Source organism: Archocentrus centrarchus, chromosome 1 (assembly GCF_007364275.1).
Source record: "Archocentrus centrarchus isolate MPI-CPG fArcCen1 chromosome 1, fArcCen1, whole genome shotgun sequence".
In the NCBI taxonomy this organism is placed as follows: Eukaryota; Metazoa; Chordata; class Actinopteri; order Cichliformes; family Cichlidae; genus Archocentrus; species Archocentrus centrarchus.
The window spans coordinates 29538198-29593776 of record NC_044346.1 but is presented as its reverse complement, the minus strand read 5'-3'; the positions used below and the strand labels follow the sequence as shown (position 1 = coordinate 29593776).

Here is a 55579-nt window from a genome sequence, read left to right as displayed (position 1 = left end):
GATTGGGACTTATTATCTTGATCCTGTCAGAGTCCTGTCTTCACCAATGGGGGCCTCTACTGTATCAATAAAATTGTGCCACTTTAATTGAGTGATATTTAGGTGCAGTGCAACCTAATCTAGCTGATTGTGGTGCCTAAAAGTATGACTGTATTTTGTTTTTAGTTTTTTTGGTTTTTAGAAAGTGTTTCTTTCTTTTTTTAACCAAGCTGTTGTCATGCTGAGGGTAGATTGTGATTGTATATTTGAGGAAATTAATTATCATTGTGCAAGTTTTGCTGCTTTTTTTTTTTTTTTGATAAATTCCAACTTTTTTTTTTTCTTTTTTGTGCTTCTTTCCAGTTCTTTCCTTCTGACACAAACCAGCCATCTGGAAAAGTGTGGTGGTGCTCCCATTAAATTGCTGGCTCATTTCTCTTTGCTCTTTACTCACTTCATGCTGTGTCTGTTCTCCTGAAAGCACTTGTTTCTCTCTTGTATTCTATAAGTATGCGAGAGATATAAAGTTTTACTCTAATTCAATAATATAGAAAAGATATAAAAGGGCCACTGTTTAGCTCTAAGTTTTTGCTGTTCCCTCATCTGTAGATGAGTTATTTTCACTTTACATTGTTTGAAACTGAAAAAAGAATTCTTAAATATGTATAATGATCCCGTAAACACAAATCACTGTTTTATTTTTTTTTTTAGAAATTGATTAGCGTTTGGGTTAGATGGTCTTTCTTTGTTTGGAAATATGTCCACATGCAAAAACACAGTGATGACAAGAAGGATAAAAACTTGTCTAGTTATGTAGCCATTTCCACCTGTAGCAAAACAACACATTTATTTACCTCGTCCATTATGCACTCTGTACATACACAGCCTGTGCCTTTTGAATTTGGAATATGTTTAATCATAGCATCAAATAATATAAACCTCGTAGCATTAATACCCCGAAAAGCCAAAGAAGTTTCTCGAGAAACTGTCACTGCAGATGCAGAAATAGTTAAGCGAGTTGCGCTTTCTTGCCCAGAATCATTCGTTTAAAAATATTTACACTACTTGTGCATTTTCTCCGCTTGCTCATGTTTGCCAAATCTAATGAAGCATAGCACACAAAGTAACACAAACAAAGGAGAATATCAAGTATCAGCTGTGAAGGAAAGTTCCTGTTTTTTTTCCCTCAAAAAACTTTCCAGATCACCGTCCTGCCTCGCGTTGTTAGATGATCTGTAATTTTTAGACTATGCGCCTGCAGCCTGACCGTGCACAGCAATGACGCTAACTAACCATAGATCTGCGATGGTATAGGAAGAACTCCACAGGTTGATGGGTACACAACCTCTCCAGTAGCATTAATCTGAAGACACGTATAAATAAAATATTAAACGCTGCTGACTGTGTGATCTGGGATGCAGTAGGGGGAGATGTGTGTGTGTGAGGTTTTGTTTGCATGTGAGTAGTTTTCTTCTTTGCCTCCTTATTTTTGTTTGATTCTGTACCATACTGTCATCCTATTTCATTTCAGTAACATTCTTTCTGCGTATATGTTGAACATTACACATATATTCCCAGGATGCAGGAAATTCAAATCACTAAGCTTTGCTCATTTAAGGTTACCTGAATATTGTCCTTATTTGAGAGTGTATTTATAAATGATCTGTTTCAGTTTTGGCAGAGGGAACCTTAGAGGATAGTTCTCCAGTTAAGAAAAATGCATAAGGATAAGTTCATGGCATTCAGTAATCTCTCTCGCTCTTTTTTTTTTTTTTTTTTTTTTGCAGAAGTGTGATTCTGCATTGTGACAGAGAAATAAGGGAAATGCATAAAAGCATAGAGTGTCAGCACTTAAGCATCACATTGTCACTCATTTAAATGATGTATTTTCATTATAATTTGCAAGTAAATTCTACCCGTATGTGTTTTAAGTTACACTGGGACAAATTTTAGACAGTGTTGTTTGATTTGAAATGTATTTGTTTTATGTTCATGAACAAGATGTATAATGTATGTTTTGTGCACATTACCCATGCATCATTTATCAACACGTGATAGTAATCTGTACACATTTGCACAAAGCACTCAGTGTTTGTACATATGCAGTTATTTTGTCACATATGATTTTTTTATACGTGCATGTGTCAGATTCTGTTTAAAAAACAATGAATAAGAGACACATAATCAGATTGATTTATTGTGTGTCTGTTTGCTTATGTGTGAGTTATATGATTTTATTCCTCTTTTTTTTTCAGTATGAGAGAAATAAATCTCAAAGCAGAAAACTGTCAAGTGTACTGTGAAGTGTAAAGATAAGATGAGTTGACATGTGTGTATATACTGACTGATATTCAGACTGTACTGTCATTTAGTTTTGCATTTGTAAAACTAAATCACAGGTGAGGGAAGCAACTCAGAGATTTGGAAAGAGGCAAGATGCGCAGATGTGGCTTTATCAACAGCCAGCTGATGAGTGAAATTGGAGCACAGTACTTATTTACAAAGTAAATTTTCACTACTAGAAGCTATATTTTAATAATTTGTTTCAAATTTTTAAGAAACCTAATGGAAGATTAGTAAAATGTGATTTAAAAAGATACAGTGGCAGAAGCTGACAGGTCTTTCGAGTATTTTTATTGTAGCTGTGCTCATTTACAGGGCAAAAACTGCCTTGCTCTAATGGTGATAAATTCATATTAAAGCAAGATCAAATCCTGTAAAATGGAGACCTATACTTAAGGATATGGCAAAGTGTTTGTTAATAAATACAAGGCATGATTTTTCTAATACATTTTAATTTGATTTTTTTTACATTGAAAATTTTGTAAAAATAAGTTTACATGTCTAAGTTAATATTAAAACGTCTTATAATTGACATTTTTATTCAATATTGTTCTCTTGTTGCTTGTAGAAACAACTTACAGACTGAATCAAGAGGAGTGTAAATTGCTTGTGTGAGCATTTGGCTGTGCTGTAGCGCCCCCAGCGGTCAATAGCGGCGTTGTTTTCACGTAGGGCGTGAATGCGCGGCCCCTCCCCCTCCACAGCCGATCTGGAAAAGAAAAAAAAAACTTTTTTGTACCGAAGGAATCAACAGCCGCCATCTTGTCGTGGCTCGGAATTAGGATTTCGGTCCAACACTGGGTTTAACGTAGAAATCGAGCATCCTTCCCGTGGTATGACAGCGGCCTTCTGCCGAAAACGAAATCATAATCTCGCTTCCGAGACATTTTGTGCGAAAAAACGGGAATTGGATTGGTGGTCGTCGGGCAGAAAAGCTCCGTATATCTGATTTCCCCTTCAGAGTGCGGTGATTCAGCCCCTGTCGCCGTTCGGGAGCAGTATTGTTTACCGTGGGCAAGCAGAGACCACATCGTGACTTTCGAAGAGATTTGCAAAAATACGGCATTTTTATGCAATTGTGCATTTTTGTGGAGGTTCGCGCGATTTTTGCATGAAGAAATTTGACGTCACGCAAAATGGGTACTTTGAACATTTAGAAATTACGACTTTTCTCCCGGAATGCAGCAATCCACCTGATTTAACTGGATCGTCATTTTGAGACTCGATTTTTACATGGGGAATATTTTATTTCGGGGTATTTAACGATAATAATGTGGGTGTTGGGTGTTGGATTATCATGGGGTGAATGGCGGTGGCGAAGCGGGGCGCTATTGCATCTCTTTTGAAAGACACCGACTCTCACGGCGAGGAGTAGCTAACGCTAACAGTTACTTTAGCTGGTAGCAGGCAATTAGCTAGCTATTAGCCAGTTAGCCAAGGTTAGCAGGCTGCCAGCTTGCTAATGTGCTAACCGGGAAGGTTTCTGTTGATTGAACAACTTCCTAGTTAAAGGTTAATAAGAATCATCAACTTAAGCAACCAGCCAGACAAGATTTGAACTATGGCTGAAAACCTGCTGGACGCCGGACCTCCACTCTCTAAGCGGCCGAAGCTGAATTCACCTGCCCTGTCAACAACTGATGGACCAGGTAAAGGCCTTGACACTGTCGGCACACAAACCCTAACGTAATTAACATTTGCACTGGACATCCCCATTTGATGCTAGGTATTAACTTGTCCGATTCCCCCACACAGCACTGTTACCCGGGGCATTGGATGTTCTTTCGGTAAACGTTGCTGTGGTTTTACCGCAGTGTTTTGGTTTCATTCTGTGGTGAGCGTTTTACTGCGCCTACCCTTAATACGCAAATGCCAATTTTATTTGGTAGACTCGCCTTGTCGTCTGCAGCAAACCTTAACGCAGTACGATTAGCAGCACGACTATCTTGAATCTGTAAAAGAGCTACAGTTAAAACAATGCAACTCTAAAATACCTTCAGAATAATTAAAAGTTTTATTATCTACGGTGGTGGTGCATTAGCTTGTCACGCTTGTATTATAATGCTTTTGTTAGCAAAGAGCATTTCCTACATATATATACCTCTGGACGCTTACAGTTGAAAGATGAAACTGTTAAAATGCTAATTGTTCATCGCATTAGGTGCAAAGTTGGCTGTGGTGTCTTTGTGGTAGCCTGCCATGTGCATTAACAGCAGGTACTCATGGCATGATGGACACAGAAGTATCCTAGGCCTTGGTTAGCTTATATAATAAAATAATCTTCAAAATCAAATATCATACTTCAGTTCATGTCAGTGTAGGTGCACGTATTAATTCTAAGTCTGGTATGGAAGATGAAGTTGACATCTATTGCCTTTTATTTCAGGCAAGATTTTAGGCCTGTGTAGATGAAAGTCAGAAGAAAATAAGACCAACAGATACCCTGTGATACTAGTGCTTACTCAGTTCAGTGTCTAGCTATAAATCAAGTGTTAAGAGACAAAAATTAGCTTATCCTCATGGCCACACCGTTGATGCCTGAGCAAGCCTGCATAGCCACACAGTCAGGATGGGAGGAACTGCCTTTGAGTTACTGAGTTCTTGTAGACAGGGTTGTAACGTCACATATCTCAGTAGAAGCATGCACTGCTGAAAATAAATGTCTAGGAATGCAAATCTACACGTATGCTCTGAGTATTGGAATTTGAGTGACTGGGATTAAGAAACGTGTCTGTTTTGTATCTTAGTCGTATCACAAAATATTGGAGATATGAGTTACCGCCGTGGCCCTCAAAAGATTATCCTTATTATAACTTGGTTCACTGTCCTTGTGTTTTTTGTGGAAGTGCTTGCTGAATCTTCAGTGAAACTCCTGAGTTAACATGGCACTCTAACCCATCTGCTATATTGTGTGGTAAAGCTGGAGTAGCTAAACTGCATTTGTGCAACTTTTGCTGTTTCTGTGATGGAAACACACTGCTCCCGGTGTAAGGACACTGACACTAAAAGGAGTTAATTTCCCGCCTTCAGCATGATTGGAAAGTATAATGTTTTACAAGAAGGAGAGCCCTAAATTGTGGTTAAGCTAGGGCTTAACAATTAATCAACTTCTAATTTCAGTTCAAATTTTTGGCGTCCAATAAAAACAAAATTGTGGTTATAAAGCAATGGCCTTTTTCCACTCATTTTGACTGTAAAGCTCTCATTTTTTTCTTGTGCTATAAATCAAGCACAATTCTTTCATTTGTAGTGTGCATTTTTGCTCTCCTAAAGTTTCAACTTCTTTGCCATTTAGTTGAGTTCAAGCCAAGATGACCTTTCAGAACCTGGAATTGTCAAGATCTATCTAAAGTAGATAAGAATCACAATGTTTCCATTGGCAAACTTGTTGAAGGATTATTAGCAGTTGCCTTTGTCTCTGGATCACTGAAGGTCCCTCACCTGGTCTGCTTTCTGTGTGACAGTTGGCTTCAGCACTCTATCACTCATCCTGTCCCTGCCATGCAGGTCTCCTAAGGCACGCAAATCTGCAGCCGCCTGGGGCTGTCTTTAGTCCCGTCTGCACTTGCAAACTTCCCGCAGCAGAGTCAGACTGGCGGTTGCCCACAGGTTTACAGGCTTTATGGTCAAAAACACCCATTAGTCTGGGGCTAAAAACTTCCTACCAGACTGCCCTGTGTCATTACTGCTCCCTTCACCCATTGTTTTCATTTATTTGTTTTTCATTTTAAACATATTAAAATAAGTCCCCCGTGAAAATACATGGTATTAAGTTCAATAATGAATAATCTTTTTAAACTATTGTGATTATAAGGTTTTTCCGTTGTTTTTTTTTTTTTAAAGTACTTCGAGATTGACTACATGCATGACCACGATTGGTCCACAGTAGTTAAGGAAATGGTCTTGTGATACCGTTTAACAGAAGATGATACTTTTTCCTGTTTTTTTTTTTTTTTTTTTTTTTTTTTTTTATCCTTTCAATAAACAAAATGTAAACAAAATTAAATTTGAGTAAACCAAACTCCACTTTAAAAAAATTAAATGTCAACAAGTTGTAGTATTTATTTATTTTTAAACTTTTTTATAGTTCAATTGATTTTGCTGTTGTGAAATGAAAAACTCTTTGGCCTCAAATCATTTATATGTTGGTAAAAACTCTGCTTTACAATATTAACCAACTTAATTGTGATTACAATTTTTACTATAATTGAACTGCATTAAGTTAACCTTGTAAAAAGTCAATTTGTCCAGCTGGTATCTTGTATGTTTGGTTATTAACCAGAAAGTGAAGCTTAAGAGCCAAGATAGGAAACATTAAACTAACATGTTTTTCAATGGAAGGACAGTCTGGTTAGCAGTGGGTTGCATGATTACAGAACCATTAGGTAATGCATTGTACATGTAGATGACATAAAGGGTGGATTTTACCCTTTGGTTAGTGAAGTGCTGTTGTGAAGCCTTGAGTTGAGCATTTTTGCTTTGACTACCAAACTGCACTTGATGAGCAGGGAGTGGGTTTGACAGTCAGTCCACATGCTGTTTGACCAGTTGTTAGCCAGTAGGCATATCCTGGATAATTGGTTGCTTTTATACTGTCTGGTTGTGGATTAGGAAAATAAGACGCAAGAGCAGCAACGTTTAAACTTGAGATGTCTGTGACTAGTCTATTAGATGTTAAAATGTTACTACCCTTGGTAGTCGGCGCTAGAAATACTAGTTGGTGAAACAAATTGCTCATGTTTTATTAATGTACAACAGCAGGTACCTGTTGGTTAAAAGATGTTACGATGCCACTAGCCAGAGACGCAGCCCTGACAAACTGCTGCTGCGGACTCACTCGCTCTTTGTGAAAGGAAGTTGTAAACAAGCAAGGGGGAAAGTAAAAAGATGACAGCCGTGCTAACTAGCAGGCTTCTGTGGTACTAGCTGATTAGCTTAAACGTCTAGTTGACTAGTACTGTACATTTCTGTACACACACAAGTTACAGTAATGACAGCAGTTTAAAACCATATATGACATCAACATACTTTGAATTTCATATTATTGGGATTCATGGTGGTAGAATATGCTCTTTATGCTTTACAAACTGAAATGTCTGTTGATCAACAGAGTTACATTTACTTTTGATTTTACATTTGTTTACGCTCTCGTTAAAGACGTTACATGTTTATTGTCACAAAAAGGTGTATGGATTAATGAATTTGTGGTATTTATTTGTATAGCCCAGCCTCTCACTCTATATGTAGCCAGAAAAAATGGCTTTCCGGTCTGTCATCTGACACGTGTGCCTCATTGTGTTTGATTTTTGTCAAGTCTCCAAGAAAAATGAGCTGGAAGATCTTTAAGCAACAATGGCAGTCACAACATCAGTGATTATAAATTACAACAGCTATCACACAACAGAGGCACCACATGTCTGTAATCAATCAATAAACCTGCCCCGCCTCCTCTTTATACTTTTTGCCAGTTGCAGTTGGGACTCAATGGACCCCCGTGGGACAGCACAGGGCAGCAGTAACATCAGCTGTAAATTACTGCAGCTAAAGAGCTGGCTTTCCCTCTTTGATGACAGTCATGCCTGGAGCTTTATACGCAGCACCCATCTGCCTTAACATTTGGCCTTTTCCTCGTTCTCTTTTTCCTGGCAGTATAGCCTGGTTTCTTGCATGAGGAAAAATACCCAAATTTTAAAACTGAATCACAGCAATAGCATAAACTGCTGTCATTTTCTCTGTGACGTCTGCATGCGTGAGCTGTGCTATTTAAGCCCTTTTAGAGATGGGAATTGAGAACTGGTTCCAGCTGAGATCTGATTCCAAATTGTCCATTCAATTGCAATCGTATGACTCCAAGCTATATATATATATTTTTTTTTTAAATCGGTGCTAGCATCTTTTGCGGTCTGTCACACAGTGCAACATTATGTTGAAATTGTGGTGATGAAGCTTTTCCACACCTAAGATGCATGCACGTATTTTTGTTTTTAATCCCACACAGAGAAATGACCAAGATTAGGGGTCAAGTCTGTAAGCAGAATCCGTAATGGCATTATAATACTTAGTTTTGTTTCACATTGAAGACCGGGCTAATTTTTGCAGCTACTTCTTTTGCAGCAGTTAAGTATGTGGAAGAACATGCTCTTTATGCTTTTAGTATCTAAGCTTGTAGTGAGCTCTGTATGCACTTGGGGAGGTTCTTTTTTTATTGCTTGGGCAGAACAAACATGTGCCCCCTGTCTTTCTATTAAGGCCATCTGTCACCCCACAGAACCTCTTCTACCCCCTTCATCCACAAAAAACAAATCACTTGGTTGTGCACATAGGTTATATTATATCTTTAACATTTTATAGACTTATTTTAATGGAAGTGTAGCTTTTGTTGTTAAAAAGATTCAGAGATGCCATATTTTTATTACATTTTAACTGTAGCCTGTGGATTTTCTCACATTACTTAACAAACAATAACTTTTCACTGTAAATATGTAGGACAGTAGGATAGCTGTGTTTTTCTTTAGGTTATTAATGCCAAAATTGTACTAAAATGTAAGAAAAATTTGTATTTGATACTTGCCTGCGTCTTAGTTCTGTTTCAAGTGTCAAAGATTTGTCAGGGACCTTCCCACCCTCAGACATGTTTTGCTGGCCCCTGCATAAATGGCATTTTTAATGCTTAAAAGGGCAGGCAGTAAGCTTGTAATGCAGACACTGATGGAGGCATTTATGCCTATGCCTAGGGGCAACCAGAGAAATCATGAAAAAAGGGGGTGGGGGGGGTGTCAGCAGAATGGATAAAAGCAGACAGAGGGAGGTATTACCACCAACCCATTTCTTTTTAGCTGACTTAATAGGCAGCAAAAATAGGCTAAATGGTCTTTTTTTTTTAAATGCCACTCATGTCTGTGCTTGTATTTAAGCTTAAACAGACAATTCGACTGTTTTATTTTTGCTGATTTTACTTGGCGCCTCCTTAGTTTTGTAAGGTGAGGAAGCGTGAGAGTGATGCTGAAAATGTGATTTGTGTTGGCAGAAAACCTAAAAAACTAAAAGCTAATTAAATCCCCAAGAGGAAGTAGGAGTAGTTGAGGAGCTTCACATGACTATTATTTTATCAAGTGATGACATTTCTAGCTGTATTTTCTCAAGAAAAACAAAATCCATTGAGCAAGTTGAAAGGTAACTAAAGCCTTTTCCTGCTAATTCAGGCAAGCCAAACAAAAGCTTGTAAAATGTAGCAGTGTCGATGCAATGAGGACAAAACAATACCGATAACTGGATTATGTAGCAGCCACAAACGGAATAATGAGAATGCATTTTTATACTGGGTGCAAAAGTCAGAAATGCAGAGTTTCCTGTGCTATTGTCACCACCCCCCACCCACCCCACCCACCCACCCCCCAAAAAAGGCCAGACACAAACCTGTGGATCAGATGTCGTGTCTGATGCTAAAACAGCTGGTTTGAAAACAAGGGTCTGATAAGATTAATATGGAATAATGGAATGGAAAGGGATGCACTATATTGCCAAACATATTCACTCACCCATCCAAATCATTGAATTCAGGTGTTCCAATCACTTCCATTGCCACAGGTGTATAAAAGCAAGCATCTAGGCATGCAGACTGCTTCTACAAACATTTGTGAAAGAATGGGTTGCTCTTAGGAGCTCCGTGAATTTCAGCATATTACTGTGATAGGTGCCTAAGGCGCATAGTAGGCAGTAGGGCTGGGCGATATGGAACAAAATAATATCTCGATATTTTTTAGCTGAATGGTGATATACGATATATATCTCAATATTTTTTCTTGTCAAAAGGTATAAACAAAAAGGCATTTCTGAGTCAAAGCTACATGTCCCAAATGTCACATGTGCATTTTTATTAACATTCAGCCATAGATGTACATGAGAAATTGCTCAAAAATCAACTATTGGCATATTTAAATAATAATGCTCCTCAAATAAATGAATGCTTTTTTTTTTTCCTTTATAAAAAAAGACTCACAGCTGTGCTCTTAAAATGTAAATAGACAATATACAAAGCAAAAATTGCAAAAGGCTGACTTATTCTTTAAAAAGTCAGTCTGGTGAAGTCTGCTTCACTGGAAAATGCTTCCTCCTGTGTGTACTCCTGTATATCCAGTACTGTGACAGACTGATTCCATTCTTCAGTCAGCAGGATTCAAGCCACCTCAGTAAATCCATAGACGCATGCGCTGTTGTATCACAGCAACGGGCCCACCCGCTCAATGCAGCATTTGCAAGCACACGAAAAAGACCAACTTCCGCTATTAAGGTCACCTGACTTACGGTACAAACCAACTTCTGTTATGGAGTTGCAGTATGGTGGGGCCCTCTTACCTGCAGCCAGGGGCTCTTGGGGGTCCAGGCCAAAGTGTACGAAAGGACGCAGTACGAAAGCTGTATGTACACACAACACGGCGACAGCAAAGGATTTCAGGTTTCCAAAACTCTCCAAAAGTCGTTGACCTCACCGGAAAAATTAGATAAATTTGTCACTGGTTGCTTTTGGGGGAAAAAAGTCGCCAGCAAGGTCTGAAAAGCTGCTAAATCTAGCAACAAAGTCACTAAGTTAGGAACACTGCCATGCTGTCGCTTCCTGCATGATTTACGGGTGAAGCGGAGAGAGGCGGGGCAGTGTGAAGTTGTGCAGAGATAAACTGGGAGAAGAGAACGGTGAGCTGGTGGATCTACGAGTATGGAACTCTTTAATGCTTCAGCATAACAAGACATTGTGGACAATTTCATGCTCCCAACTTTGTGGGAATAGTTTGGGGATGGCCCCTTCCTGTTCCAACACGACTTCACCAGTGCACAAAGCAAGGTCCATAAAGACACGTATGAGTGAGTTTGGTGTGGTAGAACTTGACTGACCTCAACCTGATAGAACACCTTTGGGATGAATTAGAGCAGAGACTGTGAGCTAGGGCTGCAACGATTCATTGATGTAATGGATGACATCGACTACAAAGCTTAGTTGACATGGAATTTTAACGTTGAAGTATCATATTTTAAAACCCATCCATCCATTTTCTTCTGCTTATCATGATTTTTGTAACCGCAATACACTACAGGAAGACATGGGGACCGTATTGCTTCCATTGTCTGCCAATAACAATACCAGCGAAGAAGAACGTAACGTGAACAACATTATGGTGGTGGAACAGAGAGGAGGGTGGAGAAAATGGGGGGAGAAAAAAAAAAAAAAAGACAGTCAAAGGTGTGGGAGCATTTTACAGAAAACAAAAATAAAGCTGAATGCAGACTGTGCAGATCAGTGCTTTCCTTCCACGGCAGCATCACTGCAATGTGTGAGCGTTTAAAACGCCAGTACCCTGGAGCTGTGATGTCAGCTCTGGATGGGTACGTTTTGGAGAGTTGGTGCGTTGTTGAGACCTTGTTAATGTTTGTACAGTTGTGTTTCTATTAGTTAACCTGTTGGAAACAAGGTCTCATGGATGATTCTTGCTAAGCTGCACCGTTTCAGTTATGTTAGCTAACAAGTCAAGGACAATAGGAGCAGCTATAATTGTCTCCTATTTTTTTTTTCCTTGCATTAATATTAGCGTTCACTCTGAATAGTAAACCTCTTCATGAACTGAATCATCTGTAAACTTTTCAGTTGTTTTGGACAGAAAAATCTTTTCGATTTAATTTGAAACCTTATTTGAACTTCTGGACGGAGGCCATTTTTATTTATTAGCACGTTATATTTTAATTTAAAAATAAAACTTGCGTTCACTTTAATAAGCATTGTTTATTTGATATTTAATGTTAAAAATGCATTTGATTAGATTCAAACTCATATTTTTACGGGTCATTATTTTAATTGTGAGAAGAGAAAACAAGGTGATAACAGGTGGGCAGGCTTGAACAGGTGAGGTAAGATTGAAATAATCGTTGAATAATCGATTAAAATAATTGACAGATTATTCGACTACCAAAATAATCTTTAGTTGCAGCCCTACTGTGAGCCATGCTTTCTCATCCAACATCCATACCTCACATGTGCGCTTCTGAAACAATGATCAAAAATTCCCATATACATACTCCTAAATCTTGTGGATAGCCTTCCCAGAAGAGCTGAAGCTGTTGTAGCTGCAAAGGGTAGGCTGGCATGATATTAAACCCTAAACCCTATGGATTAAGAATGGGATGTCACTCAAGTTCATATTTGTGTGAAGGCAGGCGAGCGGATACTTTTGGCAATATAGCTCAAGTCTTCCTGCTACAGATCCACATTGACTATTTCCTTGTGAGGAAAATGAGAATGCTTTAGATGTTAAACATTAAGCATTGGCCAGACGTCTGTACAACCGGTATCTGCTGTTGTACATTAACAAAATAAGAATACAGATAAGAAAAACAATAGGAATATGAAATAATATGTTTAAATGTCCAGTATTTGTGGCATCGATGAGCACGGGCAGCAACAGCTAAGTCTAGTTGACTAGTTGCATGCACCCCATCTACCACCCCCTCGCTGAACAACTTGATATCTAGTGGACGGTGTTGGATTTAATAAAATGAACTGTCATGATTATTTACTTAATATTTACTTGTGCGTCTTTGCTGTGCTGTGCGCTGTTCTGTTTCTCAGTATGTTTGTGCTTGCCTTCTGTGTACAGCTGGTGATTTCACTCACCAGCACATGTTCAGACAGAAAGGAGGAAAGACACAGAAAACACTGAGTTTAGATTTTGCTTTAAATAGCACTGCTGAGCACTAAATTCAGTAATTTTCCTGTATTTTGTTATTTGACAGAGCTATTGTGGTTTGTGTATTGTCTTTTGAATTCCAAGTGTTGCAATTTTTGGGCAATTTCCAGTAGGGCTGTGCAATTACCGTATTTTCCGGAGTATAAGTCGCACTTTTTTTCATAGTTTGGCTGGGGGTGCGACCTATACTCCGGAGCGACGTATATGTGACATTTATAACACATGAACCAAAATACTCCAGCCACTTGACATCTCCGTGAACTGCAGCTTTAAGGCAGTCTTGCGTAACCTGTGGGCGCAGTGGATGATGGACGGAGAGCACAGCTTAACGGCAACTGGGAGAATGCGCCACCCAACTTTCCTGGAAGTCATTGGATGGATCAAGAAAACATGGGCTTCAGTGACAAACCATCCTGTTGGGATTCAGAAAGGCTGGAATAATTGGAACTGCAGCTGACGACAAGTCTGACTAACGCGACACAGAAGAGGAAGCGGCGCTTCGTCTACGGAGTGTACGGAATTGTTTAGAAGTGACACCGAGGATGAAGAATTCAATGGATTGATGGTTTGGTTAACTTGTTAGTATGTTCTTTCTGCTATGGTTATCTGAATAACTTAATGTTACGTTAACATACCGAACACGTGTTCCTTGTGCGTCATGTAGCTGAATGTGCTACGTTAGCATAACGTAGGTGTAACCGTGTTCGTCCTGTTCTTTAATCCATTATTATTTTAAATTGCCGTTCAAGATGGAATTTCTGCTCTGGGTCTCGGATTCTATCAACTCCCCCCGCCCCCCCCAAAAAAGTGCGACTTATTGTCCAGTGCGACCTATATATGTTTTTTTCTTCTTTATTATGCATTTTTTGGCTGGTGCGACCTATACTCCGGAGCGACGTATAGTCCGAAAAATACGGTAATTGAATTTTAATTTTCAATTTTGGCTCCAAACATTCACAAAAACAGTATAATTGACAAATAATGATTATTATTAAAATGAATTTGTCACATTACACTCCGAGTATACTAGCGTTGAGTCTTTGCAGAGCCTACAATGATTGTGATTGGCCTGTTTAGCACCATTGGTTCCTCCCGTGCATTTATGGCGCAGTTTTTTTTTTGTTTGCTTTTATTGGCGAGAGGATAGCAATCATCATCTCAGTATAAGGAATAATAATCATAGTATCAATACGAACTCACAAATGTCAGCAAATTCCTGGATGGAGATTGCTGAAACGATAATGAAAAACATGGGGGAATGAACAAAGAACTGGAAAAACTAGAGGGACAAATGTGTTGGAACCTGACACCCCCCCCTCCCCCCAGGAGGGGAAAAAGTCCCGGCATTTTATTCGTTTCTGTTGGCTGCCCCCTACATGTAAAACACCAAGACATGACTGCAAGGTAATTAACAGATTTGCTGCATGGTGGGATCTGCACCGTCCGCAACACGACAAATCTGTTCAACCAGCTGAAGTTCAAACTCCTCAGCCCTGCTATTATAACCAGTATTTGCTGTGTCTGCCTGAATAATTCTGATTTAGTCTGAAGCTGATCATGTTTTCTGTTTTCTCTGGGCTGTATTGGGCCAGTCTGACTGGAATTGGGGCGCAGAATTGGGTAGGGATATGTCCCTACCAATATCAAATAAGAGATTGTAGAAGTGCGCTAGATTTCAAGGTATTCACTGTTCTTTAAGTGCAGTAAATGCAGTGTGTTTACAAAGTCAATAAGTATTCATGTTAAATAATTGTGATTTCAATATTGACCAAAATAATCATAATTTTTTTTTTCCCCCTCCATAATCAAAACAGCCCTAGTCTCCAGGCACAGTGAATATTTATTTACTCAGTAAATTCATTTTCCTCTGCTGTTCTTTCCAACTTTTGTTTAAATGGCATAGTTTCTTGGGCATTCTGTAAGTGCAAAAAGAAACCTAAAAGTAAGATTTTCTTCCCACTTTTAAGTGGATTTTTTTTTTTTTTTTGTTCTTTGGTATATTATACTGAGCTGCAAATAAGATCGCCAGTGGCCATGTTGCACCTGTCACTCTAAGACCAGACACACATGGCTTTAGGGGAAGATGACAGAAATCTCTGGGCAGGACCACTGCTGGGGCTGCGTTTGTAGATATTTATAGCTATCACCTCAAGACAGGAGCCAAAAGAGATAAAACAAGAAATGGGAGAAAGCAGGGGAGAGAGATGTCAGTTATGGGAGGGAATAAAGGAGCATTAGTATGAAGTATTAATATGTCATAAAATTTTAAATTGGAGTAAAAAGAACTATAGATGTGAACTGTGAATGAAGAACATTCATGTATGTTTAAAATGTTCATACCAAAAATTGATACACAGATTTGTGTGTACCCACTATTAGTGAATGAGGCTCATTGTCTTACCAGGTATATATTTTCATTGTTCATGTAAATTACTCTTCTTTACCTATGGGTGCTTGCTTTCTTCTGGCTTTGACCCAGTGAAATGATTTGAAAGAGTGTAATATAATCAACATGCGCACCTGCTCGCTGTGAATTCTCCAGACATTTATCACCTCAATTCATACATTGGTTCGATGTAATGCAGGCTTGGAACAAGGGAGCTTTCATTGTGAAGGTTATTTAGCTCCTGTGTAACTGATTTATACTTTGCATTCCCACATACAGCTCCTTGGGTTATGTCTACAAAATTTCAGGGCTGCAGCGCATTTGTTAAAACAGCTTATGTCTCACCTTCCCCCTCCTTTCATGGTTGGGGTTCCCCAGACTGCATGTGGCCATACCCAACCAAAACATTGCTTTGCATTTTTGGTCTCCAGCCAACAAGCTCAGGGGGAAGGGGTGTGTGTGTGTGTGTCTGTGTGTTGATCTCCATTCTGAAATGATAAATGCAATGCCAGGCCTAAGCACATGTGGTTGAAGTGCATACTGCTGCTTAGAGAGCATTCATGTGCCTGCCTGATAGACAGCATGGGCTGAGAGAAGTGAGCAAGGAAAAGATGGATTGTCCCTTCAGCCTTAAACAAGCTTCTTCCACACGGAGCACCTGCCTGCCTGATGCTGGGGACAGACAGCGAGCTAGCAAGGCAGATCCGCAAGCCTGTGTTTACTCAAGGAAGTGTGTAGGCCAAGTGCCCTCATTAAAGCTGGGAGCCTGACTGAATCTCAATGAAGATATCCAGCAGCAGTGCTCAGTCTGGTAGCATTAAGACCAAGGTCCTGTTCACTGTATGCTGAAAAGTGATTTGCTTAAAAGTGCCTGGCATACAGTGACATTTCTCAGCTTTCACTACTTTTAGTTACACAAATTCAGTAAATTGGTGCTTTTGCGAGCCATGGTGCAAATGGACACTAACATAGATCCCAGTTATGGCCTCCACTCTTTACACAAGATCATCCAAGGTCAACAGACCACTAAACACCATGCTTATGAAGTAAGTTAAATAAGAATTCAGAGAGTATTTCCTCCCTCATCAGGCATGTCATACTGAGAATGAAGCAACTTTGTCACTTTTAGAGGGAAATGAAAACTGAGAGCCGCACCAGTCTAAGGATGTTTCTTAGGTGATTGTAAGCCATTTGGTGAACTTACAGTTGAGACTATGCCAAGTAATCTCACAATTTGTCCAGTGGGTTGATTTTATTAGTGAAGCAAAGCTGTAATGCATGCACACCTCCTGAGCTTTTCTCACCATCTTAATCACTAATTCTCAAACAAATTGTGGCTCCCTAGGCTCTCGCCATTATCCTCACACCTCTGGATGGTGTGATGCAAATATTCCTGCGCCACCCAGCAGGAACCACAAGTGCTGCTGGATTCAAGGTGTTGTCGCACTGTTTGTCAGCCAGTAGTGATGCTTTTACTATTACACTTCGTGCTTATTTTGTCTTATACTACAGGGACAAGGCCACAGTGCAGCAGCAGCTAGCAGGTTGGCTCATTAATATCTCATAATTGGGAATGTTTGTGAACATTTGGACTGAGACTAAAAGCCTATTGTTGTTTTTTTTTTTTAAAACAGCAGGATTTTTCAAGGATCAAAATGAGCCTTTGGGTGGTGACTACAGTCCACTTACTAAAGGCATTGAATCTGTTACATTATTTGACCAAAATCTTATGTATTTTCCTCTTTTTCTGTCTGTTGTACTCATATAAATGAAAGCATGACTAACTTTTTTTTTTTTTTTCTTCAAGTTTTATTATTTGAGGGGGTGGGGGTGTTGGGTCAAAAATATTCCTAAAAAAAACTGCTACTCATGTTGAATTGTGGTATGAGGGTATGAGTTGCCAGAGGTACATGGAGAAGTAAGAAACTGAGTGATTCCAGTATTGGTTTATTTGATGCATCAGAGGAGACTGAATTTAATTTCCATGCAGTTGTATAAACCATTTTGTGACCATTTTACTTCTCTCTCCCCTCTCATAGAACTTGGGTCACTCTCCTGGGATGATTTGGAGAATGACCTTCCAGATGAGTTGATCCCCAATGGAGGTGATATTAGTCTGATGGGTGGGATACCTTCAAATGGTGGAGCAGCACCTGGAGCTGGTGGACCGGGAGGCACAACATCAGGACTTGGTGGTGGCAGTGCTTCTGTTGTCCCAGATGCAGCGGCCAAGCACAAGCAGCTCTCAGAGCTCCTTCGGGCTGGTAGCACTTCTAATATAGGCACAGCTAGCCCTCAGCCAGGCAGCATGGGGCCACAGCTCGGAACACCGCTGGGTAAGAGCCCCCTTGGCCAAGGCTCCCCCAACAACCACCCGTCCCCTCAGGCCCAGAAAGCAGGCACGCCAACTGGAGTAGCAGGACAGAACAACAACAACAATACTGCAACTATGGGCTTGAACACAACGGGGTTCAACCAGGCCATGATTAACAATAACCAGGGCCATGCTGGGCTCCTAAACCAGGGAGGGCAGCCTCAGCCTGGGCAGGTGATGAATGGTGGCCTTGTACCTGGAGCTGGGAGAGGACGAGGGGCAGGGGTAGCAAGCATGCAGTACCAGGGACCGACAATGCAGGGAACTGCAGCAGGACCAGGAGGATCAGGTAGTGCTTTGGCAGAGACACTCACCCAGGGAGGGCAGCAGATGGGAGCTCACGCCACCCTCAGTACTACCCAGCAAGCAGGCAACATAAACAAGGTGAGCTTTTGTTGTTTAGTGTTTTGTTCATGCAAATTTTGAGCCCAAAGTGATTTGAAGCGCATGCACAATATTTCTCTGGCACTGATTTTCCATATGCATAGAAGTCTTAATTTGTTATTAATAGCATGTGTGTTGGGAACTATTTTAACACAGGACACAAATTAACTGGTCACTCATTGTATAGCCAAAGTTGAAAGCCTTGTGGCATTTTTGCGTATTACCACTTTGGGCACAGTTCATGCTGTGGTCCTTTTTTGAGGCTAACATTTTAGCCAGTAAAAATAGTTGTGATTTTTGCTTTTTTTTCTCTTTCCCTCTAGAAAATATTAAACCTATGTGGAGGCCAGATTTGTCAACTCTAGATAGGATTCATGTGTACAAATGTGTGTTCTTATTTTGGAATGAAAGCAACATTATTGGACAATGACAATCATTGTCCAATAATACTTTGTGATCAGTTCAATTCCATTTTAGTTATATAGCACCAAATCACAACAGTTGCCTCAATGCACTTTATATTGTGAGATAAAAAAACTACAGTGATACAGAGAAAACTCCCAACAATCAGATGACTCCCTATGAGCAATCACTTGGTGACAGTGGGAAAGAAAAACTCCCTTTTAATAGGAAGAAGGCTCTACCTCACATTTGACTTTGAAATACCTTAGGAACCACAAGTAAACCAGCAGTCTTAGAGCGAAGTGCTCTATTGGAGTAACAGTACTATGAGGTTTTTAAGATGATAAGAATAATCATGCCCCAATTACTCAAGACCTTGTATGTGAGGAGAAGGAGTTTAAATTAATTTCTGGTTTTAAAGGAGCCGATAACGAGAAGCCAATATGTGAGAAATATGCTCTCTTTCCTGGTCCCTGTCAGTACTCGTGCTGCAGCATTTTGGAGCAACTGAAGGATGTGCCGGCACAGCTTTTAAACTGTGGAATTTTTTTAGTACCACGGTGACACAGCAGAAATTAAAGCTACCTTATGGAGTATATACTATAAACGAGAGAGGTTTTGTTTCTTCCCTAAGTATATGGCATGTCTTTGAAGAACACGCCACGCAAACTTGTTAACTGCTTCTGCTGCCTCAGGAAATGAAGTGGTTTTTTTTGTTTTTTTTGGTGGCTTTTTTTCTGCATCATCTTTAGTTATCCGAAAATCGAGGAGAACTTTTTTCCTTTAATTTTCTTTTGTTGTAGTTTTGCTGATTCTTTGTTTGCCTTGTCAGTGCAGATTAGGGTGATTGCTCTTTTTTGAATAACTGTATATATATATATATATATATATATATATATATATATATATATTAGGGCTGCAACGATTCATCGATTAACTCGATTAAATCGATTCTAAAAATTTATCGACACAAATTTACTGTGTCGATGCTTCGTTTAAACTCTGCAGCGCTCAGCTGTCTCGGTGTAAGCGGCGCTCCTCACTAGCATTAGCAGCATTAGTGCTGACGTTTTTTTGTGGGTTTATTGGGGGCTGGCAAACCAACATAGAACTGCATTACCGCCACCTACTGGACTGGAGTGTGAATCACTCACGTATACACAAGCACACATTCTAAAAAGCTCTCCGTCGCTGCGATGGACTTCATTTAACACAGAGTGGATCATCTAGCGTTGCCACCTGTCTCGTAAAATACAGAACCCCGTATGTTACGGGACTCCGTGGAATACGGCTCCGTAACATGCCGTGTTCCGTACTTTACGGGACGGGTGGCAACTGTCGCTGACATGCATTTCCACGCCTCCACTGCTCTCTGTGTGTCTGTGTGTGTTGTGCTCTCTGAGAATTTCAGCTGCTATTTTTGTCTTTACTTCAGCTGTAGCTACCAGAACTGGTTTGCTAGCGAGCGCGGGCCATTAGCACTAGCGATGGTTCGGTACCGGAAGGCCCGCCCCCCCAGGACCGAGGGGCTCCTTCAAAATATTTTTTATACTTTAATCCCTTATTAGTGACTAAATATAGACCTGCAGTAGAAACGTATTTTCGAGAATGCTTGTGAATACAAAGCATTACACCATTACTCACACATGCGCCATGGCTCCCGCAGCCACTAGTTTTTCAAAACACTCATAGCAGGCAGCGGTTTTAACTGCGCAAGCGCAAAGAGGCGAAGCTGTGACGGTGAGCTCAAGTAGTGAAAAAGGAAACGTTTTTCCAGCGTCCAAAACAGCAGCTTTTTCTTTTAGTAACCACCATTAAATCTGTGAAACAGCTGGAGGTCCTTCATCAAGCACCTGATCAGCAAGAAAAGAGAACTTTGTAGCTGCTCCATTCACCGCTGTTTGTTCACATGGCGAGAAACTGCATTACGGAAGTTAAAATATGCAGATAAACTGTTAATAAAAAAAGTATTTCTTATCCGATTACTCGATTAATCGCTGGAATAATCGATAGAATACTCGATTACTAAAATAATCGTTTTATGCAGCCCTAATATATATATATATATATATATATTTATTTATTTTTTTTTATTTTTTTTTTTTATTTTTTTTTATTTTTTTTTTATTTTTTTAAAGACACATGGAGTCAGACACTATAGTTATGTTTTAGGTTGATTTGAAGTGTGTGTTCAGTAAAAACTGTACCAGAGTTTGCAGCTTACTCAACCCTGCCATAACACTTGTTTTGCTTTTTAAACTCACTATCAAAGTCCTCCTACAGTAAGAGGGGTCCAACAAAGAACACAGTAAAGTTTGAGGGCTTACATTAACTTGAAGTCACCTTTATGGCAACAGTCAACAAAGTTTGTTGATTTGTGGAAACAACAAACAAAGCAAGCACGGGCTCTTTTCAAAGCCACAAGACTCTGTTTTATTTTGCAGAAAATGGGAGCTGCTGGTTTAACTTACGTGTTCCCATCTTAACTAATCCATTATAACATAAGAGTCAAAGCAAAACACTTATGGAGCCAACAGTAAACGAACAGCTCCAATGATTAGTGAGGTAAAATTATCGTTCTTGTCAGTGGATTCAGGTGAAGGTTAACAGCTTTACTTCATTATCAGAAGGAACCATCTGACAGCAAGTAAAATGGTGAAAACGCTCTAAATAAAGCATACATAAAAATGCACAGTAATTTCTTTTAGCTGGCTAAAATCTGTTTTGTTGCTGACTGTGTCCAAAACAGTACATGGCTTTAGTTTCTGTGTTGTCAGGACTCGTGAATTGCTGCTGTATTGCCACACTTCACTGTGGATCAGAACCCCATACAGTAAATTACCTTGTGAAACTGTTTTTTTAAACATCTCAAGGAAATGAGGAAAGTGGTTAAAGTTTCCTGAAATTTGCTGCAGCTCCTTACTAAAAAAGAACTGCCTTTGAATATGGTCTATGAAATTGAATATTTTTTTTATTGCATTTATTGCTCACAATCAGGCAGCAGCAGTTATCCTTAGATTATAAGCACTTCATGGTTAGCATACACTGGCTTATTTTGAAATGCCTTTTGTGTATCTGAAAAAAATACTGGAGCTCAACTTTATATAGCTTTTAATTGGCTGTGTAATGAGATGGACAAGACCATACTTCTCAAATGGCTTTTTACATTTGCTATTTCCACACACCAAAGCTTTTGTTATCAGTGATTAGGAGCTTAATTGAAGTCCCTCTTCCACACACTCTAAATTGCTTTTGGGACATGTGTGTTGGACGTGGAGGCATGAATCTGTATCTAAACACTCAACTAGTCACGCTTGTGGTTCATCTAAAACAGTTCTTTTATCCAGACAACTTGTTTATATTGTCCTAAGCACCAAAAAAATGTGCACTCCACAATTGGCAGGTGACTGGTACCCTGCTGTCAACTGTTCATTGTTAAGATTAGTCTAGGGATACAAAATTATGTGTCTGTGTGAGCGTTTAGTGTCATTTGCGGCTTACACGTACACTTGTCACTAGTGTGGTTTCACAGGAAATCACTAGGAAGCAAGCTATTTAACTGGCTGTGTCAGAACCAAGACACCAAATTTGTACTTAACCACAACACACACAGATGCTCCAATCTCCTGAGAAGAGACTTACTGAGATAGTCAATGTGTGTGCTGAGTCATTGCCAGTGTCTGTAGTCATGCTTTAACCACAAAAAAAAATTAAAAGCTGATGTAGAAGTAACAGCAACAGGACTGTCAGCATTTGTAGAAACAGGCCTGTTTGTGTGCGCCTCTGTCAAGGATATTTCCTGCATAGAGAAATTTTTGGTGCCTCTCAGCCATTTTAGTTAGTGCCAAAAGGAAATCACAAGCACCAAAATTATGACATTTGTAACTAATGTAAACCAGCTATTGCTTCTGAGCCATTTTCAAACCTGTTTATCTCCACTGCTAAAGTCCCAGTTTTATAACGGAGAGGTCATCTGACAAAATCACCATTCATAAGTTGAAAAAGTCTAGACTATTCTTTTATTTCAGCTGTATTCTCATGGCCAATGATGAGATGAGAGAACCTTTGAAGCCACATATTGCTAAACCTTCCTGTTAGCAGCTACAGTGACAGTTTGCAGCCCTCAGCTCAGGTTACATAGATAACTTAACATTATTTCATTTTTGAGATGTTAACTTTCTGAAAGGGGGAAACTGGAACTAAAATGGAGTGGTACACAACGTGAAAGCAGATCTTGCAGCTATGTGAAGTATAAAAGCAACCTGGTGTGATTTGGACATTAAGTATGCAAACCTGTTCTAGCTGGTCGCCATAATTAAATTATGGGCCAGTTCATTATAACCCAAACTGCACAAATGCACCAATGTTTTGTTGACAAACTTTATTTATTTATTTATTTATTTATTTTTTTTAATTAAATACAGTTTTATAGCTTTGTATTTTTACCCCATGACTCTTTGCCAAATATGAATAGCAGCTCACTGTATCTAATCATGTTGGTTTTTATGTGTAATCTATTTAGTAATAGTCACAAATAACAAGGAAATATATAGTTTTCTCTAAAATAACACAACACAGACTCCTTGTGGGTGGATTGCATTTACTGTTGTGCGTAGTCACCCACTGAAAAGGCTGTTCTGAGCCAGGAGAAACTCAGTCTGTGTGCGTGTTTTAGGCTCAGCTGGTCTTCTGTGATTATCATGTCACCAACTGCTCTGAAGGAGAAAACCACCAGACCCATTCTTTGTGTGTGGCTTCCTCTATTGTGCTTCAATCGCAGGTTGTAAATCTCTTTCTTAGTATTTGTGTTGGTGAGAGGCTCCTTACCACCACATGCCCCTTTTGTTACTGTATACGCATGAGCACTCACCTTGCCTTCTCCAGCTTATTGGTTTCACCATTTCAACGATGCAGAGAAAGATAGGTATTGTAAACCACTTAATAAGTTGAAATGACAGAGGCGGAGTACACTTGGGATGAAGGAGGGAGGCCAGCTCAGCTGAACAGTCTTGCCTGGCAGCAAAGCGGTGAAATGATAGTTGGCAACTGTCCTGCTCGTCGATGTGTGGAGTGTGTCAGAGAGCGAGGGACTGAATGGGGAGAGTGAAATGAAGTGTGTGTGTGTGTGTGTGTGTGTGTGTGTGTGTGTGTGTGTGTGTGTGTGTGTGTATCTGTCTCTGCTCAGCTGTGTTGAAAGCCTGCCAGTGTCTGGTCGTCTCAGCTGGGTCTTTTTTATCTGGTCTGTTGGAGTGGTGTCAACAGCCTGAGGGGATACGGCCTGGCATGGCAGAGTCTGGTTTGGTCTCCCAGCAGCTCTGTGGATGAGAGAGCAGCAGCAAGTTAATCAGTGTGTAATGCAAGGCGCTAACAAGGATTTTATTCCCTTAAGCGGCACACATCTTAATGTATGCACTACATTTCTTGTGGGTGTGATATTGTTTTTTGGATGTATTTGCATTTTAATGTAAACCCTTCAATCAAACCTCTATGAAACTTATGACGATCATTCTTGTGGTTGCTACGTTGCAGATGTGCTGGTGTAGGCCCCGTTTATACGAGAACGCCTTCAGGTGAAAACGATAAAGTTTTCAACTCATTTTGGCCTGTCGTTTACACGGCAACAGTGTTTCGAGTCCCTGAAAATGGTACAATTTGAAAACGGAGCAGCATTTTCAAAACACTCCACTCTGGAACCCGTTTAAGTGGCTGAAACACTACTTTTTAAATACGGGATGTAAAGGGACTTGCGCACTATTGTTGCAACTCCTATACCCACATCACCAACTTGTGGCCCCTCACGGGACTTGCAGTGTTATCAATGTCTTGAACGGTGATCATTTTTAAAACAGTTTTTTCTGAATGACAATGTGCTTACACACACACACACAATTTTTGAGGAAACAATGTTTAACCATGTCCTTTAGATTTTGACCTTTTCAGTGTTTTTTTTGTTTTTGTTTTTTTGTTTTTAATTTTTTTTTTTTTTTTTTTTTTTTTTTTTAGCCTTTTTTTCCTTAACCAACTGGGAAATTAGTTATCAGGAACACCCCCAGATTAAATAAGGAGGAGCACGTGTGTAAATAAAAAGTGTGACAACATTAAGCCCAAGCAGCCCCTAGTTTTGTCAACAAAAAAAAAACTGATAACACAACAGCGGTAGTGATGATGCTGTTTAACGTGGAGTCTGTCTACAAACAAACAGTGAAAAGCAAAGAGATGGAGCTGTTACAGAGACCGTGAGCTCATATGTAGTGAAAGAAAACGTTTTTCTAGTGTCCAAAACAGCAGCGCTTGTTCCTGTAATCACCATTAAAACCTTTACTGGGAAAAAGCTGGCGTGAGTCCTTCATCAAACCAGCCAATCAACAAGTTCCAAGAAGAAGACAAGTAAACATTATTTTTTTTTTTCCATTCACCACCATTTATTTTACATAGTGAAAAATCTACAGTAAAGATTGAGTTAAAATATGCAGATGAACTGTTAACTTGGTCTGATATTTTGTTTAAATTAGGCAGCTTGCTGATGGCAGCTGTCTTTCCTTCTATCACAGTGATACCTGCAGCAAGCAGGGGACAATCTAAAGGGGGGCATGGGGGTGTACGAGACCATATAAATTTCAAAGCTTTAGTAACATTATTTAGCAGATTTTGATTAATATAAATAAATTACATTAATGAAATTATATTAATATTTTAAAATAGAAAAATACCCCCCCCCCCCCCCCCCCCCCAAAAAAAAAGTACAAATATACATGGGCCAGTAAAACTGAGCCACTGAATTATTAACATCCGACAGCGCCGGCCTGTGAAATTTTTCTGGTTAGAACCCTGCATTCCCCTTTTAAAGGCTTACAACCACACCTACTCACTCATTCACTAGCACACTTAAATGCGTAGATATACGCACAACACAAACACACACAAAAAATACATACATATGAACACACACCAAATCTGTCTCATCCAGGAGACACAATACTGTCATAACCTTTTTGTCTCCTAATGTAAGAAAGCGTTCCAAGAAGTTAGAGTAAAGGCTGGTTTATACTTTATTTTAGGTTGTATGTATACCTTATTTATTTTTGCATTTTTTTCCAAAAAAAAAAAATCTGATTTCAATGTAGCATGTAAACACAGTGAAAGGATTTTTCTTTTTGCAGATATTGTATGCAGTTAAACTATTAAAACATTGGTTTCCGTTTTAGAAATTGTAATGAGCAGTTTATTTGAAATGATCTGTTTTTTTGGGGGGGGGGTTTTCCTCTTTTGAAGATTTACTCTTTCTCATTAATATACATTTCTTATCTGATTTAATTGATGGGGTAATCAATAGAATAATTGTTTACTAAAATAATTGATAGCTGCAGCCCTACAAGTAATTATTTGTTGAAAAAAATTATTTTTTTAATATGAACTCTAAAGGTAAAATCAAAATTAGTCAAAAACAGCCAATTATACCCTAGACCTCAGAGGGTTAATGACCCATTAAAAGGGCTAATTGAAGAAAAAAGCCAGAATAGAAGAACATTTTTCTGCTGACTCCTTATCCATAATTATGGCATTGTTAGTAACATTTTCTGTTGCATTATGCCTACTGACTTGCTTAAGAAAAGAAGAAAGCAGGAGGAGAAAGACTCTGTAGTCAAGAAGTCTTTCCTGCCAGTAGCTGGTGTCATGCTGAGTTGTCAGGCTGCCAGAGCATCACTGGGCTGCTTAAAACAGGACCCGGCACAATTATCCTGGCACAGCTATGCAAGTGCTTGTCTTGGCAGAGGGGGTCTTGTAATGACAAATTGGCATTGAAATTGAGACAGAACCTTTGTTGGCATGTTAGGGCTGTAAATGACTGGTGGGACAGTGAGGAACTAACATAATCCCTCAGGTAGATGTTTAACCACATCAAATCAGTGTTTTAAACTTGTGAATCCTTTGATCACTCTGAATCTGTCCCTTCAGTATTCTGGACTGTAATAAGCTTTTTTTGTTTTTGTTTTCTCTTTGCAGTAATAACACTGCTTAATTACAGTGTTCACTTTTTTGGTCATTTGTCTTTATTTCCAGATGGGCCTGGGTAGTAATGGGAGTCCGTTCGGGCCGCAGTCCTACGGTCAGGGGGCTGCAGGACCTGGCCAGCAGCTAAACCCTCAGCAGCAGCTCCAGAACAAGTCTGCCCATGCCAACAGCCTGCCACCCTTCTCTAATGAGCTCAAAGGGGCTGCTGTTACTAGCGTGCCAAACATGGTCAGTACTTTTTACACATTCAGGATATTACTGTACACAGAACACACAATTTTTTTTTTCCATTTTCTCCATTGAAATCCATTGATAAGTATTCTGTGTGCAGTATTGTTTGATTATTGTATTTCTTGTAGTATTTTTAGTTTTGATACATGAAATTGTTGAAAGATGTACTTCAGTGGACTAAACTGTTTACAGACTGTTAGTTTGATAAAAATAGTGATTGCTAACTCAGTCTGGATGATTATATGAAAGTGGGCATTTTAATTCAGAGGTACAATAAGGGCATTACATTTGCCAATTTGCCATATAGTGACAGTTTATACTTTATATTTATTAAGTTTTGAAGCCATATAAATACCATTTACAAAGAAAGTACAGTGATCCTTCACCTATTGTGGGGGTTACATTCCAGAGACCCCCGCGATTGGTGAAAATCCGCGAAGTAGCAACGTTGTATTTTATATATTTTATTATTTAAATATATTTTAAGGCTTTATAAACCCTTCCCACACTCCTGTAAACCTTTCTCACGCTCTTACTACATCTTGAATGATGAGTAATCTAGCTGTGCAGTACTGATGGCGATGAAGATGCTGCACCACCTTCACCCTTGGATCAGTCACAGCCGTAACTTCCATTTCCACTAAAGGCATAGGGGTGACTTATCTCTGTCCGAGTGATGAACATAGTTATGGGGTGTTACAGAAATACCTATATACCGCAAAATCCCACAATATAGTGAAAACTCTGCCAAAGAGAGTTAGTAATATTTAAAAATAAAATCTGCCATACAGTGAAGCCGCAATAAGTGAACTGTGATAATGCAAGGGGTCACTGTATCTCCTTTTTAGGACTGTTTCTGTGTCACAGCACTCTTATTACTTGTTATTTTTAATTCAACACAACTTTGACATTTGTCTGCCTGTTTGATCCGTGCAGCAACTCCAGCAGCAGCCGCCTCAGCAGCAGGCAGCGATGCTCCCGCTGGCCGGCGGCGGCGGTGTGGCAGTGCCTTCGGCAGGCCCCACAGCCGACCCTGAGAAGCGCAAGCTGATCCAGCAGCAGCTGGTCCTGCTGCTTCATGCACACAAGTGCCAGCGACGAGAACAGGCTAATGGTGAGGTGAGGGCCTGCGCCCTGCCTCACTGCCGCACCATGAAGAACGTCCTTAATCACATGACCCACTGCCAGGCCGGCAAATCCTGCCAGGGTGAGTTAAAGCATTTGAAACGAAGTGAAGAAAATTAATGATGATTTCCAGATGGACAGTTTGTGGAAGTCAGTCCCCTTTATACTGATTGAGACATTAAAGGGTCAGAACACAAATAGCTTAGCTCTTAGTAAACACCCACAGTTTTTTTGTCAAGCTGCTTTTAAGAACAAACAACCTTTTTTTTGTTTTTTATTACATTTGTCACAGTAAGATGTCTATTAACCTTTCACCACAGAAACAGATAATCTGCCTACTTTATATATAACCTTTATTTAATATTACCCTTGTTTTTACCCCTCCTACACAGAAAAGATAACACCTACAACCACGTATAAGGTAGAAATAAAAATCTCATAACACTTAGCGAAAAAGGATTTGAAGATAGAAGCAATATAGACTGGACTTCCCCCAAGGGAAAAGTCTGCCATACAGTGGGTGTTGAGATTTGTTAGTTAAGATTAAATATTGATAACTGACTCTTAAGGTTTAGGCTGGGTGGTGATAACTGAATTTGTACATTCAGTTGCTGTGTTACCAGTACAAAGGGAAAAGTCTTTCGTTATTGAATAGCTAGCCCAGTGATAATTCTGCTTATTTTACATGCAAACCTGATCAGAAACTGCCTCAAGAAGAAAACTCCTGACATTTGTTGATTGAATTTGGGATAACATTTTTAGCAGCAGCAGCTTTCTTTCCATTTATACGCATATTGTGGCCATCTGTGTTGCTATTTTTGGTAGAGATAGGTCTTTTTGTCATCATCCTGAAAAACAGATTGGATTTATGGAATAAATTTTAAATTGGATTTCATTCACAAACATTTTCAGATGCATAAATTACTGTGTAGGAGCCCTTTTGGCAGGAGTTACCTCTTTGAACCTTCTTGGCCAAGTTTCCACAAGCTTTGTGCACCTTGATTTTGGCAGTTTAACCGAGAACACTCAGAGACGTGTCCCAAAGTCACTCCAGCTGCATCTCCACAATATGCTTTGTGTTATTGTTGTGCTGACAGCTGAATGGAAAGGTAAAAGTGAGTTTTTGGTTACTTACTTGACCAAGGCTTTTCTTGTTTGGTATAGGAAGCGTCCTGGTGGTTCCTGCCTTCATGCAATTCCCAAAAGCTTTGAGCATGGTTTTATGATCCACGCCTTCCCATAATTTTAACCTTCCCAGATTTGAACTTTGTTTATCCCATTCTTCCTGTTTATTTGGGGGACCATAAACATTTGCAGCTAGTACATTCAAATTTTTAAAAAAAAATCTGAGATCAGTTGTTCAGGTTTTTTTTTTTTTCTTTCTTTTTTGTATATTTTCTAAAAGCATGTTGTGATTGACTTATTGGTAAAATTATGGACAAAATTTACCAATTTAAAAGCAAATCTGAAAGACAAGGGAGCAAACAGTAACATCACCTAATTCTGTATTTTTTTTTCATACCTCTGTTGTGCTTAATAATAGGATTTTTAAAAATTATTCATAGATGATATATATCAGTTAAATTTTTTTAATCCAACTTGAACTCCATTTTGTATTATGCCCAAGTTTGATGTTTGCAGTAGGTCTATTTATCTAATCCAGACTTTGCATAAGGGGAACTCCCACTTCTAGGACTGACCCTCTTATGTGACTAGGTCTTCTACTTCTCCTTCTACCAGTTGATTTCACTCTGTTGGTGAATTTTTTTTCTTGTTTGTTTCTGTCTGCTCCTTTCTGCGTCAGCCCCAACATTCCTACGCTGAAAAATTCCCCTTAAGCTACTCTCATTTAAATTTGTCTCTGTGTCTTTTGCACAGCTTTTGGGCTTGAATGCTTAAGTTAAATTGCAAACCAAACACACAAGAGGCCAAGGTGTGTTAAGTGTGAAGGAGTCTGCTCACTCCATACCAGCTCATTTCCTCTTGGTTTGGATCCTTGCCTCTCAGTACCACTGAAATAACTGTGTAGGGAAATTTTGTTCCCCGACACACAGTTATCACTAACGTTTTAGATTTATCTGATGTCTGTTGGCTCAGTTTAGTTTCAAGTGAGAAACCCCAGATTCCGTAGTGTGAGTTGTGCTTGGATTGGCACTGGACTTAAATATGAGAGCTTTTCTTTGCATACTGAATTTAGAAAAAGATACCCGCATGATAGCAGTACTTTGAATCTCTGCCAGCTCTGTTGGCTTTCTTACAAAGATAATAAAACATAATTATGTTAATTTGTGCCTAGCTCTTGAGTCCATGTAGCAATTTAATGTGGACCAGCACATACTAGTGCCAAGCAGCAAGCAAGCGCCAGGTTGTGATTTCTTGTCAGATTAGCTGCTACTACATTAGCCTGGCCACAGATGAAATAAAGCAATTCGGTTTGTTCAGTTTCCCACCAGAAAATGCGGTGTAGCTTCCCTATCCACTGGGCTAAACTGACCATCTTTCGAGAAGAAAAATTAACACAGTAAGCTGAAACATTGAGCTAAGTTTTGAACTGTTCTTAGTTTCTTTCATGTGCTCTGTATTACCCCCCCCCCCCCCCCCCCCACACACACACACACACACACACACACACACACACACACACACCCACGCACCCACACACACACCCCCCCCCCCCCCCCCCCCCCCCCTCAAAAAAAAAAAGGAAATGTATACAAGAGTGTAGCAAGTTTTTCTGTTTTGTGTTGTCAGCTAGCCAACAACTCGTTTCCCAAAGGAACACATTTGTGGTTAACATGCAGTTAATCAGTACATTGCAGAAACCAGTAACAGTGAATCATATGTTTAAATCAAGGACACATCAGGTCGCTGCATGTCTATGTACTTAAAGTATAAACTGAGCAAGTCAGGTCTAAATTGTTCAACCTGGCTGTTTGAAGTGATGTGATCTGCCATGAGTTCCTGGTCTGTGATAGAAGCGGCGCTCAGGATGTTGTTCAGATGATGGGGAAAAACTGCTACTGGGATTCTCGGTACACATGAAAAACTTGGGTTTACTATAGCACGAAATAAAATAAAGCTTAATTTAATGTTGTCTGCATTACTGGAGAAAATGCAACAATCTTAATGAATTCAGGTTGGACGGGACTAAAATATGACAGATGGTATCAAGATTTTGAACCTTGTTCTTCTCTCTTCCTCTCTGTTTGCAGTGGCTCACTGTGCGTCGTCCAGACAGATCATCTCCCACTGGAAAAATTGCACTCGACACGACTGTCCCGTCTGCCTGCCGCTGAAGAATGCTAGCGACAAGCGCACCCAGCAGCGTAAGTAGCAATCTCTGGCCCACCGTCGCTTAACCATTGTCAAGTCACATGTAACAGAAGTAAAAAAAAAACAAGGCTAAACTGCTTTCACTGACTGTGTTCAGTAAGCAGGAAACTGAGACCTGGAAGCGCTCGTACAGAGGCCTCAATTTGTGTCTGTCATTACAGGATATTGTTATTGGTATATTGAGCTCTAACAGTCTGTAGTGACATTTTTAGAAAGGTTTGTTTTTTTTGAAAGTCAGCAATGTGTGTTTTGTTTAGAATTATATTTGTATATCTTGGCATTCAAAGTGAGTCAAGCTATTTATTTCTAGGCTTTTGCTCCTCTGTGATGACTAAAAGCACTCAGCAAATAAAAGTGTAGTCCTGCTGGGCTTGTAATCTGACACTCAGGAGGGATAGCAGTGTGATTGAGGGTGAGAGGATATAGAGAGCGTGTGCTCATGGAGTCCCACAGAGCAATTGGCTGTTGGGTTATTTACTTCTTCTCTCTACCAGAACAGAGCTGAGTTTGCCACTCTGACTCATACCAAAAACTGCTGTTTTTTTCTGTTTAGTTTTTATTCTCTCATGTACCTGTTATCATCGCTTCAGTTTGTCATCTTTTTAGGTCCTTCTCTCGCGCGCTCTCTCTCTCTCGCTCATTCATATTCTTCCTGGTTTAGTTAGACTTTTTTTTTTTTTTTTTTTTTTTTTTCTTTTCACCTCACAGCTGAGCATCTCTCATCACTTAAAGCATTTCTGTCTTAGTCTTTCCGTGTTTGGCTTGCATGTTAAAGAACATGATGTCAGGGCTTGTGCTCGTGCCAGTGCAAACAGAGTGCAGTTTTCCTTTGTTCTGCCTCATCTGATTTTTGTCTTTACACAAACTGAGAGCCATTTTCTGTTCTTTTAGCTCAACCAATGCCTGAACCCAAAAAATATGCTAATAATCTGCCCCCTGAAGGGATTTATGCGTTAATGCAGTCCCCGGCTTTTTAAAGCATTTAGCCTTACATTAATGTCCTAACTGTATTCTGCTGCAATGTTGTGACTTAATGTTGCCTGAGGCCAACGTATGCAAATGTATGTGCATTTTGGTTTACCTGTTGAAGTATTCTACATGCTTGCTGTCTGCAAAGTATTCTCTTATGGAACTTGGTTCACAGTACCCACATATGCATTTTGTGTATATATATTCAGCTTGTTGCAGCACTAGTGTAAGATGCAAAAAGAGGAAGGTTGTTGCTAGGATAAACAGTATGATTTTATGTGGGTGTTTTGGGCTAACTCGTCTACATCTCTCCCCAGCTATGCTGAGCTCCCCTAATACGGGCCTCCAGAACCCCATGTCCTCTGTAGGCGTGGGCCAGCCTAGTGCTCCCACCATTAATACCTCAGCTCCCATAGATCCCAGCTCGATGCAGAGAGCTTATGCGGCACTTGGGCTGCCCTACAGCAGTCAGGCTACTGGGCAGGCTCCGGCCCAGCAGGCTCCAGGAACAGGTCAGACAGCAGGTGCATCGAGCACCCAAACCCAGCAGCAACAGCTTCCACAGCAGATGAGATCCATCAATGCACTTGGTAAAGTAAAATGTGTTTATTTTTCTTCTTAAAAATAAAAACCGACAACTCATGACCACACCGTATGCACTGAGGTATTTTAAATCAAACAGGGGCTTTTTGCTTACCGTATTCTGTATTTACAGGTAACCAGATGGCTCTTGGAAATGCAACAATGGGTGTGCCCACTTCAGAACAGACAAACCTGCACACAGACTCCCTTCCCAACACACTCAACACTAACAAGTCAGTCCCTGCCAAGTACAACAATAATTACATTGCATTTATTGACCCATTGATGTTTAAAAAAAAAAAGTTTCTTCTTAGAATATATATGTTTAAAATTAAAGTTGAAAATTGTAATTGAGGGCGCCAGAGTGGCTCAGAGGTTGAGTGGGTGACCACATGTGCCACGTGGTGGTGCAGACGGCACAGGTTTGAGTCTTGACCTAGTTGCCATTTACTGCGTGTCTTCCCCATCTCTCCGCATGGTTTCCTGTCTTTCTCCACTGCACTATCAAATAAAGCTCCAAAAGGCCAAGAAGAAAAATATAACTGAGTAAATACAAGAACAGATATCTGTGGGTATATAATTTCTAATCTTCCTCTTTTTGCACCTGCAGTCAGCTGCTGTCAGACGGGTCAGCTGTGGGCTCAATGGGCAGCCTGCCCACAGCAGCACCCGTCTCTGCCACAGGCTCCAGGAAAGCCTGGCATGAGCACGTCACTCAGGACCTGCGCAATCACCTCGTACACAAACTGTAAGTGCATACGTCTGTTGGAGAGATATAACTGTTAGCTGTTAGTCACCTCTTGGCTTTTGTTTTGAAGGCTGGCTATTTAAGGTATTGTTTTTGAAATGCAGTTGTAGAAATTTTCAGAATTTTAATATGTTCATCTTGTTTTTCTGTGGCAGAGTACAAGCCATATTCCCTACCCCCGACCCGGCAGCTTTGAAAGACAGACGAATGGAGAACCTAGTGGCCTACGCCAGAAAGGTGGAAGGTGACATGTATGAGTCGGCTAACAGTCGGGTAAGTATCCTGAGAAACCACATCAGCCAAGGACCAACTTGAATTGTTTATCTTGACACTTTCAAGGTCAAACAAGATCAAGCCCTTTACCATAGTTCCAGTTTCACATAATATGCCTTTTTACCCCATCAAGCTGATGGGGTATTGTTGTCACCCCGGCAGGTGGGCGGGGAGTCAAATTTCAATTTTGTGAAGGCTTTAACTTGAGAACTATATGATCTAGAATGTTCAAATTCATACCATAAATGCGTCTACTAAAAATGTTGGACGAGTTTGAACCTTGGCAGCCTCTGACCTCAAGCTCAGAGGTTAGGTTTTCTGAAAATCTTGTGAACACGATAACTGGAGAAAGATGACACCTGAATTGATGTATCTATGGCATCAATTTTCAAATTGATGCCATAGATGCATCTACTAAAAATCTCAAACGACTTAGTTCTTACCATAATAATGCCGATCACAGAAAGTAAGTGTTCTCAGTGGCTTATATTTATTATGATTTTAGCATTTATTATTCCTGGTTCTTACTTAGCCATTTGCTTTTGAATTGATATGGTGAATAAAGTCCTAAGACACTTGTGCTTCTAAAGGATTTGTGTCACCTAAAGGTTCTACTGCCAAGGGGCTGAGGGGTAGCACTGACAGTACTTTTGCCATTATCCTCAATATTCCCTTTCATCACCCCTCAACCCTCTTTCTTTCAGGATGAGTACTATCACTTCTTGGCTGAGAAAATATACAAGATTCAAAAGGAATTGGAGGAGAAGAGGCGTTCAAGGCTACAGAAGCAGATCATCAACCAGGCACCTATGGCTGCCCAGGGAGCCCAGCAACCTGTCCTAGCCCAGCCCAATGCCTTGGGCCCACGGCCACAGAGTGAGTGTGAGATTATATGAAAGTATTTTGAGTCTCATTGCTTTTAAATTGACTTATTACCCAGTTAGGGTTATATAAAATACCAGGGGTTATACCCAGCAGCCACTTAAGTGGTACATCTGTACTGTCCGTCTCAATTTAAAATGCTTTTTTTTTTTCCCCTCCAAGTCTAAAATTGATAATGGATATATAACCTGCAGCTGCATCAGATGTTTTTAGTTTTAATTATTGCATTTTCCAATGTATATATGTGTGTACAAGCTATTGTTTGGTCCTTAAATAACATTTTTCCCCCCTAGATGGACCTGTTCCTCTTCCCAACATGCAGAATCAGATCATGAATCGGATGCAGGTTTCACAAGGTATATTTTTAATGATGCATATGGTAGTTACAAACTGCATAATAAGTCAAATAAACCAACCAGTAGGCAGAACAGACGATATCACCAGACATGCTTATGATACTGCATAAATTTTATGGTACAGGAAATAATGAGCATTAGACAAGAGACAAAAATGATACAGCTGTAGAGAAAAAAGGGGTGCAGATGAGTTGATAAAGAGAAACCAAAAAAAGATCATTGAGATTACAAAAAGAAATGCTAAACTGAATAACTTAAACTGTAAATAATGAAAATCTGTTAACTTACCTGAGTTATTGAGTTGAGATGCCACCTGCTACTTTATTTTGTTCCAGAACTGCAGATGCTTCTATATTGTTGTTCTGTGTCCATTTCTAAAGTGTCTGATTCACTCTTCTGTACAGGAATCAACCAGTTCAACCACATGGCTCTGCCCAATGCCCAGATGTCACAGGCACCAATGGGACCCCGAGCCGCTTCACCCATGAATCACCCACAGCAGCTAAACATGAGCTCGGTCCCAGCGGTAAGGGGGCCACACAAATCACATCCACACATAGGGCAGACATGTAACATAAGCCAGCTCACAGTTAGACACTCTTGATGAATGCACAAGCTCAAGCTACTTTAGGTTTATAAATAATATAGTCAAGAGTCATTCAAAAGCAAGTGGTTTTTAAATGGCAGAGTATTGTTTTTAATATCTGAATTTTGAAATGTGATGCTCTAATCTATGCCTCTACAGTCATGGTGAAGATGCTTGTGCCAGCACCTATTGTGAAGTATTGGGAAAGCTGGCAGTTGACACACATATATATATATATAAAGGCACCACCTGCCTCCTCATATAATGCATGTAGATGCAAGAAATTAATTGTCCATTATTTTGTTATGATATTGCAATTGGAATACCAGTAATGTAATGGTTTCCTTTTTGTTTAGTGGAAACTCCTATTACTCTGCAACTAGTAATATCTTCTTTCCTGCCTTGTAGATGGGAATGTCCCCTTCTAGGATGCCCCAGGCCCAGGGCATGATGACTGCACACAGCGGAGGAAACGTAGTGGGTCAGACAGCCAACCAGGGACAGTTTTTGCCTCAGAACCAGTTCCCTCCAGGATCTGCGCCTGTTGCTGGGACGGGTGCAATGAATGTCACCGTGGTGCCAGGCATGGGTCAGCCTCAGGCACAGGCTGCTGTCACTCAGGTAAGACATAAAAAAAAGGGGTTCAGCAATGCTGCCACTTGCAGAGATATTCAATCATGCTAATTCCAACTAGTTGCCAGGAAACTAAACTCAAATGACTTTAACCATTCATACTACACACTAATTAATTGTTCTTTTACCAATCACAAGGTGCTCTCTAAACCCTGAATTGCGTGTGATGTTGTGTTTGTCCGTTTTACCTTATCACTGTATGTTTGTCTGATTATCGTGTGTGTGTGTGTGTCTGCCTGCTCTCTGTGTGTCCTTCTCTCCAGCAGCAGCAGCAGAGTGCTAACCTCCCCATGAATGCACTTGGCCCCTCGCTGGGCCCACAGCTAGCCTCCTCCCAAACCCCCTTGCACTCCACGCCTCCGCCTGCTGCCTCCTCTGCCTCCACAGCTGGGGGTGCCACTAACCTGCCGCTCCCCCAGCCCTCCAGTCGCAGCTCCACCCCTACCCTCCCTGGCCCTGCCCCAGTCCAGGGTGCCACCCCGCCCTGTCCCACCCAGTCCCAACCCCAGGTGGAACTCCCTGCAGCAGCGCAGACGCAGCCCCCGCCTCAACCCCCGCCTCAGCCCCCTAAAACGCCGGTGAGACTGAGTCCCTCCGCATGCCCTCCACTTTGACTACCCCCCACCCCCCACCGTGCAAACTCCCATTCCTCTGCCTGCCATGTACCAAACCATCCCATCCAAATCCACCATTTCTGTCTAATAACTTCATTTTACTACTGTTTGTAGCCTCCATTACAATGGGAATGTTAATGTCTCTCAACGCAAGGCAGCAATTATATGTATACGGGAGGTGTGCATTCATGTCATAGCCTCAGCCCTGCATGCAAACAAAAAAAGCTGTTGCAAACATGTCAAAACTTTTTTTTTTTTTTTTTTTTCCCCTGCCTCTGTCCTTCCCCTCCTCTTCTGCTTTCCAGCTGTCTCAGCCGGGAGCCAGTCTGGATAATCGGGTGCCCACGCCGGCCTCAGCTGCCAGCGCCGACCTGCACTCACAGCATGTTGGAGCAGACCTACCTGCCCAGGAGGTCAAAACAGAGACACACCATGATCACCAGGAATTTGAGTCCACGGGTGGCAAAACTGAGCCCAAAATGGAGGTGGGCTATGACTGCACTTTAAAAATACACATAAAACCTAAATTATAGCTTACGTAGGCTTATAAGTTTAATTCAGCATCTAAATTTTGAATCATCCCATCTTTTATTTATTTATCAGATCATGAACTCATTTGGCTTTACTGTACTTTGATTAATTTGTGAAGAAAACAACAAAACGTGCCTCAAGTCTTCTGTGCTGTAGATTTTAAACATGCTCCCTACGCCATCAGATGCCAGTAAGCTGTCCTTGGCTGCCAGTAGTACAAAACACCCAATAAAGCAGTTCGTGAACTTGAGAGCTTAGAAAAACAAAGTCAGGGATGAACAAATAATTGAAAGCACAAGGCCATAAGAATGAACAAGGAAACCATTAACCTAAAGATTATTGGAGTCATAAATAGACAGCAATTACTGTTGTTCACATGATTGTGGTATGAGATGTCATTTACCTTTATGTCTGTAGACTGAGGACGAGTCCGCTTCAATGTTGGCCAAGAAGGAAGAGCCAGAGGAGAAGCCGGAGCCAATGGAGGTGGAGGAGAAAAAGCCGGAAATTAAGACAGAACCCAAAGAAGAGGAAGAGGGTGGGGCTAACAGCACAACCTCCTCATCCCCCTCTCAGTCACGGCGAAAAAGTGAGTCTGTGGCCAGGGATTGATAAAAATCTGCATAAAGTTTGATTAAAATCAAGTTCTACTCAGTAATTGGGGAGGGTTTTAGTTATCGCTGGTAAAATAATAAAGTCAAAATATGCCACAGTAATTGTCAGTAATTAGTCTTGCACTGGCTGAATAATGTCCAGATTCTTTTGAGCCGCCTTTGATCTGCCACTAATTTAAGGAAAAAAGAAGTAGGCTGTGCATCAGCTGGTTGAATATCTTTGACAAATCGAGACACCCCTTCAAGGAAATCTGTTGTCGTGTTTCAGTTGTAATTGATGTTCAGGCAAGGAGCAGTGTGCATTTATTAGTGATAATTAAAACTTTTTCACAGGCATGGAGCAAGCATTGTAATGTGCATTTTTCATTGCTCACACTCAGCATTGGAACATAGGGGTCGGTCTGTTTGAGATTCAATAATGAGAGACGGGTTATGTAATTCAAATCATAAAAAAAGGCCAGAATTTGTTACTGTTGTGCACTAATAGGAAGACAGTAGTTGTAATATGTATTCTTCATTGAATCTATAACTCCTGTCAAGACAAGTAGAATTTTGTTATTGTCAGGGGGTTCAGAGAAGAAGTTGTCATGGTGTGTTCTGAACATATGGGAAGCCATGTTTTTGTGTGACATGATTACATACAAATCACGTACAATTAATTACTAAAAGATGTGAGTAGAGACAAAAAGGTGTCGAAAGATTTAAAAATATTTTAACTTAAGCAAATATTTTGCCTGCCCCTGGGTAGCTAAAGCCTATCAGCTGAGATTCTCCTGTAAAGTGTGGATTCTCATGAGGGAATCAGAAATTAAGAATTAACCCTTTAACACAGAGTGTATTTTCGCAATGTTTTTCCACACCTCCACCACTCTGTACACCGTGTGTGTGTGAGTTAGAGGGAGACAAAAGAGCGGATTCATAGACTTCCTGCAACAGCACAAGTGAACTTACTGTAATAACTGCATGTTGGCTGTGAAGTGCAATTTTGCAGCTTTCAGAAACCATTTGAGTTTTTCTGACAAACCATCTCGTATATGTGGTAATCCAAATTGCGCTAGCATGTTGGTGACGATACTCAACAATACGCTTGGTGTTAAAGGGTTAACTGCTATTTGTGGGCAACTCAAGTTATATAAGATTCAACTTTGCTCTTTAGAAACATGAAAAAAGGAGATGGGTTGGGGAAAGTAAGTGAAATCATAGGACTCTGGTAAGGTGAGGAACAAAAATGTTACTGCTGCTTGATTCTATTGGTGGTTATTTGGAGGGATCCCTTAGATGCAAATAATTGGGGGTTGCATCATGTCAGTTACTAAACGTACATTACAGAAATAGTTTTGATAGCTGTTTAAGTTTTTCTCTTTTTTTTGTGTGTAGTAAACCTTTTTCCCAGATTTTCCCTTACCTTGACTTTCCATTGTATATTTTTCAGTTTTTAAGCCCGAAGAGTTGCGCCAGGCTCTAATGCCGACTCTGGAGAGCCTTTACAGGCAGGATCCTGAGTCGCTTCCTTTTAGACAACCAGTAGACCCAATGCTTCTGGGTATCCCGGTAGGTAGCACACAAGAGCGGGCTGCTTAAACATAAAATCTTTTAATAAATGATTAAAAGTGTTGCTTGTACTTCGGGTGTATAATTGAGCTGCACTGTCTTAGCAATTTGCTGTGCTAACTTTTCCTCTTGCTTTTCTCTTTAGGATTACTTTGACATTGTGAAGAACCCAATAGACTTGTCCACAATAAAGCGCAAGCTTGACACGGGCCAGTACCAAGAACCCTGGCAATATGTGGACGATGTCTGGCTGATGTTCAATAACGCCTGGCTCTACAACCGCAAAACATCCCGTGTCTACAAGTACTGCTCCAAGCTGGCTGAGGTGTTTGAGTCAGAGATTGACCCTGTCATGCAGGGCCTGGGCTACTGCTGTGGGAGAAAGGTGAGATGGGTGGGCAGTGGGGAAGTGAATGCCTACAGTTTTATTTTCTTTGTCTTCTAGAAGTAACTGCTTAGATATTAATTTTAATTTATTGTTAACTTCTTCCTTTACTTTGGATTTGAAATAATCTCTTTAAGTAGGATGAGCCCAGGTTTTACCTCCTCATTGTTAATATTTTTGTTTTATATTATGTCAGCATTTTAACTGAAAGTTGAGGAAAATTTAGCAAACCATAACTTTAAATTATAATCTTCAGACTCGCTGCATCTGACAGAAATTATTTACTGAACAGTTTAACTTGGAATTTGTTGACCATCTTTGTTTATCTCACTTGTGTTTACAGTACGAGTTCTCCCCTCAAACCCTCTGTTGTTATGGCAAGCAGCTCTGCACCATACCTACTGGAGGCACATACTACAGTTACCAGAATAGGTACCCTTGTATGAATAAATACTTATCTTTTCTTTGCGTGTGCTTGTGCTCAACTAAGTGTAAAAACTAATGTTGCACGATCTGAAATGCTTAGTCTCTCTGAACATGCTCATCTTCATCACACATTTCCACGCACAGTTTTGATGGACAGTAAATGCAGCCATTTGAAGTGTATTGTCCGCGTCTGGGTTCTGTTCCTCTGTAGCTGGGATCGTTCTGATCCGAGCAGTGCTGCCATCCCGATAGCTACAGCTTTAATGGCTCTGCCTCCCAGGCCTGGCACAGCATGAGACTACAAAATGGTTTTGCCTACATTTATTAACTGCCAGGTTCCAGCGTCGCGCATTAAAAGAAAAACCCAAAAGACCATCAGACACTGAGAACAAAAAAAATGCCATGTGTTGATTGTTTTTCTCTCAGCATCTGTCAAGGGACTGTGCGAATTCGGTGCCCCCCCCCCCTTGTGTGACGGTTGAAAATTTAACGCTTTAGTTTAGGCCACAAGCTCCATTCCCCATCATTGACTTCTCCTCTTTGTAGAAATCCAGCACATCATTGCCTACACCACGTACCTTGCACCCCCTCCTGTATAAACTGTGGAACTGCAGCAGAGTAGCGCAGCAGTAGTGAAACAGAACAGCCTCTGAGACAGCATGAGGCTCCTGCAGCGCAGTCCATTTACACTCTCAATGGGAGTTCAGGGAATCCCTACTCTACGTAAAGTGTCATTTTGTACACAGTTATGCTGGGCACATTCAGTCACTTAGCTTAACACTACCTTCTCCAACATGACTCGTATTTGAATAAAAATAAACATTTATTTAGCTATATTTATAATTTTTAATGTGTTTTTCTTGTAGGTATCATTTCTGTGAAAAATGTTTCAATGAGATCCAGGGGGATAGTGTGACATTAGGAGATGATCCTGCACAACCACAGACGTAAGTAAGCCATTGGTTTCTGCAGATCCTTAAAATCTTAAGGCACTGAATTCTTTTTTTTTTTTGGGGGGGGGGGGGTCTTGATGGATTTTCTTAAATTCGTTTTTCAAGTCTTAACAGATCAGACAAAATTCAGATTTTTTTATCCCCCCCCCCCCCCCCCCCCCGACATGCAGTTTACAATCTCTTAATATTTGTAACATTGTTTTGTTTTGTTTTTTATTTTTGTTTTGTTTTTTAACTTGCCAAATACTAGATGAGGCACATGTCTTGTGTGCTGTAAGTGTTTCAAACTTGGGATTCAAACTGGCAGTTCTGGAGGCTGGGAACATTGTGCAGGATTCCACTCTGTTGTCTGCTTGCAGTTTGGTAAAGACAGCGTACATTAGAAAATTTGGACATTGCATATTCAAACCTCAATCAACCCAGAGAAAACATAAATGTATAGAGTGTGTGTTTGTTTGTTTTTTACTTTGTTTTGATTAATTTAAAGTTAAGTTTAATTTCAGTGCCATTAAAAATTAAAATTAAGCCATAACTTTATGTGAAGAGCTTTGTCATTTTAACCAATTCTTGAAGTTATGAAATTATATTTGAGTGATGGTGTCCCTTTCACTCAGATTAGACCATCAGCTATAAAACAGCAGCCATGCAGACAGTTTCTCACATTTCAGTAAAATTATTTGAGTTAAGGTGCCAACATCCAAACATCTTCAGCTGTAAAGCCATGTTGCTTGCAAAAAATGTTGTTTAATATTCATGATCTACCTTATTTATTGGATCTGAATATCCGATTCGTCAACACATGTATTTAATAAACAGACTTAGTATTACTTGATTAACTCTTTGCGTTTGCTAACATTCCAGGAGGATATCGAAAGACCAGTTTGAGCGGAAGAAGAACGATGTACTCGACCCTGAGCCGTAAGTTAACGCAAAAAAACAAAACAAAACACACACACCCTTCAGTGAAAGAAACTGTTACTGTTCTTTTTTTTTCTTCTTTTCTTGGAATTAATCTCATCTGTGGTGATGCCTTTTCCTGCTCATGTGTTGCTGATCAAATCTTTAAAAAGTAGCTTTTTCCTGCCACCCACATCTGGCTTTGTTTTGGTGTGTTTTTCTGCACCGTCTGCATATTTTCTCTGCGATCAATCTTTTTGGTTTCATTGAAGCCCAAGGGCAACTCAGCAGCACCACCTGCTGAGTGTAACTAGATGTCAAAGGTCTATTTCTAGTGAAAGTTTGGATTTGAGAGTGCAAGCCATAAATAAAGTAGTTGCCTTTTCGATTTGTCGCTGTGATTTTAAATATGCACTCTAAACCTCCCACAAAGGCGCTCTTGTATTGGCTGGCTTGCATGAGCGTAACGACTGGAGGAACATTGACGTGAATGAAGATGTTTATGTTGCTTGCTGCCTGAGCAGTAAAGATATCAACATTCATACAAATAATGGTCACAGGGTAACAAGACATGGATAGTTTTGAGAACTGGAATAATGTTACTTGCTTTTGTAATGTTGTGTGATAAATCTGAAAATTGTATTTTTTATTAATAAGGAACTGGATGGATGAATGTTTTGTTTTTAAATTTAAAAAGTGTCAACCATCTCATGCAGTGGGTTCTCTCTGGGTACTCTGACTTCCTCCCACAGTCCAAGGACATGCGTGTTAGCCTAATTAGGGATTCTAAATTGTTGATTCTACTGTGGTTGTAGGTATGAATCTTTGAATAGTTGTCTTACACCCTGCAGCAGGCTGGTGATCTGTGCAGGGTGTACTCTGCTGTATGCCCTATGACAGCTGGAATAGGCTCCACCCCCACAGTGACCCTGAACTTATTGTATATTGTCAATTTTTTTTTTTCAGGTTTGTTGAATGTAAAGATTGTGGACGGAAGATGCACCAGATATGCGTCTTACACTACGAGGTCATTTGGCCAGCTGGGTGAGAACATTGACCTCAATTGTTGGTTTTTATGTAGATTTGCATATTTTTTGCAGTTTTGCTTTAATTATAACAGTAAGTTTAACCTCCGTCCTATATGTTTGTTTTTTTTTTCGTTTTTTTTTTACCCCCCCCCCCCCCCCCCCCCCAGATTTATCTGTGACAACTGTTTGAAGAAAAGTGGAAAAACACGAAAGGAAAACAAGTTCTCTGCAAAAAGTTAGTACTCAATTTTCACTATAGAAGTTTTTTGTTTTGTTTTGTTTTTTCTCCAAAAGGTCAACAGATTATTGTAGTTTGATCTCACAAGATAAGAGCTCCATTTGCACATGGTCTGCATATATCTCTATGTGGTGTTGACCTTGTGGCTTCAGTGGTGTTTTAGGCCTAGAGACCATATGTTAGCGACAGATCTGAAGTTTTATGACATCACATATGCCTCTTTTCCACTAGTACCTACTCAGCGCGACACGACTCGGCACGTTGTTATTTTGTTTCCATTACAATTGAGTACCACCTCAATGCGGGTGGACTCGATAGAGTAACGCGGGCACTAGTCTCTTGACGTAATTTGTAAGTGACTTGAACACAACACGACAATGTCTACGCTGCTGTGTTGTGCAGTGGTGTGTTTTGAGCAGCCATTAGCTCGGAGACCTCATGATAAACTTTCTCATTTCTCGTCGCTCAGTCTAGCTCCCTCTGGATTCTCTCATCTGCCACCAAGCACAGAATGTCTACACCTCCTCATTTGACCACGGTGTTGGTTTGCGTGCTTCCATCTTCTTGCTGTCGGGTTTTAAAAATGGCGCAGTTGATTCTGGTGAAGGAGTCGCTCTCACGTCTCAGCTAGTGATGACACTCCCTGGCCAATCAAACCGCTTTTCCACCGACGGGGTGCTGGTGCCAGTATTTGAACCGTTCAGCGGTTTTTCCACCACAAATGCACTCGGTGCTCGGCCGAAAAACGGGTTCAACTTGGGCCCCGCAAGCTAGCTGGTCTGGAACCAAGAACCAGGGCTTTCAAATTGTTTTGGAGTAGCAGGGGGACATGCCAAAGTAGCAGGCGCCTTATGACCAAGACCGAAGCCATGACGGCAGCAGACGATATGAATAGTCACATGGCAGTTGTAAACCAATCAAATGGCTCAGATTGAAAGAACGTAAATATTGTCACATGCGTCCACATGGCGCTGGATACGGAGACGGTGCAAAAAAATTTTTTTTAGGAAAATTAAAAAGTAGACGGTGGAGTAGGTGGAAAATGCGCCTGCCGCCGGCATAATTTGAAAGCCCTGAAGAACGTGTGACGAAAGCGGCAGAAGGGCGTGACTTTGCATCTCAACATAAACTTTTCTGCCATATTACATGTGTATTACATTAGAAAAGCGAAGCGATTTTCACGGCTGAGAATTAGGTTGGGTCTTAAGGCTGAACTTGCTGCTTTGTATCAGTTCATTTCACAGATAAAAGGACGCAAAGTGCGTACTTGTCGTTTTGCTCGTATTGTCTGTATGTGTTTACCTCTGTGCTGCACGCAGATGCTGCAGTAGTTTTGTTTGGACCGTAAAATGTGTTAGCAGCACAAGAAAGGGGAACCTGTTCTCCCATGTTTGTGCCCCGTGGTTTCCATGTCCAGACGAGGACCCGCCCACACTCGCGGGCCCGTTCCTAAGCTTTTCGCCGGTTCTTTTGGGAACAGCACAGGCACCGGCACCAGGACCGGAACCCCGTCGGTGGAAAAGCAGCTCCTGTGGCACGTTCTTCTTCGACTTCACATTTTCGGATTGCCTCGGATCGCTTGGAACCCCAGCTGAGTGGGTACTAAAAAAGTGCCTGGTACCTGGTACCAGGACCTAATGAAAAAGTCTACAAACCGTGCTGACTCGAGCCGTGCTGAGTATGTACTAGTGATTCTTGTGATTCTTTTCATGGTAGTTTAAAGGCTGTTACAGATTTTCTCATTTTTCCTGGGGAAAAATTAAGCTCCTTCGTTTTCCCCAGAAAAGTAAATAGATTTGACCGTTTTCAAACTTCTCCCATATGCTTGTTTACTGTAGGGCTGCAGGTAACACGATTGGGAACATACATAGAGGACCGTGTGAATAAATACTTGAAGCGACAAAACCACCCAGAGGCTGGGGAAGTGTTTGTACGAGTGGTTGCAAGTTCTGATAAAACGGTGGAGGTTAAACCAGGCATGAAAGCCAGGTAAGAGCATCATTAACAAAGTGAAGAAGGGAGGATGGGATGATTTTTTAAAGTTCTGATATCCAGTGTTATCCATTTTAAGTAACAGATGTTTTTAATTGTCTATAAAAATTGCCTCGGTCAAATAAATGAGCAACCAAAGAGTCAACAGTTGGGGTGAGGGTAGCCAAACCACATTTCTTTGTAGATACGCTGGCACAGTTTGTGTTTTTCCTTATCTTATTTTTATTGCCATAAAGAGTGCACTCAAAGAATTTTATACACACTCAGAATAATTGTGGAACCTGCTTGTTTCATGAGATGCCGTGCACACCCTCCCAGGAGACCTCACGGTGTTGTTAATTTCATCACAGGATCAAAGTCTGCAATGTTTGTCCCATCTTCTCAGGGAGGAGTCCCTCATCCAATAGTCTATTGTCTTAAATGATTTAAGGCTGGCTTTTTATTGACTAAAGGCTACTTGACTTAAATTGTCCCATTGTGCTCTTCAGAGCTGCTGAAAGCAGTGACAGACATGGCAACTTGTTGGAGAGCCAGTGACTCTAGTTTTTTAAAAGCTTTTAAAGTCACAGTAAAATAGAGAAAACTGTTTATTGACATTTCATTCACTGCATTATATACAATTAAGAATTTTTGCGTACAGTATGTTGTGACACTTGATTTAACAAAACCCAAGATGCAATATTACAAAATTTGCTGTGTCGTATTATTATGGCTGCACATTATAATATTTGTTTTTTTTGTTTCAACAGGTTTGTCGATACGAGTGAGATGCCCGAGGCCTTTCCTTATAGAACCAAAGCACTTTTTGCATTTGAGGAAATTGATGGAGTAGATGTTTGCTTCTTTGGCATGCATGTGCAGGAGTATGGCTCTGATTGCCCATTTCCCAACACTAGGTCTGTGCATTTAATTATGTTGTACATAGTGATAAAGAAAATTTTTAGTTGTCTTATTTTTTTATTTGTATAGCTCATGTCAGATTTACCATGTTCTTCCTGAACTTTGCAGACGGGTCTACATATCATACCTTGACAGTATTCACTTCTTCAGACCTCGGATTCTACGAACAGCCGTTTACCATGAAATTCTTATTGGTTATCTAGAATATGTCAAGAAACTTGGGTAAGGCTCTTTATTTATTTTGCTATACTTCCTGATGATTTAGATTGCGAGAGCTTTGGCGGAGTATTTAGTCATAGGATCTAGGCCTAGGTTAACCTCATTACTGTCTCTTTGGCCTGACTTACTTTTATCCCTGTGTGTCCACAGATATGCCCAGGCCCACATCTGGGCATGTCCTCCCAGTGAAGGAGATGACTACATCTTCCACTGCCATCCTCCTGACCAGAAGATCCCCAAACCTAAAAGACTGCAGGAGTGGTACAGGAAGATGTTGGACAAGGCATTTGCTGAGAGGATCCTGCATGACTACAAGGTAACAAGGAGAAATTATTTCTACATAAAAGCCAAAGTGATTAAATTATAAAGTTCTTTGTTATATCACTAGCAACATTTTATGGGAATAGTTAGTAGTGGTCTGAACACATTTGTTACCTTTTCATTTCATAGAAAATACATTTGTCAAATGTCTTGCTAACTATTGTTTCCCTTAACCCATTGTGTTTTCCATCTTTCTCTCAGGACATCTTCAAACAGGCGACCGAGGACCGACTGACCAGCGCCAATGAGTTGCCATACTTTGAAGGTGACTTCTGGCCTAATGTGCTTGAGGAGAGCATCAAGGAGCTAGAGCAGGAGGAAGAGGAGAGGAAGAAGGAGGAGAATACAGCTGCCTCTGAAACTCCAGAGGTACAAATATTATACTGTGGTTTGATGATGTACAATAGCAGCTAAGAACTTCCACTTCCACGCTGTATTCTTGTGTTACTGTCTTTCCCATGCTGTTGCACTTGAATAATTTGAATTTTCAAAGATTAAAAAAGTGATATTTTTGTGTACTACCACATTAAACCTGGGATATTTTTATCAAAATAATTTGAGTGGAATTTGATAATCAGGTTAAGGTGACATCAAACAGAAGCAGTGTAACTGGGTAAATTGATGAGACTGTCAGCGCTCACTACACTAATTTTGCAACAATCAACAGCAATCAAAGGGATGAGAATATATGAAGATGAAATAATTTATAACGTTTTCTTTAATATATCTTTCAGGGTACACCAAGTGACAGCAAAAACGCTAAGAAGAAGAACAACAAGAAGACCAATAAAAACAAGAGCAGCGTGAGCCGAGCCAATAAGAAGAAGCCTGGGATGCCGAATGTAGCTAATGATCTGTCTCAGAAGTTGTATGCCACCATGGAGAAGCACAAAGAGGTCAGATTTGGGGGGTTTTGTGGTAGTGAAAATCTGTAGTGATAAACAATAATTTTATGGATTTAAATCAAATGGTTAACTAATGGGAAATGTTTGGAATGATTTTAAAGTTTTGTGCCAGAAACTGTCACTGAAACAAGTACACAAATGAATAATTAAACATTAAGAAGTGGATCAAAGTACTGTGGTGTTTCTAAAAGTAAATCAAGTTCTACTTTCTTTTTTCAATTTTTTTTTTCTTTTCCTTTTCTGAAGGTGTTCTTCGTGATTCACCTTCACTCTGGGCCCATGGTCAATACTTTGCCACCCATTGTTGACCCCGACCCATTGCTCTCCTGTGACCTGATGGATGGCCGTGATGCCTTTCTGACTTTGGCAAGGGACAAACACTGGGAGTTCAGCTCCCTCAGGAGGTGCAAGTGGAGCACCATGTGCATGCTGGTTGAGCTGCACAACCAGGGACAGGATCGCTTTGTCTACACTTGCAATGAGTGCAAGCACCATGTGGAGACACGCTGGCACTGCACTGTGTGCGAGGTTAGTTTCGATCGTGCTGCTGTTTTACACTGGATTATTTTGTGTTTTCGAGTTTGAAACTAGGGGGGGGAGTAATTGGAAGTGGAAGTCGGTCAATTTATAAATATTAATGTGGAGTGACATACATGAACTGGATCAAAAACACAATTTTGTAAAGTTTTGATAAGTTTACCATCCTTGGTTGGACTTTAATTCCTGTGTCCCCTTTTTTTTTTCTCTTAGGACTTTGATCTTTGCATTAATTGCTACAACACAAAGGGCCATGAGCACCAGATGGTCAAGTGGGGTCTTGGACTGGATGATGATAACAACAGCCAGAGTGGGGAGGCCTCCAAGAGCCCACAGGAAAGCCGGCGTTTAAGTATTCAACGATGCATTCAGTCCCTGGTCCACGCGTGTCAGTGTCGCAATGCCAACTGCTCTCTACCGTCCTGCCAGAAGATGAAGCGAGTGGTGCAACACACCAAGGGTTGCAAGCGCAAAACCAATGGTGGCTGTCCTGTATGTAAGCAGCTTATTGCATTGTGTTGTTATCATGCAAAGCACTGTCAGGAGAACAAGTGTCCTGTCCCGTTCTGCCTGAACATCAAGCACAAGCTTCGCCAACAGCAGCTCCAGCACAGGCTCCAGCAGGCCCAGTTGATGAGGAGGAGAATGGCCACCATGCAAGGCAGAACCATGCCGCTACCGTCCCCGCCGCCCTCAGCTGCCCCCAGCACTCCCACTTCCCACACCCAGCCCAACACTCCCCAAACACCCCAGCAGCCTCTTTCCAACCAGCCACAGACCCCCAACTCAGCAGGCGTCATGTCCCCCTCTTTCCCCAATGCACCTCGCATTGGCCAGCCTCAGGCTCCGGTGTCTCAGGGCAAACCTGGGCCCCAGGCCTCCCCTCTACACCAGCAGCAGTCCCCTCTCCCTCAGCCTCCCCAGCCACCACAGCAGCTGCCCCAGCAGCCACCTCCCATTGCTGCAGTCAAGATGGCACAGCGCATCGAAATGATGGCACAAGCCCAGCAGAACCAGCGGAACTACCGGGTCAATGTGAATGGCTTACCTATGAATCCCCAGCAACCACAAACTCGCTTGACAGCGCCAATGCAGCCACCCATACAGATGGTGCCGGGGCCACGGGGACCAACAGTCATGCAACCTGGCATGGGTGCTGGACAATGGGGTGGAGCTTCAGGGCCCATCCAGCCAGGTCAGACTCAACAAGCAGGCCTTGTTCCAGGCCAGTCCCCACAGCAGCCCATGCCCATGCAGCGACCTATGATGCCGCCAGGCCAGCAACCTCAGCAAAACCAGAGGATGCCGATACCACAGCAGCCTGGTCCCCGGCCACAGACTCCCCAGAGACCTGGAGCTATACCTCCAAATGCTCTGCAGGACCTTCTCCGCACCCTGAAGTCTCCCAGCTCACCCCAGCAGCAGCAGCAAGTTCTAAACATTCTCAAATCAAACCCTCAGCTAATGGCTGCATTCATCAAACAGCGAACAGCCAAGTACCATGCCAACCAGCCACAGCAGCAACAGCCACAGCAGCAGCAACAGGCAGGTCAGCAGCAGCCTGGCATGCCAGCAATGCAGAATATGCCCATGCCAGGAGGAGCGGTACAGAGACCAGGGATGCCTCCACAGCAATCTCAGCAGCCTCCAGTGCAGGGCATGGCTCCATTAGGGACTCAAGGGCAGATGATGAACACCGCACACAACACCAACCCCCAGATCCAGGAGATGTACCGCAGGCAACTCTTAATGCAACAGCAGCAGCAGCAGCAGCAGCAACAACAACAACAACAACAACAACAACAACAAGGAGTGTTACCACAGGGCCATCCAGGTCAGTTTGCTGCTCAGCCACAGGGTACAACTACCACCTACTCCCAGCTCCGCATGCAGCAACAGCAGCAACAAATGCAAATGCAAGCAGGGGCAGGAGCAGCTGGGGGGCCCATGGGTCAGCTCCCACCAATGGCTCAGATGACCCAGCCTGGCATGGGAATGGACTCAACGCAGAACTTACTGCATCAACGATTGCTACAACAGCAGCAGCAGCAACTTCCTCAGCAGCAGGCCGTCCTGAAGCAGCAGATGGGCTCCCCTGCCCAGCCAAGCCCCATGAGCCCTCAGACCCACCTGCTGGCTGGCCAGTCTCAGGGTGGAGCCCACCTCCCTGGCCAGCCCGCACTAGCTAATGCCCTCAGTAACCAGGTCCGTTCCCCAGCACCAGTCCAGTCCCCTTGTCCACCTTCGCAACAGCAGCCACCACATTCCAGTCCTTCGCCACAGGTCCAGAACCAGCCCCAACCCTCTCCACAGCACCCACCTCCACCCCACTCGGGTTCCCCTCACACAGGGCTTGGGGGCTCTTTGCAGTCCATAGAGCAGGGACACTTGGGGACACCAGAACAAAGCGCCATGCTACCGCAGCTTAATACGCCCAACAGAGGAGGGCTGAGCAATGACTTAGGAATGGTGGGAGATACTACAGGGGACACTCTGGAGAAGTTTGTGGAGGGATTGTAGCATTTTTGCTGGGAACTACAGAACACATTGTCACTCCCAGGGACCTGTCCTCCCACTTGTCCTCGTCCTAGTTTTCTCTCAAACTCTTTATCCTGTTAGAGGGCTTTGTTCTTTCTAAGGTCGACAACGGTTTTTGTACTGACATGTAAAAAGTTTCAAATGTTGCAAAAGGAGAAAAAATTTGGTTGATAAAAGTTAGTCTAAACCACTTGGGAATGTAACCCAAGTGGTGGGTGTTTCTTCCTTAAGATGTTGAGGGATTTGCTTCTTGAAATGAAATTAAAATCACAAAGAATATATTTTTTTGGTTGAGACCAAATGTGTTCAGTACTCAATTTTTTTTTTTTTTTAATTTTTTTTTTTTTTAGTCTTCTTTTTTTCTTTTGGGGTTGCTCCCCCACCCCACCCCACCCGACCCTCCTTGGTATGGTTTCATGCCCTTTTTTTTTTTTTTTTTTTTTTTTTTTTTTTTTTTTTTTTTTAAGAAAATGTAAAGTTGCATTATATTATTCATATCTTTATTTTGTACCTTTTTGAAAAAACCTTAAGCATTTTTTTTTTTTTTTAAGTTTTTTGAAAACTGTAAAATATTTTGTCTGGGCCAGGTTTTTGTTCTCTTCTCAAGCTGTCATTCCTGGCAATTGTAATCTAGTGTTGTACCATTACTGCAAGAAGATGCGTTCAGGGACAGTGACCGCTCCCTTTCTTTTTGTGTGTATGAAGAGCACTCATTTGTATTAAAGTAGGAAATGGCCTGCAGCAGGTTGTGTAAACAGGTGTATGCAGGAGCACATGAAGACACTGACACAAACCCTCACAGTCACTAAAGCCGCGTTTCCACCACAGGAACTTTTACCAGGGACTAGGGACCATAGTTTCAGTTAAGTTTGGGGTGGGAGGAGTGCTTCTCTACAGTGCTTCCTGTACAAGTTCAGGAACCTTTGGGGGGGAGGGCTTGAAACGCTGAACATTTCTGATTGAAGTACTCATCTTTACCGCCAACTGCGGGGTGTGAAAACAGCCGTCTCTTTTTGATATGTTAGCGGATTTTACTTTACTTCATGGGCCTTTAAACCTTTTATTTCCTTGGAAACAAAAATTTCTGTGACTTCTGGGTACTTTTGGGTGGACACGCGGCTTAAGAGAAATACAACTGATTGGTTTCACCAATATATAGACATTAAGGACTGCAACCTACAACTCAGTGGCCTGGAATTTGGAAACTTTGTCTTGCAGGTGTAGAGAGCTGTTGCTTTGACATTAAAAAGAATTTGTCATACTTTTTTGTCATACAAATGTTGTAAAGTGTAAAGAGAGTGCGAGAAAGAGACCAGCCCCCTAAGCTGAGGTGGAATGATTGATGGTTGGTTGTAGGCAGCGTCCCAGATGATGCCCAGTTCTCTAAATTTTACACTAAGTTGTGTGCTATCAGGGGATGAAGGGCACATTTGAGATTCACCTGGAGGAAAACTAAATGTCATCAACCCTCATTCCTCTCTCACAAAAACTTGAATTAGGGGGATTTACTTTTTCTCCTATTGTAAATCAAGTTATTAAGCAAAATACTATAGATATAAGGAAGAGAGAATGAAATCACTGTATAAACTGGTAAAAGACTCATTTCTTACTTATATACCATATTGTTAAATAAACTGTGTGCAACAGAAGAACTCCGGTACTCTGTTGACTAAATGAGGCATCATTTCCTCCTGTTGGTGTGTGTTCATTTGTTTCAGATGTTATATTACCAGCAACAGTTCCTTTGCTGTCACCCTAATAACATTTTTCAACTTTTTTCCTCTTCCTGAACCTCTAAAAAGATGGTGGGATTGAAATATCATCACAGCTTGATGTTAGAGTGCAGGATATTTAGTTTATTTACGTTTATTAATGCAGCACTTTACAGATAGTGGCAGATGCCTCTTTTCCACTCATGTGGGTCTGGTGCCCCAACTAGAACCAGTTTCATACTTGATGCATTTCCACCAAATGCAGACAGTCTCCCCTGCTGACATCAGTGGCTATAGGAGAGGAGATTGCAAGACATTCACCGTTGATTGTCTGATGTGCCAAACACATTGTCTGCCATAATTTTCTTCCCATGGAAATTATCCCAACCTCAGCTAGCAACACTATTTAATGATTGGTTCTCAAACCGGTCGAAATGCAGGCTTGTTCTCAGTAGGCAATAAAGCAGAACTGGCTTTGTATGTGAAAGGCACTGGTGGAAAAGAGGTCAAAGGTTACTTGTATAATAAATGTTTTGCTTTATTTTTAGCAGGAATGTAAGACCCCCTTATTTTACTCCAAAGCGTTAAGTGATCTCTGCTAGGGTCTTGAATAAGACTGTTGTGTAACTTCAGTAAAGTCCAGTGAAAACCTGTAACTAATGAACACTCGGGTCAGGTTAATAGGTACACCTTTCTAGTGCCAGGTTTACCCCCTTTTAAATTCAGAACTGCTAGATTGTGTTATAGATTCAACAAGTTGCTGGAAACATTTCTCAGAAATTTGGTACATGATGTCATGCAGCTTCACAATGGTATGTGGAACCTTTGAAGGCCATTTGAGTACAATGTGTAATTTAAAGAAAGTCTAAAATTATAAGACCTGTGTTGTGTTGCTGCTAAAACAGCCATAAAGAAGACAGGAACACTGCTCATAAAAACATGGACGTGAGCAACAGTATTCAGGTAGGCTGTGGCATGTAAATGATGCATGAGCAATAGTAAGTGGTCCAATAAAATATCCACTACAACACTGCACTAACATGAGCAGCATGAGTAGTTGTTACAAGGCAGGATACATCAGACTTATGTGAACATAGCCACTGTGATGTCAGTCCATCTTAATCACTCAAGTTAGTGGAGGTGAGGTTGAGCCAACAGGTAACAGATATAGCCATCTTTGTAGGCATCCACCACAGATAAAGCAGCCACACCCATTTATGTTAACTATCTGTGCAGTTCCTATGAATGAGTGAAATAGAGATCTGGAAGCATGTTATTTTTGGATTGGAGTTTATGAAGACTGATGCACTATTGCAGTATAGACAGTCTCATGTAGCCAGTGAATGAACTGCAATTTTTGGCATTAAATGTTTAGCTTCATTTTTCGGCCCCAGGTGCTGTGCTTGGGATGAATCCATACTTGCATGTTGCCCATAACAGATTCAGACCCTACAATCTAAATGTAGCAGGACCGAGGCTCATCAGAGGAGGCAATGATTTGCCAAATGTTTGTGTCTACCGGTGGCAGCATAATCAATTTCACACAACTGTACAAGTGTGAGCTTGACATAAATTAAATATCAGCTTCAATGACTGGCGTGGTCCCATAACAAGATAGTCTTCTTTCTCTGTTACACAGCCACTTTGGTAACCCATGGTAATGTTTCTGATTTTCTGAAGACCATTCTGCAAGTCTTGCATTGAGTCTCTGCCATTTGATTGGCTATGAGAAATTTACTATAATGGTCAGTTGGTGAAGTTGGACTCAAATTCCTATCTCAAATTCAAGTCATAGGGTTTGGAAGGGAGGTGGCACAGCGGTTAACACTGTTGCCTCATAGCAAGAAGGTCCTGGGTTTAAATCCACTGTCTGGGTGGAGTCTGCGTGGATTCCCTCTGGGTACTCTGGTTTTCTCTCACGGTCCAAAGACATGCAGTTAGTGAGATTAGGTTCATTGGTGATTCTAAATTCCCCGTGAATGTGAATGGTTGTCTGTCTCTCTGTGTTAGCCCTGCAACAGGCTGACAACCTGTCCAGGGTGTACCCTGCCTTTCGCCCTTCAGTAGCTGGGATAGGCTCCAACCCCCCCCTGAATTAGGTAAGTGTAAGAAGATGGATGGGTGGGTGGGTGGGTTTGGAAAGGTCTTTTAAGTGGGTATTACTAGTCTTTTTCTTTGAAAGTGCTGTTTATCAGTATCTGAGTTGGTGTCTGTTCCTGTCTGAACTCCAAGCATAGAAATACATTTAGACACAAATAAGATGACCATGAACTCTTTTGTGTATGATAAATCTTGCCTTAGAACAAGTTATTTTTCTTGTGTCAGTGTATAATTTCAATAAAAAAAAATCCATTATGTTTGTATTACATGTAATACTAATGTGTTACATTAGTTATATTCATAGCTACATTTATATTTTTAGCATATTGCAGATTTGTGAGATGTTTCTACATTATCTTGCATCCTACATGCCTTCACATTCTAACAGTATTGAACATCTATTAAATTACCAGTACTGTTAATTTGATGGGCTGTACGCTCACTGGTCACTTTATAAGATGCACCTTGCTAGTACTGCCTCAAACTGCAGTTTGAGATTATCTGAGCTTTGTGACATGACACATCCTGCTGGAAGCAGCCATCGGAAGATGAGTACCCTGTGGTCATAAGGGGATGGACATGGTCAGCAAAAATACTCAGGCTGTGTTGCTTAAACAATGCTCAACTAGTAAGGTATTAAGGGGCCCAAAGTGTGCTAAAAAATATCCCCTACACCATTAGACTACCAGCAGCCCGAACCATTGATACAAGACAGAATGGACTCATGCTTTCACGTTGTTTACACCACATTCTGTCCCTAACATCTGAATGTCTCACCAGAAACCA

At 41.0% G+C, this 55579-nt stretch overlaps 1 protein-coding gene across 3 annotated transcripts; it reads left to right on the top strand.

Moving 5' to 3' along the window:
• Positions 1–3076: 3076 nt before the first annotated feature.
• crebbpa (CREB binding lysine acetyltransferase a) lies at positions 3077–51302 on the top strand. Of its 3 annotated transcripts, XM_030730815.1 has the most exons (32): positions 3077–3971; positions 17481–18199; positions 26663–26842; positions 27782–28052; positions 31183–31296; positions 32590–32862; positions 32988–33087; positions 33465–33602; positions 33758–33875; positions 34580–34751; positions 35051–35113; positions 35518–35639; positions 36108–36320; positions 36596–36910; positions 37252–37431; positions 37895–38066; positions 39524–39642; positions 39788–40027; positions 40371–40459; positions 41320–41400; positions 42268–42324; positions 43270–43347; positions 43499–43566; positions 45408–45558; positions 46311–46457; positions 46570–46683; positions 46831–46996; positions 47203–47370; positions 47736–47897; positions 48153–48434; positions 48657–48941; positions 49029–51302. In XM_030730815.1, exons 1-32 carry the CDS (start codon positions 3884–3886, stop codon positions 50961–50963), a joined length of 7380 nt encoding a protein of 2459 aa, XP_030586675.1. In that variant the 5' UTR covers positions 3077–3883; the 3' UTR covers positions 50964–51302. The 3 variants fall into 3 exon arrangements, with proteins under 3 accessions (XP_030586675.1, XP_030586667.1, XP_030586685.1); XM_030730807.1 differs by having other exon boundaries at positions 48657–51302; XM_030730825.1 differs by lacking the exon at positions 36596–36910 and having other exon boundaries at positions 48657–51302.
• The last annotated feature ends 4277 nt before the right edge of the window (positions 51303–55579 follow it).

Excerpts from the sequence above, each read along its gene's own strand:
- crebbpa (XM_030730807.1), top strand. The coding sequence starts at position 3,884 with ATGGCTGAAAACCTGCTGGACGCCGGACCTCCACTCTCTAAGCGGCCG. Across the intron at positions 26,843-27,781 it reads TTACTAGCGTGCCAAACATG|CAACTCCAGCAGCAGCCGCC; the intron begins GTCAGTACTTTT and ends TGATCCGTGCAG. Across the intron at positions 37,432-37,894 it reads AAACTGAGCCCAAAATGGAG|ACTGAGGACGAGTCCGCTTC; the intron begins GTGGGCTATGAC and ends TTATGTCTGTAG.